Source organism: Solanum stenotomum, chromosome 9, assembly GCF_019186545.1.
Source record: "Solanum stenotomum isolate F172 chromosome 9, ASM1918654v1, whole genome shotgun sequence".
NCBI lineage: Eukaryota > Viridiplantae > Streptophyta > Magnoliopsida > Solanales > Solanaceae > Solanum > Solanum stenotomum.
Window position 1 is genome coordinate 25,153,962 of NC_064290.1, and position 72,089 is coordinate 25,226,050.

The following is a 72,089-nucleotide window of genomic DNA, read 5'->3' on the forward strand; positions in this document are numbered from 1 at the left end:
AAAGACCGCTAACGCCCCTTGTATTTCCTTCTTTGAGTTGGCCTATCAGAAAGAAAAAATGAGTGAATGCGCTAGATGTCTATCGTTTTTTCAAATTACTAGTACTGGCTTAGAGTGAGAACCCAGTCCATAGCTTTACTTACCAGTTATCTGTCGATTGCCTTCTCTCCCATTACCTTAAAGTTCAATCAGAAGCATAAAAGAAAGACTATACCTACCAATCCAATAAGCAGATAGAGTAGAAGAGAAGGCCCAAAACAAGGTTGAATGAGACTGCCAACTGCAAGAGAAGAGAGAAAGCAAGCCGAAAACTGGGAACTTTATTACCGGACAGAATGCCTTCCTCTGATTCCTGGAATGAGAGTGAGCTTGCTTCTTCAATGCCGTAGTCTTAGTCTAGGAATGCGCTAGTAAACTGTAGCGAAATCACTGGAAATGAGAGAGATGTGAGTGTCAATCATTTTGTCAGCATGCTCAAAGAGTGCTTTCCAAAAGATGGAGAAGGAGAGAATGCACTTACAGCCTCTCTCTCATATTCACCTGCCAGGCATGACATAGATAGTAGACAGTCAGCTCTCTTACATCCAGTTACTGCGATTGATTGGGGAGAGAGTGCTAGTCTAACTGTCGGTACGGGTATGCTAATAGATAGAGGATATTCCAGTCCTAGAATAAGAAAATAGCTTGTCTGCCGTACTGGCTGCTTCATTGAATGTGTCGATCTATATTCTATATAAGGAGTTGATTTACATCCTTGTCTGGAAGTTAGCTAAGCGAGAAGCTATGATCGAGGAAGCCACGCCCAGTAGTGCCTCTACTCTACTAGTCCTAGTACTAGATACTAGATAGACAGGCCGGTCACCGGTGGCATAAGATCCTTCTCTGCTTGTCTAACTCAAGCCAGAAAGCAGTAATCACTCGAAATAGTCATGGAACACATGCAAGTCCAGATTGAAAGATAAGGAAGGGAAGTCAAAGGAGAAAGAAAGCCTTAGCCAGAGCAGTAGCCAGAGAAGCAAGAGCAGCAAGGCTAAAAGTGGTTTCAGGCATTCCAACTGTATGAACTCCAATCTTATCTATGTCATAGGTTTGATGATCGCTAACGCAGACAAAACCATTCTCATAACTTTTTTTGCAAGCAGAAGGAAATAGAAAACGAGCAAAACGAAGTGGAACGAGGGGGAGGGAGGATCTACTTGGAATTGGCTGTCAGTGAATCCCAAGTATGACATAGATAGAGGAAAGAAAATCTCATACATGCCGAAGGTACATCTGAGACCTTCCTTCCAAGCAACTATGACATAGATAGATAGATGCGGGTGTACTTCAGGAAACTAGCAAGCCTTGCATTCGGATGAAAGGAATATCATCCTAATGAAAGCCTGATTCTTCCCTTATCAATGTTTGAGATGCCTGGTTATGCCAATTTCCCTAGTTGACAATATAACTTTTATGCCTGGCGGCAACTCGGATCTTATGTTCTTTAGATGCCCAGCTTATCCGCCAGTTGTCTAGCTGTAAAAGGAAAGGCTTAGTTCACAACTCTGAAAGCCGCCGAAGACGAAGCGAGGAAGTCCACTACAGAGTAGCATATAAATAAGAGATTTAGGCAACTTAATTGACCTACCAGACTCTAAAGAAAGGGTACCACTTATTTGGAAACCCAAAACTTGACGGTTTCCAAGCGAAACTCGATGCTACTTTAACACAAGGGCTGGTGTCCATCATTGAAAGTAGCATCTCTATTTGCGCACATTGGAGAAAGTGCTCTGCTAGTGAAATCGGTCTATTGACACCTATAATTGTTTCAAGCAAGGCCGAGCACTTTTCTCGAATTTTTGGATGCACTCTCACTTTAAGTAGCTGAAACCTCTATGTGGAAAAGTTTATTATTGCAAAATGAATGGCATTCTAGAAGCTCTCACTCAAACAAGGGCTTCATATACTGTACTAAGCAGAATCAATGGACATAGAGCATGTCCCCCTCCTGACGTTCCCCTAGTGGGGGAACTCTCAATAGCTATTGTTGCTCCTTATGCCTGGTTTCGCTCAACTATCCCTTCAGAGCTACCCTTGCCTGAAAGCAGAAGATGTAGCTTACTAACCTACTGGAGTAAGTAGTCTTGTCTGAAAGCCTCAGGCGAAAAGACAACTTTAAAGTAACAAGGTTCTGAAAGAAAGACAGGCCTTAAGGCAACTAAAGCTAGGAAGGTAGGTTAAAGTGACTAGTCTTTCTTATCCGAAAGCAAGCAAGACAACAAGGGAGGGTTTAGGCAAATCGCTGGTTTCCAGATGGGTTTCCTTGCGGGTGTGTCCACTTGTTTTCCTATTCAAGTTCTGGTTCCAATTTCAGAAAGTTCAGATTCTTATTGCCACTACTTAGCATACACTGGTTAAAGGGTTAAATGGTTCATTTTCTTAACTTCCGATGATTTAGGTTCTTTACGCAAAGAAGCCAGGCGAAAAGCGCACATGAAGATTCTAAATAATATGTGAAAATCGAATCATCAACAAGATGTTTATCAGAGAGATTTGATTATCGGATACAATCGAAGGGCTCATAAAATTCAAAACTTGAGAAGTAAGGGAATATAGATGGCCTTTGTTGAACAGAGAGCGAACGGACGACAAGTGACTTTGATCTCATGCTAGCCTTTACTTCGGCTACTAATAAGGGGGTTGGGGTTTGACAAAAAAAGACTGGGGCTTCGTTTAGCCGCCTATGTAGTAAGAAAAACTCTGAGTTTGACGTTGAATAGCCATAGTGAGTTCATCACCAGTGGCATAAGCAGAGGAGGCATATGGGGGAGAAAGGCAATTTACCTCACTTCTTACAATTCCAATTGAATCCGCAACAAAGCCAGCGTTTCTTTCGTGGGATCAATTGCTTGTTTTCGATATAGAACTGGATAATCAAAAACTGCATCTCTTTCTTTTTATTTTTTTAATCGAGCGAGATGATATGCTGAAATGGGTGCTAGCTTGAAAACCGCCGTAGAACGAAGCAAGGCTGTCGGTTGAGCCTCACCGAGCTTTCATAAATCAGTCTATCAACAATTAGTATTTCTTATGAATAGTAAGTCACTGATGGAGAACTTATCGATGACAAAAAAGATGAGGTTTCTGTTGGAGGGTCCCTGACGCCCCGAGTCAAATGGAATTGAAAAGACTAGTTATTTCAAGGTGGCATCTCGAAAGTGCCGCTAGTCGGTTTAATCATGGAACGTCCAAAAAGCCTGGTCAAATGTGAACATTATTATTAGAAAAATATGCCCTAGAACATGTTATTGAATTGAGTGAGAGGTCCCTTTCTTTCCTACTACTGAACCAAGAAATTGCGTAGATTGCTTTGCTTGGGATTCCTTAAGTAACCAAATTAATCCCTGTCATTTCACACGGAAAATGGTCTGTTTTGAGCGTTTGAAGTGGACGAACAATCAGCGTAAGTAATCGAGTTTCATGACATCATGTCTTTCTGCCCAGCAGCGCTCGAAACCGCTTTCATGAGTCTTGGTTGTTGGTGGAGAAGAAAATCCGCCTGAAAACAAAGATTCTATTTTCAAAGGTTTCAAAGGCTTGAAGGAGCGTAGCCTTATTCAAAAGGAATTGATAGGATTTTCTCTCTCCGATTATCTCCTACAATAAGATAAGAGGTAAGAAGCAAGGAAGACTGTTTATGAATAGCCCTTTTCAGTTCCAATGCGCGGAATAAAAAAAAGACTATCTTTCTTTCGGGGTCATAGATCAGAGAATTCCCTATTTCAAGCTTTCTTATAGGCAGAAGATTTAGCAATGGTACAGACAACCCGATCTAGCCAGTGAGCAAGCATGTCCGCTTTCGATTCAATATCTTTCTTAACACCCGGAAAATTATATGCCTCTATAGTTGCCTGCAACAGAATGCATCTATTTTTGACGGATAGCTATGTTAGCTAGGCCACTTGCCTGATCAGGGTTTCCAGCCGAATTAGTGCCTTAAGCAGGAAGGCAAATGCAATTTTGTGGTATGGTATCGTATATAAGAGAAAGCTTGCTTTTAGGAGTGATCTTTCGCCTTTATTGAGGAGATATAAAACAAGCTTACTTACTAATAAAGCGGCAAGAAGCACCTTCTTTTCTTTCTCATCTCAAAGTCAACTTTCTCCCCTTTTACTAATAGTTGAGTGCTCATTGTTGTTCGGATCTTGATCGGATCTGAGCTTCCCAAGCTCTATGCTCTTGGGGAACTTTGCAAGGGTCTTACCACCTTCTTTATTTACTATATTTGAGTCTTTGGAGTACTTTAGGATTATATTCCACGCCGAGGATTTGTGCTTGTGGGCCGGGGTGAACATTGCAGACTAGCGGATCTGGTGGTCGACAATCATTCGGACTTGGTAAAAGTTGTCGCAGCACCTGTAGTAAGACAGAGGACTTATCGCGATGCCTGCGGACCAATTTACGATGTCTCCGTCGCTGACGTTTGTCAAGCAGGCCACGTGGATTGGCCAGGGTCTTCTTCGGCTAATGAGACCTCAATCCCGAAGCCTTTGAAGTATCTTTTTGATAGGTGCCTCTATTTGTATGGGGAATTCACTGCTGATCGATCTCGCCCAATGTCCCCCTCCTTCCCGCGCCGCCTTCCGACCAACGGGAGTATACAATGACAATGTCAGGGCATGAGTGCCCGATTGTGAGACTAAATGTTGAACGTCCGATGGCACCTTGCTCCGACCTGAGCTATGCAACAACGAGATCTCTCTTGGTCCTTGCCGTATGTGCTTGACTGCCCCTCATAAGATGCTCACTTGGGGACTTCTTACCCCAGCTATTCCAAGAGTCTACGCTAGTTGAACTGTGTCCAGTAGACTCCCTCTTCCGCTCATCCCCTTCGTCAGTTTTTTGATCGGGATACTATTACCTAGGTTCCTAAACTTGGAATGGATGGCGGAGCGTAGGTGGCAAGCTATTATATGGATACAGTACTTTGCCCGTAAACGCTTCTCCAACTCTCGCAGGAATTGTATGGGAGTCTCCCTCGGAGGGACTTCCCTAATAACCGTACCGAGGAATTCTATCGCATTACGTGCAGCTATGGTTGTTGATCCTGCAAAGTCTACCCAAAGGTTCAAGCCAGATTGTAGGAAGTGGGCGATACGTTTTTTTATTTCTATGAGAAGCTCGACGGAACCCACGATTCCCAATAGTAATTTGTCGGCATATCGCACGTAAAAAATCCTTATTAAGTAATAGATTTTTAAGGAGGCCGGCTTACAGGCCAGACCTCTCTCTGACCTGATAACTAGTATTGCCTTCCCGCCCAGCTCTATCAGCGGGCCCTTCTTTTTGCAATACGTAAAAGAGTATCTCATGGCCCAATTATTATTACAGCGTTCTCTACCATAGAATTCGGACTTCTGGGTAAACCCAGCGGCTTCTATGAAGAACACGGCGCAAATGAGGCTCGAGGGCTTGTTAAGGAACGCGGCAAGGGCCGACGAAGGGTGGAAAATGAAACGCATTTTCTGGTCCCCCCTAGCCGGGGGTGCTTGTGGTGGGGGGGTGTGCCACAACGAAACAGGGGAATGAAAGGCCGCTTTGTGTTGGATGCTCTTTAACCTCGCCACAATGATGGCTCTGTTGTCTTGGGGAGCATTAAAGCTTGCTTATTCGGAAGACTTTTCTTGGTCATCAATACGACATGTTCTTAATAGAACCGATCTTATTCTCTGAACAATCGGAATTTCGTACTTCTGTCGGATCCTCCCTATCTCCTGATCGAGCTTGTGTAGGTAGATGTTGCCTAGTAGGGTCGATAGTAATACACTGTGTGGAACGGAGTAAGGGCCCTTCTCACCTCCTACGAGTCGTCCGGCGGAAAAGACTTTATGAATGGGGTAAAAGAACTTGTGATCATCGATCTCTTCCTTAAAGATTAGGATGAGTCGATGTCGGTCGATGGTGTGAAAACACTTCCTGATGTCGAATTCCAAAAACCTGCGAAAGGTTCCCCACTCTTCTTTGAACCGTCTTAGGACGGAGTGGAAGCCTCGACCAGGGCGGAAGTGCGATCTGTCTGGAAACTCGAGATCGTAAATGGATTCGAGTACCATTCTGATCGCCTCTTTCATGATCCTTTCTATAGGTAGAACTACTGTGAGCGGTCTAAACTTCGACCCTTATTTCTTTCTTCATATTGTAAAGGGGAGCAAAGCCCATTTTTTTCTCCCTCTATTGATAGAAAAAAGGCACTCCTGCCGTCATTTCAGTGACTCATAGGGCTTCCCTCAGCGCAGTCTTTTTCGTTCTTGAGAATGATCGCCACTTCTACTAGGACCGGAATGATTATCCCTGCCTGATGGGTCTACATCAATCCCTGAATGTCATCGGGTACTGTTAACTTCCCCGCCATTCTTGTAACTGTCAGCTGTAATCCGTGCAGGTGTGTCTGCACCCCCCTTAGTGGACGAGAAAGAAAGGATTTCTCGAAGCAACCCCCCAGGTTCCAAACCCAGGAGTCAACTTTCCCGTATGAGCATTCGGTACATGTATCAGTCCGTGGAAGAGTGAAATGGTCGCCACTACTGAGGATCCCCCCTAATCTTAGATAGGTCGTCTGAGGGTTCACTGCGGTTCATTGTTGTGCTTACACACAAGGCTACCCTTTTCCTAAAACTCCGCAGGACCACCTACCACTAGTCTTTGGCCGGAGGGGTTTATTGCAGAAAAAGGCCGGGGCGCAGGCTCCCAAAGAGAGAAGCCCAACGAATGTCAGATGCAAAGCCCCGCACCTCATTAAGATCATATTGGCATACTCTCCCAAAAAAGAAAGAGCAAACCCCATTGAAGACGAGAGTGAGGTATAACAAGGCCATTTCTGTCCACCGCCCTTTTCAAGGAGCCATACGTGGATGTTACCGCTCATACAGCTCCCAACCAGCAAGAAGTTAGGCTTCCTCTACAACGAATGGAAGTGTGGATGAATCGACATCAAATATAGGATTGTTGTTGTACATGATCTCCATTTTAGTAGTCCTAGCTATCCATTCTACTAGGTGGTAGAGTGTTCGTCCCAACCCCTTCGCAGGGGTACCTTCCCTTTTAATTGAAAGAAGGACTCGGAATTGACTCCCCTCGATTCGAGATCCGAAAGAAGGGTATGCAGTTTATCCAAGGAATTATCTCCCATGGCGGTACGCGGATTCTCATGTGCCCGAGCTCCCCGTCCCAGCCAATCCCCCATTCGATCAAGGGCCGCCATGATTCTTAGAATCTCGACCTTGACCTCGAATAGGTCTTTTGCCTCTATTTCGGCCTGGTACATGATCCCGATAGGGGGAATATAGGAGTATTTGGCTAGGAGCCTCTGCTGGATAGACTGAATGGAGTCCCCCCCCCCCTATCACTTCATCCAGTTGATACGGATAGGGGACCACTCATAGGGGCTGATTCGATGGACCAGCTTCGTTCCCCCGGGGAGCTACTTGAATAGCAGGCGGCACATATCCTGGTTCTGGTTCTGGCTGATCCACCGACGTGCCCGTTTCCATAGATTTTCCCCATGATTCCAAGAGGACATCAATCCCAAAATGATCCTCTTCAAACGCAGCCCCACTTGCTTCCCGGAAGAGGAAGTGATCCCCCGACACGAAAAATAAAAATCCCAGAGAGAAGCTGAGAACACAAAATCCCTAAATGGGATAGCAAATAGTTCCTTAGAAAAAATATAAATAAAGAGATACTAAATAAAATAAGAATAAAAATAAATAGATTAATAAACCGGTATTTTCTCTTTGAACGAAAACAAAAAAATCTCAAAATAAGGGTCAACCCATAATCACTAAAAGGAACAGCATGAGACGCTTACCAGTTATTCAAATTGGCATTACTCTAACAGCGAAATGCCCCAAAAAGGTTGCAATAAGAGAGAACGCCTCTAAAGAAAAAAAGTGACATAATAGGTAAGAATTTGTTCTCTCGCTCCTTGCTGGAGGAGCGGCATACCGGAAAAAAAAGCCCTTCCTCGAATTCTAACCGATGACTTTCTTAGCCTATTTCTAAAGGGCGAAGTGATCAACTTGCATGTGTTAAGTATACGACTAAAGTAGCATGATTAGACCTTCTTATCACTTTTTTGACTAGCTATAAACTTCAACCCCCTTCTCTTACTTAGATGGAGAAATAAGTAAGCAAGACTTTCTACCCTGCCTTTCTTTTCTTAAAAAATGGTGAATTACACCGAATTTTGCCTTCAACCAAGCCTTTCCATTACGAAATTGAGAAAGATCACTCTGAAAAGTAAGCCCTTTCTTATTATACGATATCTTCTCCATGGATGATAGAATTCCTCCTGGAAGCGAAGGCAGGAGCAAAGCGTATTGATTCACCAGTGCCCTAACCTACTTGTCGGCTAACCGCACTCTGTAACAAGAATAGGGCTCTTGACTTAAAACCACCCGCTTTTAGAAGTCTGGAAGGCGGCGCCTAAACTAGTCGGACTTGCTTGAATTGATAGGCTTACCGGGCTTCTCTGTCTAGTCAATTGATTTTGTTGCAGACTCTTCCCCACGCCTATTTATTCCCCCGGCCCTGTAGTGGAGCTTGCTCCCCGCCCTAGGCCTATTGAGATCTTTCCCTATGCGGGTAAATTTGGGCTCAAGAGGGGAATACCCGGTTCATCGGAACATCAACCAGAAGAGGTAGGCTCGGGTTCCTGGTATAGGTATAAGAAATCCAGTAGAGCTAAATAGAGGTAGAATGTACTTCTATGCGTACTGAGCTGAGGTCCTCCCCGAAGGGATAAACTATCTTTGCCATACTTCCTTGATAGGTGAGACTTCCACGAAACAAAGCACGGATAAGAATAATCTTAGTATGCAAGGACTGAGGAGCGGAAAGCCACTTGACGGTAAGGAAAGGGGTTTAGTGAGAAAATTAGCTCACACCTATCTTTGATGAAAGAAGCCGCAAGTTTAGGTAGAAAGAACTGCCAGTGTCAGAGATATGAATTTTGTTGAACTCTTCCTTTACATGAAGGGAATGAAAGTCTTAATGGAATGGAATTTGGGATCTAAGTAGATTAGGTTAAGGCAAGTATGAGTTCAACCCTTTTCTCATCAGGCCAGGATCGATAGCCGTTCGACCTGAGGAAAGTGCGGTCAGATTCAGAATCCCCAATGTCTTAGTCTTTACCTTCGCTTTGAGGGACAAGTATCGCATCTAGGTAAGCGGCATCTAATTAAATTGATTCACCGGATCTTCCATCTACGAAAATGGAAGAGATGTCTGTTAAGGTCGGCTTCATGAAAGTAAGAAAGGAAGCAAGTTTAACGAGCATAAAGATGGATTTTGCACAGCTGTTGTCAGATCAATTCCCATTCATTCTTGAATGGAATAGGGAACGGGCAGATCTGCGGCTATCAGGAATAGGCGATAGCCTATGACTAAAAGCACCGACTATCTATGAATGACCAGGATCGGAATGCCAATCAACTAGATGAGCCTACGAAAGATTTGAAGTTCAGACTATGATAATTGGCATCCTCACTTACGCAATGAAATTGAGTTGATGGAGTAGCTAGTGCCCTTGAGTTATTCTCTTCCGTATAACCTTCTCTCATCGTTAAAGGCACCGCAAGGCACTCGACTAAAAGAAGTGGATGTTAGGAACGCAAGGAAGACTCTGACTATGCGCTGGCACTAGCCCTAGGCATGGATTCTTTTTTGATTGAAGGAACGGGACAGAAGAGAACCAGAACCATATCCTTCACACATTCAGTCTGATCTTATCTGCGTTACTGCCCGATCATAGTTGTACTGTATTAGATTAGTTATTCGTCTCCCATGCCCTGGTAGAACAGTCTGGTCTGTAACAACGCAACCTGAAAGGAAGCCATTCCTAATAGGAAGTTTCCCTGGCTTGACATTCACTCGCTTATCCGGAATGAGCTACTGAGTTGGAGTACAGGAAAAAAGCACCACTTCTTTATTGTCTTGAAACTCCGCTCTGAACCCGAATCGTAGAACTCGGACATGATAGATTTCTCATCTCAGGTTAATCAATTCAATGATCGGCTTCTTTCTTTTTCTCAATATGATTCTTCAAAGATGCTAAAATTGACTATCTCATGGAAGGGAGTGGGATGTGAGAGAAAGTCTTACGATCCAACTATCTCTTGTACCCCCTAATTGGAGCTGAGGAGTCTTCATCTTGGCATCCATCGCCACTCCCCACGCTGGTAAGAAAAAGGTCAATCCGATGGCGTATCGATGTCTTGAGCGGGTGAGAGCCTTGATCTAAGGTCGGGTACTGTCGTAATCCACAGAAGTAGCTTCAATCGAAGAGTGCGCAACTGCCAATAAAGACATTGCTCTACGACTCCTTAGAGATTGGGGAGTGGAAGAAGATTCATCACCGGGCTGGACTTTAAGACCTTAGTTGAAATTACCTTTCCTCATTCATGGGGATCTAATACATCATGGTCTAGAGGCCTAAGAGAAGGAAGATAGATCACCAAAGCTTATTTTTAGCCACAACTTAAAGGAATGTGGCCTGATTGGAATCTTTTACACTTTCCTTATCTTTGTTTTATTGATCCAGCCTCTACCTCATAGAAAATCATGTTTAGGAAGCTAGCACCCGCTCTCGCCCCAATATACGTGTAGGGGGAAGCACCAATGAAAGTGAACCTTTATTGTTTCATTTCCTTTTCTCTTCGAACCGATTAGAAGGAAGGCAGTAGCTCCTCCTACATACGAGTAGGGAGATCCTGAACTAAGGTATGATTTGATGTTCCTTTGACGACAAAAAAAGTTATAGTAGCTTATTCCATTTGGAAGGTTTTTTGTTTAAGACAGCTTTCCGTGCCCTTACTTTTGAGTCTATCAGCTGCAACAAGGGTTGCGGGAACAAGTGTTGTGCTTGCCCCGACCGTACCACCATTCATTATCGTGAACCGGCCCTTCTTCAATATAGGCATGTCTTTCTTTAGAACAGAATCATTCCAGAACAGAAAACCAAATAGAGAATTAGAATCGCGCTTGGAGCCTATCGCTAGAACGAACAACACACCACCGACTAGACTTGCTACACTAGTAGGGCTTGTGGACAAAGCAAGAGATCTTATTTTATCATTAAGGATAGTGGGGGCCGAATCAACAGGGTCACCGGTAAAGAACCTCTACATAAGCAAAAATCATAAGAGAAGAAAAGTTCACAGAACATTGGGAAATAGTACGCCCGGTTCACCAGGTTCTACCACTGCAGGGCCCAATCATACTCAAAAGAAGAGTTTGATCCTGGCTCAGAAGGAACACTAGCTATATTTTTAACACATGCAAGTCGAACGTTGTTTTCGAGGAGCTGGGCAGAAGGGAAAGAGGCTCCTAGATAAAGGTATCTTGTCTCGCCCAGGAGGTGAGAACAATTGAGAACAAAGTGGCGAACGGGTGCGTAACGCGTGGGAATCTGCCGAACAGTTCGGGCCAAATCCTGAAGAAATCTAAAAAGCGATGTTTGATGAGCCTGTGTAGTATTAGGTAGTTGGTCAGGTGAAGGCTGACCAAGCCAATAATGCTTAGCTGGCCTTTTTTGGATGATCAGCCACACTGGAACTGAGACACAGCCTGGACTTCCACGAAGGGCAGCAGTGGGGAATCTTGGACAATGGGCGAAAGCCCGATCCAGCAATATCGCATGAGTGAAGAAGGGCAATGCCGCTTGTAAAGCTCTTTCGTCAAGTGCGCGATCATGGCAGGACTCGAGGAAGAAGCCCCGGCTAACTCCGTGCCAGCAACCGCGGTAAGACGGCGGGGCAAGTGTTCTTCGGAATGATTGGGCGTAAAAGGCACATTGGCGGTGAATCAGGTTGAAAGTGATAGCCGCCAAAAACTGGTGGAATGCTCTCGAAACTAATTCACTTGAGTGAGACAGAGGAGAGTGGAATTTCGTGTGTAGGGGTGAAATTCGAAGATCTACGAAGGAACGCCAAAAGCGAAGGCAGCTCTTTGGGTCCCTACCAATGTTGAGGTGCGAAAGCATAAGGAGCAAACAAGATTAGATACCCCGGTAGTCCATGGCGTAAACAATGAGTGTTCGCCCTTGGTCTACGCGGATCAGGGGCCCAGCTAACGCGTGAAACACTCCGCCTGGGAAGTACGGTCGCAAGACCAAAAATCAACGTAATTGACGGGGGCCTGCACAAGCAGTAGAGCATGTGGTTTAATTTGATAAAACGTGCAAAACCTTACCAGCCTTTGACATATGAACAAGAAAACTTGTCCTTAACGGGATGGTACTTACTTTCATACAGGTGCTGCATGGCTGTCATCAGCTCGTATCCTGAGATGTTTAGTCAAGTCCTATAACGAGAGAAAACCTCATTTTGTGTTGCTGAGACATGCACCTAAGGAGAAAGTCTTTGCAACCGAAGTGAGCCGAGCAGCAAAGTGACGTGCCAGCGCTACTAATTGAGTGCCAGCACCTTGCTGTGCTGTCAGTAAGAAGGTAGTCGGCGCCTTTCGAAGCATTTTCTATTTCTAGTTAGCGTTGTTTTTTTATTGCAGCTAGCGCGCTTGACTAATAAGATAGAAAGGGCCTTTCTCGCTTGTTTAGTAAAGTTAAGTTTTTGGCCTTATCTTACAGGCGACGACGACGTCGAGTTGACGGCAGAGAAAGACTTGGCATTCAGGCAAGCCACTCGGTGGTGTGGTACGTAGTGGGTTTAGTACGCCCCGCCCAAATAAATGACTCCGAAACAAATATAAAGGTGCGTGCCGCACTCATGAAGGACTGCCAGTGATATACTGGAGGAAGGTGGGGATGCCGTCAAGTCCGCATGGCCCATATGGGCTGGGCCACACACGTGCTACAATGGAAATTACAATGGGAAGCAAGGCTGTAAAGTGGAGCAAATCCGAAAAGATTACCTCAGTTTGGATTGTTCTCTACAACTCGGGAACATGAAGTTGGAATCGCTAGTAATTGTGGATCAGCATGCCGCGGTGAATATGTACCCGGGCCCTGTACACACCGCCTGTCACACCCTAGGAATTGGTTTCGCCAGAAGCATCAGACCAATGATCACCCATGACTTCTATGGCACACTAGTGCCACAAAAGCCTTTGGTGGTCTTATTGGCGCATACCACGGTGGAGTCTTTGACTGGGGTGAAGTCGTAACAAGGTAGCCGTAGGGGAACCCGTGGCTGGATTAAATCTTTCGCGATGGAAATGCACTTTTCCCCCAACTTTCCAACATAGGGGGCTAGCTTGCTTCCACTGGTGGCGGACGGGCGAAGGGTCCAAAGGACACGTAACCGGGGGAGAGTCCAAAATCCAATTGTTCCATTTTCCTTCTTCTTCATCAATTGGAAATCAAGACAAATCGGGCACTACGGTAAGACGTGAAAACACCTGATCCCATTCCGACCTCGATATGTGGAATCATCTTGCGCCATATGTACGAGATTGTTCGGGAGACATAGTCCAAGCCCGGTGAAAAAATGAAATAAAAAAAGATTATGATGTCAAAATCTTGCGCCCTTGTTTTTCCAATTTCCCAGCTACTGCGTGTTGATTATACTTATTTAAGTACGATGTATTTGTATATTCTATTTTTTTTCTTTTTTTATGGCATCATCCGGGTTTTCAAGGACCCGGTCAAGGAATTGGAAAATTCCTTCAATGGATTTCTCTGAGCACAAAATAAAGTGTTTAGTTGAATATTCGTTGGTGTCGAAATGGAGAACCAAGAGTGATTGGACATCTATGGTAATTAATGGTAACATTGATTATCATAGACGGTCGATATACTTTTGTAATCTCCGATCATCAACCAAATCCATACCATTATTGTAGAAAGACAATAATGGTTGTGGATTCAAGTTGATTGATTCCTAAGTTGGAACCTTAGGCGCCCCCNCCCCCCCCCCCCCCCGAATCCAATTTATTTGGATCACTAGGGAGAGTAGATTATGATGGTATTTTACGACGTTAGCATTAAAGAAAATTACAACACTATTATGAAAACAATAATGCATTCTTTTAGTGCTGTCGAAAGAACACAAAAATTCTCTTGGCGGGGTCTATTTGAACAGACCCGGCAACTAAAGGGACTTCTTTTTCGGGTTCCTTTAGTTGTCTCTATGTCCCTGCATAAGGAGGTCGCCCAAGCGGGCTGCGATTTCATAAAAACAGTTGTGAAACTGAAACGACATTCAGGTTTTCTGTATACTGCTTTGTATTTAAAATACTGTACAGATTCCCTTCAGCGTTATTACGCTGGGTGTTATTCTAAGAATGACACCATGTCTGTTCCAGTTTCATTGACCCGATGTGGAATTCCCAAGATCATACCTGCGGTATTAAGAAAACACGTAAGGGCAAAGCCTGATCATGGCGATTATTTGGTCAGGATATATCTATCTTGGTTTGGATTATCAAAATAGATTGTGGTGGCTCCTAAAGTGAAGAAAGCCACTTTCCAATCAATTACGACTCCTCACTCAGATATTGATAGTGTCCGTGAAGTTCTTGGAGAAATGAAAATTTCTTGAAAGAAGCTTCGACCAATGTATCTTCCACATCTCCAATCCATACCTCTTGAAAAGGGTATGAATTGGAAACCTACCTGGAAAAGTACTCCATTACACGAAAACTTTGTCCGCCGGTTTTAATATTTGGTGGATGATGTTGTAGACGGAGCAGCGGCTAAATATGTTAAAGAAGACAATATATTTGTGAACTTAAAGCATGAGATAGCAGCGTTCATCTTTAATGTGAATAAAATTCATTCCATTCAAGATAGGTTCTTTTCCCGTGGTATTCTTTAGTCTCAAAGGGTTTTATACCCATTTGATTCTAATAATACCAAGTTTGCTAATGAATCCCTTGATTTATTTGAACAACAAGTAGGACCCCCTTTCTCGAGCTTATTAGGGGCCTACCAAGGAGTTCCATTAGTGACTGGTAGATTGGCTCAGGCCATTGAAGGTGGTGGGAAGAGGAGGATCTTTGCTATATGTAATTATATAAAACAAAGACTTCTGCATCCCATCCATATTTTGGCTATGACTGTACTATCAAGTCTTAAGACTAATGGTAAATTCAACCAAGAACGTCTGTTGCAGTATCTAAGACTTAAAAGACCGAAGTCTTGTTACTCTTTTGATTTAAAATCAGCAACAGACCGTTGGCCATTGAGTGTTATATACACCTTAATCGAAATGATTTGGGGTATTACTTTAGCATCTTCAATAGTCAACAGTTCTTTGGGTCTTAACACTTTTTTCGTATCACCTCCTATGGTGAAGAAGATTAGTGAAGTAGCCTTTCTTACTGGACACATGGTCACTGTTCTCGCTGTCCCATCACTATATAGTGTGGTTGGCGACTTTGAATTCTTATCCGCTACGAGGCACCCCGTTTGTTGATCATGCCCTTCTTGGTGATGATATTCTAATCACCGACAAGAATGTGGCCAATCAGTACAGTAGGTTATTGGATAGACTCAGTGTTACCATTTCATTTGCTAAATCAATAGTATCTGAAAATGGAACAATTGAGTTTGCTAAGAGGTTTTGGATACGAGATATGCAAAAAGATATCTCTCCCATCTCTCTCAAAGCTTTATCCTTCTGTAGAACGACTGTAGGCCTGTGCCAATTGTCCTGTCGATACTCGATAGAAATATCGACTTTACAAAGGCCAGCGGGTGCAGGTTATAAGGTCCGTTCTCACCTAATGTCTACTCAGTCACCACGATGGGAAAGACTAAAGGCGGCTTCTTGTAAACCAAACAAGTTACATCTATTACCTCTTGAATTTTGGATTGGAAGGCCGCGCCCTCGCCCCTCAATCCTTATTTGAAGGCAAAAATAATAGATTATCTGCGTGAGGCTGTAAAGCCTAAGCAGATACAAATCATTCCAAAAGATTTGGTACTTGATGGAAAATGGGATATCCTTAACCGGGATGTTATCCTTAATTGGATGAAACAGTGGTTGACTTGGCTTTCTTGGTATCATATTGTAGCATTATCACCAGATGTTACCATTGATCAACTATTTGATGTTCTTATGTGTGCCACTTTATGGAAACCATCAAACGAAGATTATGAATTAATCAAGTTTGGGTACGTTTGGAAGTGTTACGATATGGGAGCGGGTTGGAACCTTTCAACTACACTTAGGTGGTTGTTTGGTCCTCCAACTCTCAGTTTTATATTGGTTGATCAATAGGTATTTGGTGGTCTTCACGGCAAGGATATCCTTTTCAGTCCTAAGGATTTACCATCCTTACGGAAAATAGATATAGATGATAAGAATTTACGTGCATCTGAGCACATAAACCCTTTTGGTAAAATTCCGCAAGGAAGGGTGAGCAAGAGGGCGATTGTGGTTGCAGTCTGGTTAACTGCTTCCACAAACACCCAACCTACTAATAGGTATTATGTAATAGAATAATCAGGATCTGCGAGATATGGATATGAAACTGGATATGCTCGAATCAGACTGCATTTCGATTTGCACATGGATAATCTGTTGTATTACCCTAAAGAGTCATACTCATATCCAGGGCATTTTGTCCTTGAAAGAGCGTCATCAGTCTAGCTCGTCATGACTTGATCATGGCCTTAGGCGGAATTGGTCTTGGCCGGAAGAACAAAAGATATCGGCAAACACAGAGCAGCCTTCAAAAGGGGTTCCGTAGAGTGGTCTAACCCCAGGGTAATCCTTGGAGCTTTCTCTATGCCCGACAAAGAGAACTTGGTGTGAATTTGGGTGGCTAGCTACCAGCACGTCTAACTAATGCACTGATGTAATTCCATACAAATATGGCAACCCGGCGAACATGAGGTCCCACTCACTATTCATGGCCAGACAAAAAGGGACCACTAGCCTAGAGAATCAATAGGGAATAGGCCCTGAGTTCACTCGCTTGCCCGAAGATGAAGGGGAAGAAAGGGATGCCAGGGACAGAGTAACCAGAGGGGGCATGAAATGAACCCAGAAGGGAAGCCACAGGAGCAGGAGTGGAGAGAAAGCGAAAGAGGAAAGGTGTTTTCCCATTCGATTTATCGATTGAGAGTCCCGAACTGAAGCCCAAGCCCATACTCTAACTAAGAAAAGTGGAAGTTCCTACCCTGGGAACATTGACATACGATCTTTCCAGATTAGGGAGCAAAGTATGAACCTGAAACCAATATGAAAGAAAGTCATCAAGCAAGATAGCAAGTGTCAAGTGTAGGTCTCCCATTCTATTACTGGGAGTTAGAACATGAAATAAAGAAGTAATAAAGAACGTTACCGCCCCAAATCTCATAGATTAGGTGTTCTGGATCACCTGATAATCGTCTAATCAAACAAATGTCATGACCTAATGGACTTTAGGACTAAAGCAGAGAAACAGATGTCCTTGTCAGAGGACCATGCCACTCGAACAAAGTGAGATTAGCGGAATGCAACTTCTTGACCGACGAGCTTCAATATGAGCTTCGAGAAAAGCATGCAAAGCACACTAACCTAACTCAATAAAGGCGACTGCCAGCACTGACTCAGACACACACGGGGCGGTTGAGTAGTAGGTTGATTTGATCAGAAAAGTAATATACCTCCGACTGAATCAATATCGCGTTCTCCTTTGCTGCTATGAAGGAAAGCGGTATGGATAGGAAAGCACAAGTTCCGAGTAAGCGGCTTATAAAGTCTTCCCTTGTACCTGGACCGTCGGCTTATATCTTCGGCTTAGTTGGAAAACCCTCCTATCGCTAAAAAGTGAGGTTTTCACCAACACTTGAGCTAGTAGCCACTTTCTTAGATAGGGCTTTCGGCTTGTTTGTGTAAGCGTCTTTGTAAGCAATACCCCATAAACTCCGACAAAAGAGATTGAATGCCAGGTTAGTTCACTTATTTCGGGCATCATCTTACGTCATTCGTTAAAGCACTTTCTATAAGCCTTTAATTTAAGGACGTTTTAAAGAAGAGAAAAAGTTCCACCTTGTCCTTAGATAGAAGAAGAAGAGGAGAAGCAAGAATGGCAATAACCTTCGCTATTTCCGCTTCGGAATTGCTACTAGAAAGGAAAATCTCTTTAGAGAAGGAAAGTCCTAATGAAAGCTGGAAGGTAAGTCAATTCTTTTAGGATAGATCGAAAGTTCCATCGATTTAGGTGTAGGAGGAGTAAGGGCTTTTAGCCTAGGAAGAGGACGGTGCTAGAGAATCAGTGATTGGGGGAATAATGATTGTTGAAGGGAGGTAGCGGTCTAAGCCTCTTAGGCTTGGCACAGGAACTCTTCTCTCACCTGCTGGAAGGAAGTGATGTGACCCTGGTAGGATGAATTGAATTAGCTAACGAATCTTCCATAATGCTTGCAAAGAAATAAGAAGAAAGGCTTCTGCCCCTTGGCGACTCGGAACGAATGGGAAGAAGTGAATCAGAAATGAACTTATATAAGAGTGCTTATTCCGCTTCCTTCTACTCTTGAAAGGTGACACTTTCACGACATTGGATAAATACCATTTGAAGTTAAGGAGCTAACCTCCAACCTCTTCTTTAAAGCTATCTAAGAGTGGTTGGGTATCTGCCTTAAGGCTTAGAAATCCTCGACCTTATGATACATTCGGTAAGAAGCTCCTCCCCAGCCACAACAACCCCCTGTTCACCAGCCTCCAATACAAGAGCATACTGGTGAACATATGTCTCTGGAAAATTGGGAACGACTTCTTCAAAATCACAACGAGGTTGCCGCGGTGATTCAAGAGATTCACTGGGAACTCCACACACGCATTCCGGGGGGTTTTCAAGCCGAGCGCCTCACAAAAATGCTGGAGGAGAGACACGGGGGGGAAAGAATGGGGGAAATCCTCCAAAGTCTCCAAACGGAGAGATGCCGTAGCCCCTACTTTTGGGAAGTCCAAACGGATTTCCGAAACTTACGAGGTTCTGGAGGTACGGAGATGTAATTGCGAAAGGAATGGTAGAGGCATGCATGACCCCTCCAGTCAAGAATTAGGACCTTACAATCACTAGCCAATATGCTTTTCTCTCATGCCTTTCTTCGTTTATAGTTCGATGATTCTTCTTCGCCTTGTTGTGTTGGCTTGTTCAATCAATCTCATAGGTCCCTATGGCTCGTCCTATAAGAAAGGAGATATACCATAACCATAAGGAAGTAAAGGTACGAAAAAGAAGCTTTCTCTGAGCGTATATAGTGGTATAGTCCTTAATGCGCAGGAGCAAGAAAAGGGATGCACCTTACTAAGCAAGAAAGGGGAAATTGAAGACTGAGAACATACGAGGTCGGCACTAAGAGACTGACTTAACAAATTACTTAACTCAAGTTCTTGTGCTATATATTGTTCGTGATCTTTCGACATTATTGAAGGGAGGGGGTTCGACCTGAATCCTTTAAATAGAGTGCCATCAGCCTCCCCAGTTCCACGCACCCTTACTAGTAAAGGCTCCCATTGGGAGAAGAAAAAATTGTTGAGTGAGCGATCCGGCCACTAGCCTTTCAATGATGAATTTGTCTTCAAAAAAACCCCGACCTCGATAGAAAACGAATGGCGGCGTGAAGTTGATGAGCAGGGAAGATGTCTTTCTTCTAGTTGGTTAAGAGGCCCCGTCTTCCATAGCCAGGGATTAGTCATTTAAGGATCAGTTGATGTGCTGGGATGAAAGAAAGTTCTTTGGTACTCTTCCGGGACGAACAGTAAAGGCACATGAAGGTATTGGCTCTTACTATTGATCGTATGGAGAGAACCGCGACGCTTTACCTTACGAATATCTAAAGGTGAAGATCTCTTTTCGACTAGCAAGTTTACGTACCTAGGTCCTAAGTTTCTCATTACTCGGTGAAGTCTGATTTGAGCCCTGGTCAAACTGATCTCTCCGACGGGCGGATGATGGTCTCATATTAGTAATGTTTTGATTACGCCTATCTGTCGTTGCCAATGAACCGATCACCAAGAGAAAGTATCTCTCTTAATCTTAAGGTGAAGTGCCTTTCAGCCAGCTGAAGGAAGGTCGCGTAGCGCCCCTGCAATCAGAAAGGCTTTTGATAACCTTACTACTAATAGAAAGGGGAAAGATGCGCTCAATCCCTTGCTTCTTGCTCCAACTTAGGAGTAGGGGATGACGAGCTTTTTCTGCAGGTTGCTATGCTAGTTGTAGCGCGGTAGTGCTTTACTAATATAATAGAAAGTCAAGTTAGTGTTATGGTGCAGCCGAAGGCCCCCTCTCCTTACAGTCAAGTGGCTGAACGCCCCTCGAATCTTCCTTGAGTTGACGTCACTGGGACATCTACCGCTTGGATCCTGCCTTGTTAGTCATCCGTAGAGCTAAAGGGAATTTTTGAAGCCATTCCCATTACCACACACCAATACCAACCAGGGTGGCTGTTCAGTAAGTCCTACCCTAAGAGAAAGGAGAAATTGCTTACGCGCTTCGTCAAGTAAGAGAGAGGATCTTAGGCCGAACAGATCACCGGCTTCGAAGGCCTGCAATCGTGACTTTAGTTTCGGTGGTTCGCTTTGCTGCCAAGGTGCAACATTTGTGAGACTTCGAATGGAGTGGTCTGTACGCCCCTCCCCCTCGCCAAGCCTGAAGAAAGGAGCAACTTAGATACCTCTTTGTTAACTATATTCCTGGTTTGCTAAAAGGGTCCTTGGGCCCAATCAATCTCTATACTCTTGATGCAATGGACTCCCCAAAGCCACTAAACCGCTCTCTTCCACCCGATTTGAACTGAACCTCGTTCTAGTGATATTTTCTCCCTTTTGAAACTGAAACTCAGTTGCCTATCTGATCCTTGGTCTAATTAGGCCTTTCTCTATAGCTCAAATCGCTAGCCCTTCCCCTGGCTTGGTTGGTTATATAAGAGAATCCCGGGAGAAAGCAAGTTAGACCTTACTTAGGGCGAAAGATTTCTTGGATGGTTCATTCCAGTCTGAAATCAGTCAGGTCATGGAATTGACAGAAGTTCCCCCTTAACCAACCCTAAGAGGTAATTCTTCTATTCATTAAGATGAAGCCATTCAGTCAGCTCTGAATCTGAACTCAATGATTGCAATTCAAGAAGCGCATGAAGCTTTGGCTCAGTACAGTAGCATTTGACTTTGGAAAAGAGAATCGATCGCTTACCTTGTTTGGCATGCCAGAAGCATTTTGATGTGGTTCTCATTGATTGAGTCGATCCAGAGACAAAGCAAATGGAGTTCCGTGGGTTCAGTTTGCTTAGAGGCAGAAGGCCTAGAAGTCATAAGGAATAGGCTTTTTGGTACTAGCTTGAGGAAGAGAGAATCCATAGGTCAAACTATTTGCAACAACTTCTTCTCTCGTCCTTCGTAAATGTTGCTCTTATACTTACTTAAGAACAAAAAGAATAGCTAGGTTTCCTTTTTCCTGAGGGGTACTGGCACTCTAATCTAAGACCTATAACTATCTTCGCTATCGCTCATAACTTCCGTCTTGTACGATATTGGTCATTGGAATCAAAGAAAAAGAACTTCAGAGTGGTCACTTCCCTCTTCTTATTACTTCAGACAATGCTTCCGGAGCTAGATGGAAACAACCTTCTACCTTCAAATCTTTTCAAAAGCATTCGCTACCAGTTATGGTATTTTTCCCATTCACATCATTCTAAAAAAACTTCTACCTCGAGCACACGCAATGGAGCCCTAGGTTACCGAAAGCGATCAATCTTTCTTCTGGTGGGAGGGAGTCTTGTTAAGGGGGAGCCACTTGACTGTAGCCGTAGCGAAAGTGAAATAAAAAAATAAGAACTTTCTTGACTGGTCATGTGCGTCACCTGGTCCAAGACAAGAATGTATATTCGTTTTTACCTTACGAACGAAGGTGACCATGGGGACCGGTTCCTTCTTTCTTTATGTTATGTCGGTTGCGGTGGAAAGCACTTAACCAGAGTTTTTGCGGGCAGGCTTCCTTCTAGGACAGGCTTTCTTACCAAAAAGATTTCCTTAGAATAAGGGATTTCCCCCATTACGGAAGGAAACACTCCATTGATTTCTCCGATGATCGTGACCTTCAAAACACGGTGCCGGTGGAACCTCCACGTTAACTTCCGTTGGAGAAGATTGCATTTTTGTTGGAACTCTCTCATTGTCGAAAACTATTTAAAATGCTTCTCAGCTATCACAAAGAGGGAAATGTTGATCAATCGATCTAGAAAGACAATCCTGGTGAGAGCTTTTCATCATACCCTGCCGGGCTTGATTTGCTTGGATGTTCTTGCCTTTGCCCCCCACGCCAGCTTGCTCTCTCATCCCTCCCAACCTTGCCTATACCTAGGATTCCCATTTGGTTCAGCTTTTCAGATCTACATGGGAATCTTCGTCAGATCTATCATGCAGTTAGGGCCAATCAAGCAGAGATCGATTGGCCTGCCAGAGAGCTGACATTAGAAGACTGAGACCCACAACACCAAGAAAGCTAGACGACATAGGATCAAAAGTTCAGGATGATGTGATCCAAGTCAATGACGAGGCAAAGTAGTTCCTTGACTTTGTCCATCGAGTTAGTAGAACGCTTGCAAAGGGTAGAAAGCGAACAGATGCCATCGAATCGGATGTCAACAAATTCCAGAATCCGCTCTTAGAGTTCGAGAATCCAAGGGTTGGCAAGTCAGCTAGCGAACCAAGGGGCAAAGAAAGGGGGCCCTTGGGCCACTTGACTCTAAGCAATGGCGAAAAGTTAGGTCCGTCTTCTACGATGTATGCTCTTTAACTGGTTCATACTAGAAGAATGGATGGTGTAGGAGTCTATCTTCTGAGACTTGGACTGATGAACTATGTAACCTATATTCTCCAACCTTCCTCGATACCCTAGAGGTCGACTCTTGCCACAAGGAATGTCATCGCCTTTCGGCTGTTCTACGACATTCCTGGAGGATGGAACCTTTCTGTTGACCTAACTTTCCAGTTAGCGGACCTACTCGAATGAAGGAAAAAGAAGGGGGTTGGGGGTGCTTCTATATAATATCTAATCTGAGTCTTACCCCTATATATGTGGAAATTCTGCTACAAATGGATTGGATGCATGGAACTCACCTAAAAACCCAAACATGCGTGCAGTCGAACTGCTTTATTCAACTTGGCAAAGACAAAGCATGACATCTGGAACCAAATCGTTCCTGTCTATGGATTTCCTCACAACTCGAAGCATGAGGCCTGGACCCATCGGTGGATAAGATCACATCTTCATGACAAAAGGTGTACACTTTCGGCCTAACTCAAGGTAATGGGCCAAACCTAATGAGTCCAAACAAATTGGATCTTATTGTATGACAAAACCACAGATTGGGCTTAATATTCAAGGCCCAGAAAAAATGGGTTGAATCCAGAAAGCCTTACCGCTCTTATTTCGCAGCCTTTAGCACATAGTTGTCGACGTAGAAGAGAGCAGCCCTACAAAATAGTCAAAATTCCTTCCTATGATGTTAGTATTCATATTACATATACTGATGTAAGTGGAATCAATCACCTAAATGACATGATTCAACTGCCAGTGAGATTAGGAGCTTCCTGAGAAGAGTAAGTTGAATCATGTAAATAGCATGATTCCTCAGCTGAAGCATTTTTTAAACACTGAAAGAGTGATATTAGAATATACCTGAGAAGGAAGAAAGTTGAATCATCAAAATGGCATGATTCAACAACTGATGAATTGTTTGTTGAATCATCCAATTCACGCTCGCTCTAAAAAATAGACTATCCATAAACGGCTAGCGAAGATATGGCAAACAAGTAAAGTAGTCCTATGTTCGGATCTGACAATACCATACCATAATCAAAAGGTACAACGGCCCGAGCGACTAGACTTAACATAAATGTAGCCACTGGAGCCATTCTAAAAGGGAGAAATTAGCACTACTTGGTGAAATAAGTTCTTTTAGAATCAATTTCAAACCATCTGCTAGAGGTTGTAACAATCCAAACGATCCCACTACATCAGGACCCTTTCGACGTTGCACAAAAGCCATTACTTTACGTTCAGCTAGCACTAAAAAGGTTACTCCTAGTAGAAGTGGTAGAATTATTCCAAGTATTTCAGTTGGAACAGCTATGTACATTTTTTTTCTATTCACTTATGATCTGGCCAGGTCGACCCAATCATGATATTGAAAGAGGGGACCTTTTCTCGAAAAATAATTCTTGCAACTACGAAAACCACAACACAAGCACTCCTTTTCCATTCATTCTATCTAAGAAAAAGAATTTAGCATAGACCACGACCCCCCCATCTTTTCATTTCTTTATCTATATGAAACCAAATGGGCGAGTCTTTATTATTGATTGGGGCCCTGAACTCAATGAGAGTGGGGATTCGCTCCTCTTCCGGCAACTCATCCACGTCTGCAAGATACCTAATGGCGTCTACGAATTTCTCGAGCGTGAGCTCGCCCTGTGCTCCTCCCTGACTGACAACAAGTTCTTTTGCCTGCCCACAAATTTCTTGCAAGAGCTTGCCACACTGGGTGGCTTTCTCTTCAGTCTCCTGATGCAATTGGGCTATTTTCGCAGGAGAAAGGCCTACTGGAATCTCGTTGAGGTCTGGAAGCGCAGGTGCAGGATCCACGCAAAAGGCTATTGAAGGAGCGGTGAATGCTGGAAAAGCTAAAGCAAACCAGAAAGGATTTTTATTAAAAATCGTACTTATGTTTTTAGAAAAAGAAAATCATAAGGAAACATTATGATTATGAAAAGAAAAATCTTACTAAAGAGAGAAGTCTATTAGACAATAAAGTACATATACTATGTACACTATATACAATATTCTTAGAAAAAACCTCAAGATTAAATAAAAGAAAGATATATACTAAAAACAAACTATAATGATATTCAACACTTTATGGGTGTTGACCCAAGTAGGCCTAGGCCAAGACAAGACACCTTCCCACCTTCCTTCACTCTGTAATAGCCCGACGACCCCTCTCTTCACAAGTAGGCTTAGCGCTTAGTCAATTTGAAAGGCTGGAAAGATGCAAGAAGACTGAGAAGGCGCTGGAGTGAATTGATTCCGGGGCTAGGATCATGAACGGGAATCTAAATATATAAGAAAGCTAAGGTCGAGATAGTCTTGGCTAAGCAATTCATCTACCTTCTTTGTGAGGTATTATTATTCTAATTCACATTATTCTTTTAGGTAATAATCGCCTTATTTCTGTCTTATTTCTTTCTTGTAGTACTGTCAGTCTAAGGAGAGGGATGGAAGTAGTCGTCTTGCTTCTTTTCTTTGGATCCGCTTATATCTCTACTTCGCTTGATTCTCATGCCAGTGGACTCCATGCTCTGTTTTTGGCCTTATTAGCTTGATTTCATAAGTGAGCATTTTAAATTGAATAGATAGTGAGAAAAGCGCCTTTCGTGATTCAAGTAGTAAGCTCGGATTCATGATTGAGAAAGCAATCTTCCAAGCGCGGCTTTAGCTGAATCTATTATAAGGTAGGCTCTTTGGATAGATTGCCTTAAGGCGATGAAGGCCCACATATTTTTAATCTCAGCTCCCCTCAAGGAAAAAATGGGATACTTAGCTGAAAGGATGAACAAGGTCGAGCTCCTTCAAAGGTTGCTCCAGTCGCCTGAAACCTTGTGGATTGATTGTGGGGGATTTAGGCGTGTCATGCCTACCATCTTCCAGTTCCTGGATAATCGTTCCTGGACAATGCTTGCCGCAGGGGCTAACCCTATCTTCGCGCATACTTTCTTGGTTGTCTGGGAGTTGAATTAGAAGCATCGAATGAAAGGTTCTTTCCAAGACCATGTGCTATTGAATCAACTGCTGTTGTCGGGCGAGATTCTATCTTTTCCTTGTAGTCCACGGGATTTTACTCTAGGGAGGCTCATTCCTTGGATGGCTCATAACTTATACAAAGAATAATCTCTGTAAGAAGGACCAAAGCGCACTGAAAGAACCTACCGATTCTGGCCAGTCATAACAACCAGAACGGGTTAGCCTTCGTTTGCCCCATTGGCGAAGTCATAAGTTGTGGTGAATCCGTGTCACAACTACAAAGTGTTTTCCATAGTTCAATAGAGAAAAGAGAGAAGAGCAGGCCGATTTCCTTTACTTTATTATTAAACTTAAATAAAGAATCATTTGACTTTTATTGCCGAAACCATGAAAGCAAGGAAGGGCCTCTTTCCATCCATAGAATCTCTTCCTTATACTAGCACTTTCAGCTATCTTTCTTAACCTGCTTCTATCAAAGCAGCTGGTAAACTCCGACCATCGTCTTAGTGAAGTAGCCCATAGGTATGGGATACGAACGATTAAGAGTTCTTGCTAAAAAAAAAGGTACGTACTAACTGAAAGTGGAATCTATCCTGACTTTCATGTAGCACTTGATTGAGGGATGAACCCCGAATCCGTACTTTCCGGTACTATGCCTACTCCCCTTTCCTCTTTCAAATGGGTTGAACTCTTTCTAAGGCAAAGGGCCAAGTGTGTGCCATGAGTTCTCTGTCTTCGAAAAGGCAGAATGTTGTTATAGAATCCGCTATTTTTGGAATAGAATAAGCTTTGTGTCCTAGCCAGATGTCGTGGGGCGATAAGGGGTGCTTTATCTAAACTAGGCAGGAGAACTTGGCTAACTTTCCTACTCTGATAGCATCTCTGAATGGCAGGTACCCACAACCGCCGTAACGAACAAATTAAGCATTTGAGGACATTAAATCTGTATAAACAAATCCCTAAATGAGTCCAAATCCAGGACACATCAACACCCCCAACTTAAACTTTTACTTGTTCTCAAGTAAAACTCAAGTTCAACATTTCAAAAAGGATGTCTCAAACAGTCCTACAAAAGATTCAATCATGAATGCACACAACAAGACTCAACTTACTCATGCAAGGATCAATTGTGCACTCAAAGATTCAAGCTATGACTTACCATTATCAAAGATGCTCAAGTTCACAATACTTGCTTCAAATGTAAGTTCACGCTCAACAAAGGTACTCAAATGCCCTCACAACAAAGATGATTCCATATTCACACACAATTCTTCAGCAATTTATAGTTTCGGAATCACATACAACTCTCACACTCACAAATATGAACACATGCATGACTTCACCCATACGTTTGCCCTTATTTTCCAATCAGCATACGTTTTAGCTCACTCAAGATCCAAAAAGTCTTTTCAAGGCTTGTAATAGGGCTGAGTATAGACGCATGGTCATTTAGGCTCAGTGGCTGCTACCATCATGAAATGTGGTCTGAACATCACTTTCTTCATTTTCTTCAACATTTGAATCATGCTCAAAATTCACCCCATTAGTCAACATCCAATGGAATACCGGACACCATATTTCTTTTGCAACATTCATAACTTTATTTCACAAATTTTTCATTCTTTTTCTTTTGCTTTCTTCTTTTCTTTCTCTTTTGTTTTATATGGAGGGGTTCCATCTTTTTCAAGAACATTGCTAGAAGGGGGAGTTTTTTTACACTTCTTGATTTACCTTCTCTTTTCACCACACCCCCAACTTAGGCTTTTGTCCTAAGTTGGCTATTCAAACAAACCACGCTTCATGAGGATTATGGGTGAATGGACAAAGAGAGGTCACAATTGCTCAAGTTTCTTCCAAAAAAATGATAAGGCTCAAATGGGGTTCAAGCAAGGTTCACACATCTCACAAGGTTGGCCACAAAAGAGGTATATTGTCAAATTGTTTCACCCCTCAAAATCGTTGCCTAAGATCATTTCAAGAGATTGCATCACTTAGTCAACCGGACCAATGGGGCAAATTCTAGGTGCCATCACACAACGTTCACAGTAAGCTCATCACACAAGACATTGACACCAATATAAAACGAGACTCATTTGAGCTAGTGTGCAATGTTCATCACAAGAGACTTCATTCGATAACCGACTAGTCACAACGAAATGGAAAAATTTCACATATTGTCTATGAAACTTCATTTGGCCTCATCATAGCCGCGCATTCATTTTTGTTCGATTAAGAGCACTATTCAAGTCATCGGTATTGATCATTACCAATACTTAAATTTGCATAAGAACAACCACAATAAAACACACAAGAGGTGGTAATATTTTTTAAAATTTGGTCAAAAACCATTTCCATTCAAAACAAGGAGCCACAAGTTCAATCATCCACAAGATAGAATCAATACACAATTTTAAACCAAAAAAACCTAAAATATACACAAAATATAGTCACAAGAGGTAGGTATGAAAATATCTCACCCCACGACAAACAAAATGCAATTGTCCTCAAATGCAACAAAAATAATCAAAAGTCAATAAAGACGAAAAAGACGGAGGTAAAGAAGAATCATGCCTACACAGTCGCTCCATCTATCGGGGCATCAGTGTCCGGTGCAACACTCTGATCTTGGGCATCAGTGTCCGAGGTAACGACCTTGGCCCCACTAGAGCCCGCCATGGACGTATCTGCCAATGAAATATGCACGACTAAATGCACCATAATGTCCTCAACCTTTGTAAGGCCTATATATGTGGTCTCCTCTTGGAGACCGAGCTGCTTCTCATTAGTCTCTTCCTCAGACTCAGCAACATCCACCTCATCAGCTCGAACAATATATCTGGTGGTAGCCGGAGGCACATCAGAATTAGCTGGCATATCAAGGATCTCCATAGTCCCAAAAATCGTAGACATATCTGTGGACTTCAACTGGTACACGTCCTTCCTCAACCTAGCAATAGCGGCCTTTAGGGCCGTTACCTCATCAGTGGCTCTTTGACCTCTCTCGCACACCTCTATCCTTGCCGTGAGGGCATCAATAGACTCTCTAAGAGGTGTCACAGCAGCGGCGACAACACTCTCAATCATCCCAAGGACTGCAGCCTTTAGCCTGGAGGCATGCCTATCACCATAATTGGCTAGATGTCCCATCCGTAGTATCGCAGCCTGGGTGAGTGGAGGTCGAGATACAACAATACTAGCAATAAACCTAGGAGCCAGAGGAGCGGTAGAATAACTCAGAGTTATGGAAAGGGTAGTACTCGGGATACCTAAAGTCCTAGGGGCCGGAGTAGGCAATACTACCTCTGTAGGTAGTGTCTCAGTGTCAACAACCGAGGAAGTATCCACCGGGACTGCCTTCTTCTTCTCAGCCTCATCCTTCAAGTACTCGGCCTTAATGCACTGGATGTCGGTAGAAGATGTGGGAATCACTTCCATGTCTTTCTTCTCATCAAAGGGCACTCGAGCTCACCAACACAACTTGGTGATCAATATCGGAAAAGGGAGAAACGTTTGATGCTGCCTAGCCCTCATGACCATCTCATCCCCAATGATTATACCCAAGTTGAGACTTGTCCCATCAATGATGAAACCAAGACAGGATGCCTTCGTGTGGCGGAGGATAGACTCATTATGGGACGGCATGAACATGCTGCTAATGAATCCAAACCAGTACCTTGTTGCCATATTTAGGTCTTTCTTCTCTATAGGGACTCCAGCCTCGATCCACCTTTGAGTACCGTCAGATAAAAGAGGGGCTAACCATTTTTTCATAGATTTCAAGGATTTTTTCTTGATCATGTATTGGTAGTCATCTGAAATGTTGTTGGTGCACTCCAAAACTGCATTAATCTCATCACTGTCACACTTCACTTTCTTTCCCTAGACAACCACAAAGTGTACTGGCTTAAATGTAGTGGCCTTTCTTTTTCCTTGTGGCACTAGAGTGACGTAGGCAGTGTAAAACTCCTGGATCCAATTAGGAATGTAAGGGCCATGGGGTTTAGTGAAAATTTAGAACTTGTGGGACCTTAAGGTGCGCCAGATCTCTGGATATCAGTCAATCACTCCATATGTAGATAACCTATTCTCCTCAATGATGGTCCTTAGTCCCTCAGCCTTTAGTCTATTCATAGACCGGGGAGGAGGACCATGTGCAGGTGGTGCTGGGACCACAGCCTGATCTGGGACAAGAGGAGGAGTAGGGGTCTCAGGCACCCTGATCCTAGACTGATCATGCATCCTCTTGGAACGCAGCTCAGGTCTTCGTGCCAATAACAACTGCGTATCCTCAGGCTCAGAGATGTCATCCTGAGGGTCCTGGTGCTCTCCCTCACTCTTAAAGGTAGTGAGGTGAGTGGCATACACTCCCTCACTATCGAAGCTGACCTCTGGTGACTCAGGAGCAGTCACATTTCCCTTTCCTTTACCCTTCCCACCTATGGTAGGAAGTTTTGTTGCCTTTACTTTGGATGCATTTGCATCCTCATTGATAGTGATTCTTTTTTCCCTCTTGCGGGGCGGCATGTCTCGTCCTACTACTTTTGGTCCAGCCATATCTGCAAAACACATTGGGAAAAGTTAGAAACAATTCAAGAAAATTGGTAGAGTTCAAGTTGCAGAAAGATTCATTGAACCGATCGTTGAGTCGCCGAGTCACTTAGGCGAGCTAGATCGGGCTCGCCGAAAGGACTCGCTTGAAAATATCCCAGAAAAAACACAGGTCGGTGATATACAGGGCCTTTTCGCAAATCATCGACACCACTCGGCGAGCTCAGACTAGCCTGCCGAAAGTTATAGTGTGTTTTAGGAGTTAGGAGCACAAAAAATATGATCAATGGAGACTTTCGGTTAGTCGCCGAGTGAACTCGGCGAGCTCAAGCTTCTCGCCGAAAGTCATAGACTCTATTCTAGCCAAAACACGAAATTAAGGGCGATCAAAGGAGACATTGGCGAACCGCCGAGTGGTTTGGCGAGCTCGACCCAGCTCACCGAATTGCCCAACATGCCAAATTTAAACCTCGTTTCCCAAGTTCAAGACCCCAGCCCTCAAAAACAAAATCAAATAACAAACTTATTCAATTAAGCTTAGATCCATTCGAACCATGCCACTGGGGTACTCAGACTTCCCCCGGTTTGGCCAAAATTGGCTATTTGACGACTTTTACCCTTAAGAATGATGTGAAACACTCCATCATTGGGCAAAGTACGTCATTCAACACAATTGGGGTTACTTAGACTTCACCCGACTAGACCCAACAACAAATTACCGTACCCAAAAACTTATGATCAATTTTAAAGAACAAAATTTGAGAAATCAATATATTAAGCAATTTAGGCATGATTTCGAAACTAAAATAGGCAAACTAGCACACAATAATGATTTCAACACAATTTATATAAATGTATTTGATTTCAACCGCAAATCAAGAGTTCAAGGTTCAAAAAACCCACCTACGGGGCGTGGGTCCATCTATTGGTCGTAGGTATCATTCGTAGGTGGCCCTCTTTTGGGCAGTTTTGGCAGGTTTGGGGGTCTTGGGGTTCGGCTTTAGGGTCCCCCTCAAAGACCCTTGGTTGGTCCTTAGGGGGTCGTACCTTGATGTTTAACCCCTAAACCTCTCAACCTAAGTTCGAGAAACCATTTTACTAAACCCCACATCAAACTCAAAATCTCTCACATAAGGCCCTAGTTTCCCCTACTAGTTTTCTGAGTCGTAACATTATCTCTCCCTTGGGAACATTCGTCCTCGAATGACATGTCTAAACACTTGTTGGAATTAAATACTCAAGACTAGTAGCCCTTCATGCATGAAACATTATAACAATGCACAAAATGAGTAGGAAACATCAACTCCATCTCAATATACTCAATGCAACACAAGGAAGTAGGAACTATATCAACAACACATTATGCATGAAAACTTCAACATTTCTCATATCATTGGAGGAATTACCTTCTCCAACTCAAAGCTTGCTCATCATAACATCATGAAGCAAATTATGCAATTACTCTCAAAAGCACATCTAAGCATGTGCAACAATTCATCTCATGAAGTATATAGGCAACTCATACTAAATGCACATCAACATGAGGAATGAAAATCATAACAACTCATTTTCTCATTATACAATAATTCATCAAGAACATGCATAACATAAGGAGACCATGGAAACACATAATTTACACATGACTCCAAAGCATGAAACAAGTCACAAGGTACTCTTTGTCTTAAGCTTGAATAGGAATAGAAGAAAGAGATAAGGATATCAGAACTCTCAACCATCTTACCTTCTAAGCATACCATCTCCCCCGTGGGAGTAAACCCATACTAAGGCTAACATGAAAATCTAGCAAATAGCATAGGGACCTTAATAAAACATTTACATCTATAAGGAATTATCAACATAACGGTGCCTTCATCCGAAAGGGCTCCTTTGTCCTCTCTAGACCGGAGTGCATAGAAGCGACCATAATTTGGTGGAATGGGAACTGTGCCATCAAGAGCTTTTACCATGAGTGTCGAGCAATCTCTCATCTTATGACCTTTCTTTCCACACCCAAAGCAACCATCCATGCCGGCTAGGCACTTACCCAAATGTTGCTTCCCACATTTGGCATATGTAGATCTTTCGAAAGAAAAACCGCCTCCATTTCCTCCTTGATATTTAGGGTTAGACACACTATCCTTGTTGACCATTGGGGAATCTTGGTTGGAGGATCTCTTTTTGAACCTTGGTTGACCTTGTTTTTCGGACCTAGCACTTGAGGAATTCCCATCACCGGTTCTAGCTCTTTTCACCTCCCTATTCATTCGCTTGAGCTTTTGCTCCTCAATTTTTTCGACATGGACCATAAGACTTGAAATACTCATACTTGGAATAAGAATTGCCGAATGACATTCATCAACTACTAAGTCAGACACTCCCATCACATACTTATTTATTCTAGCCCTCGAGTTTGCCACCACTGTTGGAGCATATTTGGATAGTTGGGTGAACTTAAGGGAATACTCTTTCACACTCATACCACCTTGTTGTAGGTTTATGAACTCTTGCAATTTTCATTCCCTCAACTCTAGAGGGAAGAACCTATCCAGGAATGCTTCTTTGAACACCTCTCAATTTATGGCACCCGTTCCTAATGGCATGTCACCCTTCCACTGTTCATACCAAATTTGAGATACATCATTTAGTTGGTAGGCGGCTAGCTCCGCCTTCTCCTCCGAAGACACCCCATAGCACAAAGTATCTTGCAGACCTTATCAATAAACCTTTGGGGATCCTCTTCCACCTTGGAACTAAGTAACTCAGGGGGGTTCATCCTAGGAAAATTCCTCCATCTCGAAGTCGTAATGCTCACATTAGGGTTCACATGAGTCCCACCATCCCTATTGGCTTGGGCCATCATAGTTTGGGCTTGAGTAGTCACGACTTGAGCCATCATTAGAAGAGTCGACCTAACTTCCTCATTCGACATGGCCTGAGGGTTAATTGGAGCTTGATTCCCTTAAGGATTTTGGTTCACTTGAGGAGCTTCATTCTCTTGAGGAGCTTCTTTATTGACATTGTTGCCCTCCATTCTCCTTGTGTTAGCCCTTCGTGTATTCATATCCTGAAGACACAAAAGACGGATTAAGAGATGGACTTGTAGAGTTAAACTCTATGGGATGACTTAAGAATAATGAAAAAAATGTAGTTTCCTAACATCTTATAGCCTCTCATTCATAAATGTGGCGCGCTTCACAATTTGAACAAGACTCTACTAGACGTGGCTTATGAGACATCATCCTAAAAACCATCCCAAAATCTTGTGCTCTAATACCATGTTTGTTACAACTCGAGCCTACACCCCGGACGTAACACGATGTACAAGACTTCGAAGAGCCTCATACAAGCCTCATAACATTCATAGAATAAGACATAAAAAAATGGTATGGAATTTAAAAACTTTTATCCATACAATCGAAGTCTTTATTTAAAATAGCGAAAGTCTAACTTTGTCTCACAAGGTCATCTAATACAACATTGAATCAATAATAGGATCACAACCCTTCAACATAGTCTAAAACATAAAATGACATGAAAGAAACTAGAAATGATCAACTCTCGTCCTCGAACCATGAGGACTCACCACTAGCTTTGGAGAATAGTCAATCCAAGCTTTGAACCATAAAAATCACCTGAAGATCCGGAACCTACACTTTGTAAAAATGTAGAGGAAATATGGGTTAGTACAAAAATGCACTTAGTATGATAGCCATGCAAAAATCATGTTAAAAAGGACATTTTTGGTTGAAAACCATGCCTTTAACAAGTTTGAGGATCATCATGCACTTTTGGTATAAAAACATAAGTCTCAAGCACAATCATCATATAAGTCATTATAACACATTAGAACCATATCTTAAGTAACCCTAAGTTATACTTGTGCAATGTATGGATGGCATCCCATAATACCACACATACTAAGTACTACTTTGAGGCCACCATAACATACTTACCATTCTTCATTCTCATCTTTAGTCAATACTCATTAGACAAGGAATATTCACATTTAATAAGTCATGGCAAGGAAAGTAACTCATATTAATAATCCAAATTAAGCATTCATTATTACATTTAGCCTTCATGTCAACATTCTCATTAGCATCATTATAAGCACATTCATTTCATTAGATATTATAACATTAAAGACATTACCATGACTACTCTCAAAGCCTACTTGTGCAATGCATAGATGAAGTCACATACCCCCACCCACACTAAGTAGTGTATTCTTGAGAAGCCATAGTTCATTATCATTCATTGTGGGGGTAAGCCATAACCGACATAGACCAAGTGAGAAAATCATAGAATCCCAATGTTACCCACACCGAATAAGGGATTCCTACTTGCCTAAGGTAGGACCATTAACATTTAGCTTAGGTGGATCCACTAGCTAATAACCTATGTGGGCACATAGTTTTAGGAGAAGGAGATTGCTACTAGATACCCCGCCTCAACTCACGTATGGTCATCCATCTCAAGAGATTGTTACTAGATATCCCACTTGAACTCACGTTGAGTATCCATCTAAATCAATATCCACTCGGTGCATAAGATTATTCCCCATGGAGTACTTGACATTCATTACCTTAGTTCATTATTATGGGAATAAGAGATAGTTACTAGATACCCCGCCTCAACTCACATATGAGTATCCATCTCAATCCCAACATTTATTCATTAGATAGCTCATAGATTCAAAGGTGAAAATAGTCTTTCAACTAAGAATCTCCATATTGTGAGAAAACCATTAACAACATGTCATTATCATTCATAAGTGTACAATTGAGAATAATTTTTCAACCAGCACATCATCATTAACATAACCATCGAAAACTTCATTCATACTTCATTCATTAATGTGTGTGCAGTGAATAACCTTTCAACACAAAACCATTATCATTACTTTATAGTCATGATCACAATACTTTCAATGTATTCACAAAACATGTACACAAACATCATGATTATACAACAATCCTCAATAATTTGCCCTCCAAGGATCATGAATCATAATTCACCAACACACCTAGAATTACAACAATTAGGCTTGTAAAATAATGTAATTCAAGTAATTAAACTACTAGACGAACAATTACATAGTATTCATATTACTACAATTCACTCACATCACATAATCATAAATTAGGGTTATGGGAATTCATGGATTCATGGGAGATTTTATCATAAAACCATAATAAAACATCAATTCAATCTTAATATATGATAATTAAACCATTGAAAATGTTTTGAGAAAAAAATCATGACTTGGAATGAAAACCCTAGGTTTTGGAGAATTTGCTTTTTTGAAATTGAAAGTTTGAGGGCTTCATGGATGAAAGCATTCCATGAATCAAGACTACCATACCTTAGATGAAGAAATACAATCAAAATCGTGAAATAAATCCCCCTTCTTCAAGCTCTAACTTGATCTTCTTCAATGGAGTTTTTGGGAGAAGACTTTGGGTAAAGTTAGTTATGGACTTGGGTAGTTGTGATTTATGAAGTAAATGGTTGGTTATTAGCTTAAAGGTACTTATTTAGGTTTAAATAATCAATATAAAAAAACCTCACTTCAAACTAACCTTAAAAGGAATTTCCTAAATTGCCCCTCCCTTGGCCAAGATTGGACAGCAACACGGCCCCCCACCTACGCCCATGACTTACAGACCGTAGGTGGGTCTACACACCATCTTGCAGGTAGGTAGGTGGGTGGACTTGAGCCTAATTTTGAGGTACTTACCCACGACCCCCACCTACAGGGCATGGGTCCACCTACTGGCTATAGGTGCCATCCATAGGTGGCCCTCTTTTTGGGAGTTTTGGCAGGTTTGGGGGTCTTGGGGGTTAGGCTTAGGGTCCCCCTCAAGGAACCTTGGTTGGTCCTTGGGGGGCCATACCTTGACATTTAACCCCTAAACCCCTCAACCTAAGTTTGGGAAACCAGTTTACACTTCTAAACCCCACATCAAACTCAAAAACTCTCATATAAGGATCTAGTTTCACCTACTAGTTTTCCGAGTCGTAACACAGACCCCTTGATTACTCAGACTTCATCAACATCCTATTCTTCTATAATCTCTTTGACTTCTTCCGATTTCCCCATGTAGATTTTGATCCTTTGACTATTCACCTTGAACCTTGTTCCTTTATTGTTCTCTGGTTCAATCGCTCCGTGAGAAAATAGTTGTACCACTTTGAATGGCCCAATTTATTTGGACTTGAGCTAGCCAGGAAACAAGAGCAGCCTTAAATTGAAAAATAGTACCAAATCTCAGGGAACAAACTCACACTTTTCAATCTTTTGATAATGCTACTTTTCCATCCTTTCCTTATACAAGGCTGAACTTTCATATGCTTTTAGGTGAAACTCATTGAGCTCATTAATCTCATTCAATCTTTTACTTGATGCGGCATCCCAATTCAAATTCAGCTTCATGAGTGCCAAAATCGCTTTGTGCTCTAACTCCACAAGAAAATGACAAGACTTCCCAAATAGAAGTTAGTTGGGGGACATACCTATGGGAGTCATGAATGTAGTGTGATGGGCTCATAGAGCATCGTCAAGCCTTCTTGACCAATCAGTTTTGGTCACAATCACAGTCTTTGCAAGGATCTGTTTAATCTCTCTATTTGATACTTCAACTTGCCCACAAGACTGCTAATGATAAGGGATTGCTATGTTGTGAGGAACGCCATACTTCTCAAGAAACGCCTTGAATAACTTATTACAGAAGTGAGAATCTCCATCTCTAATTATCACCCTTGGTGTACCAAATCTAAAGAAAATACTCCTTTTCAGAAACACGGTGACACTCTTCCCTTCATTATTTAAAAGTGCAATAGCTTTAACCCATTTAGACACATAGTCAACCGCTATGAGTATGTACTTCATTTATTCAAACTTATAAATAGACCTATGAAGTCAAGACCCCAAACATCAAACAACTCAATCACCAATATAGGATTCATTGGGAGTTCTTGCTTCCTTGAAATACCTCCTTCTCTTTGACAATGATTAAAAGACTTGGCAAAATCATGAGCTCCTTAGTGAATAGTAGGCATGTAATACCCACACTACAAGATTTTATGGGCGGTCCGGATACCACTATGATGTCCACCAACAAGAGAAGAATGACAAGCCTCTAATATACTCATCATCTCACCCTTGGGAACACAACGGAGAAAAATCCCATCAACACTTATAAGAAACAAGGCTCTTCCAAGGAAAAATTCTTCACATTTGACATGTATTTTCTCCTTTGGTGGAACAAAAGATCCGTAGTCACCAACTCACTTGCAAAATACTTGGCAAAATCTGCGAAACAAGGTATAAGATTAAAAGAAGCATCCAATACATGTTCATCGGGGAACACATTATTTATCTCAACTCCATCATCTAACTTCATCATTTCCTCTTCTTCTAATTTCTGTCCCGTTCCTATCTTTGACTTCAAAATCAAATTCCTGCAACAACAATACCCATCTAATTAGTCTTGGTTTTGTATCCTTCTTTGCCATAAGGTACCTCAATGACGAATAATCAGTATGCATAATGACTTTAGTGCCATGCAAGTAGGATCTAAAATTCTCAAATGTGAAGACTACAACAAGTAATTCTTGTTCAGTAACTGTATAGTTCTTTTGAGCAACATTCAAAGTTTGCTCTCATAGTATATAGGATGAATAATCTTCTCTCGCCTCTACCCAAATTCTACTCCAAGTGCCACCCCACTTTCATCACACACAACTTCAAACGGTTGTCCCTAATCTGCTGAAATAATGATTGGTGCGGAAGGCAACTTCTCTTTCACCCCTTCAAATTCTCTCAGACAAGCATCATCAAACTCAAACTTCGACTCCTTTTTGAGTAGTTTGCTCAATGGGTTTGGAATTTTTGAGAAATCCTTTATGAATATCCTATAAAAACCTACATGCCCTAGAAAACTTTTAACACCTTTTTACAGAGATGGATAGTTGTTGCTTTTTTATCACTTGAACTTTTGGTCTTTAAACTTTGATTCCTTGCTGCAAAATTCTATGGCCCAGAACTATACCCTCATTCACCATGAAGTTACACTTCTCCAAATTGTGCACAGTATTTCACTCTTCACACCGTTTCAGCACTTTACCTAAATGTACTAAGCAATCATCAACCGAGTCACCAACTACTGCGAAATCATCCATAAAAACCTCAATATCATCCACCATATCAGAAATATTGACATCATGCAACGCTGAAACGTTGTTGGCGCATTACACAACCTGAATGGAATTTGCTTTAAAGCAAAAGTCCCATAAGGACAAGTGAAAGTGGTTTTGTGTTGGTCTTCTAGAGATATGGAGATCTGATTGTAGCCCGAATAACCATCTAGAATATAGTACCAACCCTTTCCAGCAAGACGATCTAACATTCAATCTATGAACGACATTGGGAAGTGATCTTTCTAAGTCCACACATTGAACTAACGGTAGTCCATACAAACTTCTAACTAGTCACCAGCCTCATTGGAACAAGCTCATTCTTTGCATTGGGAACCATACTGATTCCTCTCTTATTTAACACATATTACACCCAACTACTATCAGCAATAGGATATACAACTCCAGCATCTAACAACTTAATGATATCCTTATTCATAACGTCTTGCATAGGTGGATTCAATCTTCGTTGGAATACCAATAATGGCAGCAATTGTCCATCATATATCCCTTTTGAATTGCTTCAATCCCGATATCAACACCTCTACTTTCTCTTCATTCAAGTCAGTAGGAATAATCTCTGGGGCGAAGGATAAGGTGAACCGGATTAATGATGAGAAACGGTCACATCAGTAGCAAAGTGTCACGACCCAAGCCTAGGGCCTAGAAGTGACCGGCGAATGGGGAACCCGAAGGAACCCAAAACAAGCCTCATAGCGTATCTTACACATCATTGGTCGCGGAAGCAATTAAAATGACCATAAGCGATAAGCATAATCAAGGGGGAAATCGTGACTAAGGGAGCAAGAAAAAGAAAAAAAAAAGAAATGATACATAAATACCATAGATGAATCAAGCTCAAACATAATACACAACTTGTCCAACACCACCTCTAAACATAGGTACTTTAGCGGGGGCCAAGACAAACAACTGGGCTCACCCTCATAGTCAAAACATAACTAAAAGGAAAAGTCTTATACATAGCAAAAGATCATAAGCAACGTCCCCGGAATGGAGGACTCACCAATAACCTTGATAGAAAATCGTATTAGCCACGCGGAGGACGAGGGTCAAGCGGTGCTCCGGTCCCTACATGGTGACATCATGTAGGCATAGAGTATGCGTTAGTACGTTTGAATGTACTAAGTATATGGGATGCAATGCAATGCAACAAGGGATGGACATCATAGGCAAAATGCATAATCGTACCCGATAGATAGCATATTAATGAGATGATATGTATAATGATGCTTATATAAAAATCATATTTAGTAGGGCATAGTATATGTGTAGTGAGTGACCATCAATATAGTATTTCCAAGGCCTACCACCCCCTTGGAGAGGCGAAAGAGGTACAAACCCCTCAATGTGGTTACCCGGGCCTACCACCCCCCGAGCTAGGGACCAAGGTACAAACCCCTCGATATGGTTATACGGGCCTACTACCCCCCGTACTAGGCAACCAAGGTACAAACCCCTCGATACGGTTATACGGGCCTACTACCCCCCGTACTAGGCAACCAAGGTACCAACCCCTTGATACGGTTACCCGGGCCTACAACCCCCCGAGCTAGGCTTGGTCGACTCACACACTATATAGAGAAAATCATATACATGTATCCATTTCATCATCATTTCAATACTTATATAATCATCCGACTCATAGGACGTACATTGGACCTTCCATTTCATAAGAATTCTATAAATGGCATTTTATCAAACATATGGTGGGCTACTTGTTCATGTAAATAAAATCATGTGTTTCAAGAGTACTAAGTCCAACCAATTTCAAAATCCATATAAAACAGCCCACCAACAACATACATATATATATACATATATAACAACCTTCATAATTTGATCATGGAGGCATGAAAACCATAAACATCATATAATCATTCCATTTCATGATAATATACAAAAATAGACCATAATAGGATGTGTAGTAATAATTCCATAATTCAAGAGTTCATAAATGATCATAAGGACCCATAAACTTGAAGTAAAATAGAGGATAAATGGTTGGACTTGTGGAAAGGAAGGTTTCCACAATCAACCCACATACCTCAACTTTGGAGAATTCTTGATGAAGATTGGAATGGAGAATTGCTTGAGATTGAATCTTGAATCCGGAATTAAAGCTTGGGATCCTTGAATTTGGTTGATGATCTTGGTGGAATTTTTGGAGAGGGTTTAGAGAGAGTTTTTGGATGTTTTGAAGTTAAATGACTAAGTATGGATATGTCCCCTTTTTATAAAAAAACGTCCCAACACTTAGAAAAAAAATTGAGGCGGGTGAACAGTGTTTTCGGCTACTGGAATTTGCATTTTCTGCCGGACAGGTTTTACGAAAATGGTCATAACTCCTTCATCCTAACTCGGAATGAGGTGAAACAAATTGCGTTGGAAAGCTAACTCACAGAGCTTTAATTTTGATAGTTTGAGCTCCTTCCAGTTCCTTGTGTGCTGAGAGATATGCCCCTTTAAAGTTGACCCTCAAAATCGCATTTTTTGCGATTTTCGAATTTTGATACTGTTGTTCTAAAATTCGGGTTAGACTCATTTCCCACTCAATTTGACCCCCTGAATAAGAATATGAAGTTGAATTTCCGAAATGATGCACGAATTTTGAGATATATGGAAATGACAATTTTAGGTGTTTTCGAAGCACATTTTCGGGCATTTTTGGGGTCGTTTCAATATCTCCCCCTTGGGAACATTCGTCCCCGAATGTCAAAGAAACGTACATGAGAAACACAAACATGGCAAATTCAGCCCACATAGGGATGCAACAATGCACTTACGCCTCATTTCAAAAACTTCAACATAGTTGTAAAACCATAATGAACTTGTTAACTTAAACATGAATGTATGCAATGACATGGTGGCTGAACTTAAGACCTGAGATTTTATAAAAGGTTTAGATCAATACCTTAAGCTTGAGTGAAGTGGAAAAGATAAGGATATCGCCTTTGCATGTCCGCTTCGGCCTCCCAAGTAGCACTTTCAACTTGTTGATTTCTCCAAAGGACCTTAACGGAAGCCACATCTTTGTTTCTCAACCTCTTCACTTGTCTATCTAAAATCTGGACCGGAACCTCTTCATAGGTCAAATTATCTTCAACAACACCCACAACATCACGAGGCACAATGGCATTCGGATCACCCACACACTTCCTCAACATAGACACATGAAATACCGGATGAACCAAATCCATTTCGCTAGGCAATTCCAACTCATAAGCTACCTTGCCAATTCTCCTCATCACCTTATCAGGACCCACGTATCTTGGGCTCAACTTGCCCTTCTTACCAAAACGAACCACACCCTTCATGGGTGACACCTTCAAATAGACCCAATCACCAACTTGGAATTCAAGAGCCCTTCTGCTCACATCGGCATAGGACTTTTGGCGACTTTGGGCCGTCTTCAACCTTTCTCTAATCATCCTAACCTTCTCAAGAGCCTCCATAACTAGATCTGGTCCTAACAAGGCCACCTCACCAACCTCAAACCACCCAACCGGTGATCTACAACGCCTCCCATAGAGAGCCTCAAAAGGAGCCATACCGATGCTAGAATGATAGCTATTGTTATAGGCAAACTCAATCAATGGAAGATGATCATCCCAACTACCCTTAAGCTCCAATACACAAGCCCTAAGCATATCCTCAAGTGTTTGGATAGTCCTTTCGGCTTGTCCATCCGTTTGCGGGTGAAAGGCCGTAGTAAGCTTAACTCTCGTACCTAGACCCCTTTGAAAGGACTTCCAAAAGTGTGAAGTAAATTGAGTACCACGGTCCGATATGATGGATAGAGGAATCCCATGCAACCTTACCAAGTCATGAATATATAACCTTGCATAATCTTCCGCCCCATATGTTGTCTTTACCGGTAGAAAATGAGCCGATTTTGTCATCCTATCAACCACCACCCAAATAGAATCAAAACCTTTTCTAGTCTTGGGTAAACCAACTACAAAATCCATATTAATTTCTTCCCACTTCCAAGTAGGAATCTCTATGTCTTGGGTTAGACCACCCGGCCTTTGATGTTCGGCCTTGACTTGTTGACAACTATGACAACCGGAGACGAATTTGGCAATGTCCTTCTTCATGCCTCCCCACCAATACACATCCCTCAAATCTCTATACATTTTGGTGGAACCGGGGTGAATGGAGTAGGAAGAATTATGAGCCTCCTCAAGAATTTTCTCCCTCAAACCATCAACACAAGGCACACACAACCTACCTTGGTACCTAAGGGCACCATCTCCCCCTTGGGAGAAAACTTCCACCTTACCCTCTTTCACCAAGGCCTTCAATTCTAACAAGGAAGAGTCAAGATCTTGTTTTGCTATCACCTCATCAACCAAGGAAGACCTAGCACCATCAACAACGACCACACCACCATTACTAATTTCTTCCAACCTAACCCCCAACCTAGCCAACCGATGCACCTCCCTAGCCATTTCCCTATCACCAATATCAACATGAGCTAGGCTACCCATAGACACCCTACTCAAAGCATCCGCCACCACATTAGCTTTACCGGGATGATGATGCACACTCATATCATAATCTTTAAGAAATTCTAGCCACCTTCTTTGTCTCAAGTTGAGGTCTTTTTGGGTGAAGACATATTGGAGGCTCTTATGATCGGTGAACACATCAACATGTACCCCATACAAGTAATGACGCCAAATCTTTAAAGCAAACACCACCGCGGCTAATTCAAGGTCATGCGTAGGATAGTTCTTTTCATGCACTTTAAGTTGTCTAGAAGCATAGGCTATCACCTTACCATTTTGCATTAGGACACAACCCAAGCCAACTCTGGAAGCATCACAATAAACGACGAATCCCTCAAGCCCATCCGGTAGTGACAATATAGGAGCGGACACAAGTTTATCTTTCAAGGTTTGAAAACTCCTTTCACACTCGTCGATCCACTCAAACTTAGCCTTCTTTTGTGTCAACTTAGTCATGGAAGAAGCAATAGAAGAAAACCCATTCACAAATCTCCGATAGTAACCCGCTAAGCCCAAGAAGCTCCTAATATCCGACGGGGTCAATGGCCTAGGCCAATTTCTAATCACATCGGTCTTCTTAGGATCTACCTTAATACCATACCCCGACACCACATGACCTAGGAAGGCAACCTCCCTCAACCAAAATTCACACTTTTCATACTTGGCATACAACTTCTCCTCTCTCAATCTTTGCAACACAACCCTCAAGTGACCCATATGTTCTTCCTCGCTATGCGAATAGATTAAAATATCACCAATGAAGACCACAACAAAGGAATCAAGGTGGGGTTTAAAGATCCTATTCATTAGGTCCATGAAGATAGCCGGTTCATTGGTCAACCCAAAGGACATGACCACAAATTCATAATGCCCATACCTAGTCCGGAAGGCTGTCTTGGGAATGTCACACTCCCTCACCTTCACTTGATGATACCCGGACCGAAGATCAATCTTAGAGAAGTCGCTAGCCCCTTGCAATTGGTCGAACAAGTCATCAATCCTAGGAAGAGGATATTTATTCTTGATGGTGACCCTATTGAGTTGCCGGTAATCAATACACATCCTAAGGGACCCATCTTTCTTCTTCACAAACAACACCGGTGCACCCCATGGTGATTGGCTAGGCCTAATAAAACCCTTCTCCAACAAGTCCCTCAATTGTTCCTTCAACTCCTTTAACTCCGCCGGGGCCATACGATAAGGGGGGATAGAAATGGGTTGAGTATCGGGGAGGAGGTCTATGCCAAAATCTATTTCCCTTTCGGGAGGAACACCGGGAAGGTCATTAGGAAAGACATCAAGGAATTCATTTACGATCGGAACCGACTCTATAGGAAGGGTTTTGGACTCCACATCCCTAACCCTCACAAGGTGATAGAGACACCCCTTAGAGATCAACTTACGGGCTTTAATGCAAGAGATGAACCTACCCTTGACTACCACATTTTGGCTCTCCCACTCAAGAATGGGTTCACTTGGGAATTGGAACTTGACCCTACGGGTTCTACAATCAATGGAAGCATAGTATGCATGCAACCAATCCATCCCAAGAACAACATCAAAATCGACCATGTTCAACTCAACAAGATCACAAGGCAATATTTTATGCAAGATGCAAATAGGACAATTTCTATAGACCTTCCTAGCAACCATATATGCACCAATAGGAGTAGACACCTTATATGACTCATGCAACAAGTCGGGCTCAACATGAAACTTTTTGGCAACAAAGGGGGTGACAAAAGAAAGAGAGGCACCCGGATCAATTAATGCATATACATCAAAGTCAAAGATTTTCAACATACCGGTAACGACGTCGGGGACTTCATCGACCCCTTGCCTCCCATGCAAAGCATAAAATCGATTGTGCCTTGGGGCACCATCTTGTCGGCCCCCTCTCCCCAAAGGAACCGCATTGGCACCTTGTGGACGGACCTCCTTACCCTTGTTGCGATTTCGAGGACAATCCATTGCCTTGTGCCCCATTTCCCCACAACTATAGCAAGCACCGGTATTTCTCAAGCACGGGCCACCATGGCCCTTACCACACTTCGGACATACATCAATAGGACCCATACCCCTAACACCTTGGGCCCTTGGAACATCATTGGCAAACCCCTTATGGAGCGCATGAGAAGACCCTTGACCTTGATGAAACCGGCCTCCCGTTCTACTTTGGAACTTGCCCTCAAAACGGGCCCTCTTGGCCTCATGACCCCTCCTCTTCCTCAACTTCTCCTCCTCCATTTGTTCGGCATAGACCATCAAGCGGGACAAGTCCATGTCACTAATCAACATTGCGGACCGGCATTCTTCACTCACTAGGTCGGACACACCCATCACGAATTTGTTCATTCTAGACCGTGAGTCGGCAACCAAGTGTGGAGCATACCTTGAAAGTTGGTTAAACTTGAGGGCATACTCCCTCACACTCATAGACCCTTGTTTTAAATTCATGAACTCCACCAATTTGGCTTCCCTAAGCTCAAGAGGAAAGAATCGATTAAGGAAAGCCGTTTTGAACTCTTCCCAATGCACCACATAGTTTACCCCCTTCTCTTCCTTCCATTGGTTGTACCATATTTGGGCCACCCCTTTTAGTTGGTAGGCCGCCAACTCCGCCTTATCTTCTGACTTCACGCCCATGATAGCTAATATCTTGAGGACTTCATCAATGAACTCTTGAGGGTCTTCATTTAACTTAGACCCATAGAATTCCGGGGGATTCATCCGCACGAAGTCTCTCACCCGAGATGCCGGGGTAGGAGCCTGAGGGGTTTGGGCCCCGTGGTTGGCTTGATTAGCCATAGCTTGTGCAAATAAAGTAAGGGCATCCCGAAGATCCCCATTGGTCGGTTGTTCCTCGGGTGCGCGGGCTCGTCTTCCTCTTGTATTAGGCATGATCTAGCATAGCAAAGAACAACCGTTAGGGAAAAAAGAACTTAATTCAACTCTACCGCACGACTTAGAACATGAAGAAGTGAAACATTTCCTAAAACGTCTCATAGCCTCCTACTCATAATTGTGGTGCACAACACAACCATGAATCGGACTCTAATCAACGCGGTGTGTTGGACTCCGAGGATCTATCAACCTAGTGCTCTGATACCAAGTTTGTCACGACCCAAGCCTAGGGCCTAGACGTGACCGGCGAATGGGGAACCCGAAGGAACCCCAAACAAGCCTCATAGCGTATCTTACACATCATTGGTCGCGGAAGCAATTAAAATGACCATAAGCGATAAGCATAATCAAGGGGGAAATCGGGACTAAGGGAGCAAAAAAAAAAAAAGAAGAAATGATACATAAATACCATAGATGAATCAAGCTCAAACATAATACACAACTTGTCCAACACCACCTCTAAACATAGGTACTTTAGCGGGGGCCAAGACAAACAACTGGGCTCACCCTCATAGTCAAAACATAACTAAAAGGAAAAGTCTTATACATAGCAAAAGATCATAAGCAACGTCCCCGGAATGGAGGACTCACCAATAACCTTGATAGAAAATCGTATTAGCCACGCGGAGGACGAGGGTCAAGCGGTGCTCCGGTCCCTACATGGTGACATCATGTAGGCATAGAGTATGCGTTAGTACGTTTGAATGTACTAAGTATATGGGATGCAATGCAATGCAACAAGGGATGGACATCATAGGCAAAATGCATAATCGTACCCGATAGATAGCATATTAATGAGATGATATGTATAATGATGCTTATATAAAAATCATATTTAGTAGGGCATAGTATATGTGTAGTGAGTGACCATCAATATAGTATTTCCAAGGCCTACCACCCCCTTGGAGAGGCGAAAGAGGTACAAACCCCTCAATGTGGTTACCCGGGCCTACCACCCCCCGAGCTAGGGACCAAGGTACAAACCCCTCGATATGGTTATACGGGCCTACTACCCCCCGTACTAGGCAACCAAGGTACAAACCCCTCGATACGGTTATACGGGCCTACTACCCCCCGTACTAGGCAACCAAGGTACCAACCCCTTGATACGGTTACCCGGGCCTACAACCCCCCGAGCTAGGCTTGGTCGACTCACACACTATATAGAGAAAATCATATACATGTATCCATTTCATCATCATTTCAATACTTATATAATCATCCGACTCATAGGACGTACATTGGACCTTCCATTTCATAAGAATTCTATAAATGGCATTTTATCAAACATATGGTGGGCTACTTGTTCATGTAAATAAAATCATGTGTTTCAAGAGTACTAAGTCCAACCAATTTCAAAATCCATATAAAACAGCCCACCAACAACATACATATATATATACATATATAACAACCTTCATAATTTGATCATGGAGGCATGAAAACCATAAACATCATATAATCATTCCATTTCATGATAATATACAAAAATAGACCATAATAGGATGTGTAGTAATAATTCCATAATTCAAGAGTTCATAAATGATCATAAGGACCCATAAACTTGAAGTAAAATAGAGGATAAATGGTTGGACTTGTGGAAAGGAAGGTTTCCACAATCAACCCACATACCTCAACTTTGGAGAATTCTTGATGAAGATTGGAATGGAGAATTGTTTGAGATTGAATCTTGAATCCGGAATTAAAGCTTGGGATCCTTGAATTTGGTTGATGATCTTGGTGGAATTTTTGGAGAGGGTTTAGAGAGAGTTTTTGGATGTTTTGAAGTTAAATGACTAAGTATGGATATGTCCCCTTTTTATAAAAAAAACGTCCCAACACTTAGAAAAAAAATTGAGGCGGGTGAACAGAGTTTTCGGCTACTGGAATTTGCATTTTCTGCCGGACAGGTTTTACGAAAATGGTCATAACTCCTTCATCCTAACTCGGAATGAGGTGAAACAAATTGCGTTGGAAAGCTAACTCACAGAGCTTTAATTTTGATAGTTTGAGCTCCTTCCAGTTCCTTGTGTGCGGAGAGATATGCCCCTTTAAATTTGACCCTCAAAATTGCATTTTTTGCGATTCTCGAATTTTGATACGGTTGTTCTAAAATTCGGGTTAGACTCATTTCCCACTCAATTTGACCCCTGAATAAGAATATGAAGTTGAATTTCCGAAATGATGCACGGATTTTGAGATATATGGAAATGACAATTTTAGGTGTTTTCGAAGCACATTTTCGGGCATTTTTGGGGTCGTTTCACAAAGGCACCAAGACGAACAGTTGGTTGAACCGGGCGCTTAACGTGCGTCATTTGACAACTCAGTGCATAGATGCCATGAGTCCATTGGCATAGGCTTAGGCCTATTTTGTAAGTGGGTCAGATTCTTAAACTTATTTATGAATTCCTCTTTAACATCACCTGGTAGAAATTATTCTTGAAAGTTCAGAAGTTCTTGTTCTTCGTACCGCATCACCGTGAGTCGTCAATGGGGGAGGAATCTCCTCCGGCCTTCGCATTTTCTTATCTTCTTCCTGCCCTAGGAGTAGCACAAAAAGATGGATTAGCATTATTGACCCAATGATAAAGCACTAACACATTCGTGCACTAGGAAAAGGCTGACGCGATGGGACCGAAGGGGCTACTACGCTCATTGCGCACTTACAACAAAAACGGTTTCATCTTCACACAAAGATCATCAAATTTTCAAAATGTAGGAATCACAAACAACTCTCACTCTCTCAAGGCTGGACACATGCAAGATTTTTCCCCATAGGCTTGCCTTTATTTCCAATCAGCACGATGTTAAACTCAATCAAGATCTCGAAGGTCTTTCAAGCTTTATATCGAGGCTGAGGGTTAGGGTATGGTCATTTAGGCTTAGTGACTAGTACCTTCATGGAGCATGGTGTGCATTTCATTCTTTCACCTTTTCTATCACACTTTTGATTCTCAAAATTCACACCCTTTTCTTTTAATCAAACCTCATTAGATACCCCATTATACTTGCTCATTGCACACACTTTATTTCAACCATTCTTTTCTTTTTTAATATTTTTCTTTCTTCATTTCTCTCTTCTTCATTTTTACATGGAGGGGTTCCATATTTTTCAATAGATCTTTCAAGGGTTAATTTCTCAAACTTCTTGATTTTCCTCCCTTTTTACCACACACCCAACTTAGGCTTTTGGCCTAAGTTGGCTATTCAAAATAACCAATGTTTCATGAAGATTTGAGGTGGGAAAGAAAGGGTTCGTTTTTGTTCAACGTTCATCCAAAGAAAAGGATAGGTCCAAATGGTGCCAAGCTAGGTTCAAACTATCACAAGGTGGTCACAAAGATGTATAATTGCAACAATGGCTCATTCTCTACAAATTGCCTAAGATCATCTCTATCATTCGCTCACACTAGTTAATTGGACCAACGGGGCAAGTTCTAGGTATTATCAAGCATGCATTTTAAGACAACATCACCACACACGACATTCAACACAATCATCAAATAAGACTTTACCATTTTCACGAGCGTGTAACTATCATCACAAGAGTTCCATTCAACAGCTAACACAGTCACAATGAGATGCTATAAGTTCACATATGATTTATGCAACTCAATTTGCCTCATCGGATTTGCACACACATGTTGTTCAAACAAGATCACTATTCAAGTCATCGGTATTAATCATAACCAACACTTGAAATTGCAACAGAATAGCCACATTCACACACATTACGATGTGGAAAATTTTAAAAATGGGTCAAAACCACATTCATATTAAAAAATGGACTAAAAATCAATATATATATCAACAGAAGATCCTGTCCAACATTCACAAAACAAATCAACAAATATCCACAAAATATCCCAAAAGAGGTAGGTATGGAAATACCTCACCCCACCAAACTAGTCTAGCATTTGTCCTCAAATGCACATAAATAGAGAAATAAACAAGATAAAACTAGAAAGGCAGTCAAAAATACTCCTTCCAGGCTAAGCCTAGGGTGAACTCTACATATCGGTGACTCCATGAGCTTGGGCATCAGTGCCCGGTGTAACATCATCCTTGGCTCCACCGGAGCCCACAATCGAAGTATGGGTTATTGGTTTAGCGGTTTTGATAACGGTTTGGTTTTTTTTTGTTAACGGATAATCAGTTCTTAATAGTTTTAGGTTTTTTCTTAATGGGTTAAACGATAACCCAATAATAAAATAAATTATTATATTTATACCATTTTGTATATAAAATCCTTGACTTAGAGTTCAGTTTCCTACTTTTATTTTTGGTTGTCCCAAACTCTTAGTTATTCTACAATGTAAAAGTGTTTGCTTTTGAGAAAGATGTAACTTGTGAACTCATGTGCATGGTTCATTTGGTTTGTCACCTTATTTTAAAGTGATTTTCAATGTTTTTTTTGTCAAATCTTCACGGTTCAACAGATAACGATCAATAACTCAAAAACTAATAACCAATAAGTCAATATCTTAATGGTTCTATAACGGTTTAGCATCTCTACAAACTGATAACCAATAAGTCAAACCGATCAACATTAAACCCGAACCCAACCGATCCATACGCAACCATAAACCTGGAGATCTCCACCGTAGCCAACTTCATAGATAGGTCCATGGATTTCAGCTCATCCACATCCTTTCTCAGCCCAAAAATATTAGTCTTCAAGGCCGTCACATCATCAGACACACCCCGTATCTGCTCACAAGCCTCAACCCTTATAGTAAGGGCATCCCATGCAAATCTGTGGGCATCTATCAGCTCTTTGTGCTCTCTCATCTACCCGGGAGGCATGTACATCCATAAACTTAGTAAAATGGCCCATCTTGTATAATATGGCCTGGGTAATAGGGGTCGAGAAACAAAAGCAACAACAGTAGTAGTAGGATGGGGAGTAGAAGTAGGTCCAGAAGGTACGTAAGTAGAGGTGCCAGGGGTACCTATAGGCTCAATGGCATGATGGGGAAGTATTGGCTCTGTCGGCAACATCTCATCATCGACTACAAGGGACGTATCCGGCGGTGCAACTCTCCTTTGATCAGCCTCATCCCTCATGTACTCGCCCTCTGTCGGCCGGATGTCAGTAAAGGAAGTAGGAGTCACTTCCACATCCGTATTTTCAATCAAAGGGACACAGGCCTGCCTGCACAGCTTAATAATAAAGATAGGGTATGAGAGAGAGGTCTGACTCTGTTTGGCCCTCATGGCCTTCTCCTGTTCGATGATCAAACCCAGATTAAGATCACTCCTATCAAAGATATATCCCACCAATGAAGCTTTTGGATGCCTGGGTATTGACTCATTCTGTGAGGGCATCAGAGTACTGCTGATGAATCTGAACCAATATCTTGCAGCCACATTCAAATCTTTCTTCTATATTGGAGTTTTTTCCTTAATCTACAGTGGTGTGATGTCGGAAATCAACGGTGCCCACCAAGCCTTCAAGTCATAAAGGGTCTTCTTCTTTATCCGATCAGTCATGTAGTGGTATATATTCTTCATACAGCCAAGCACCTCATTGATGTCGATGTTGCTACACTTCACCTTTCTCCCCCGCACTACCGCATAGTCCAGAAGTTTGAATGCACTGTCCTTTTTCTTTCCTATGGGAACCAGCTTCCCGTACTCAACATAGAACTCTCGGACCCAAGTTGGAATGTATGAGCCTCGCGGCTTCATTAATATCTCTAACTTGTGGAACTTTATGATGTTCCACACCTCTGGGTACCTGTCTACCACTCAATCAATAGATAAGTGCTTCTCTTCCAAAATCATCCGCATTCCCTTGGCCTTTAATCTATTAAGTAACTAGGGAGGAGGAACCTAGGCTGGTGGTACCTGCTCCACTATTTGTGCAGGAGGTGTAGGAGGTGTAGGCGGATCTGATATTTGAGCTAGATCATGAACAGCCTTGGAGCGTAGCTCCTCTCTCCTGGCCTAGAGAAATTGGTCGTTCTCCGGCTCAGATACGGAAGTTGGGGAATTGTCCCTTGAATGGCCCTCACTGTCGGAGAGGGTGAGGCATACATCATAAGTACCGTCACTATCAAAGCTCACCTCTGCATGTGTTGGTGCGACAAGCTTCTTTCCTTTGCCCTTTCCCCATTTAGGAGGAAGTTTTGATACAATAACAAGGGAGGTTACCGCCTCCTCATTAATGAGGATGCCTCTTGCCCTCTATCGGGGCGATTGGTTTCTTCCCGCTACCTTTGTCTAGCCATTCCTGCATGCACACCAAAACCACACACGTTAGATGCAATTCAAGAGAAAATTCAAAGTTAGAAATAGCATAGAAAGATTCACCGAACCATCTGCTGAGTCGCTGATCCCATTCGGCGAGCCAAGTTGGGCTCGCCAAAAGTTCTAGAATAAATTATTTAAAAAATAAGCAATAGTTGGCGATGTCCAGGGCCATTTGGCAGATTGTCGACACCATTCGACGAAATGCAAGTAGCTTGCCGAATATTATAGAACGATTTCAGAAATTTGGGGCATAGAAGGGAGATTAGAAGAGACTTTTGGTAAGATCAGGAGTATCAACAAAAGTTCCAGAACTTTGACCACAAAACTAGAGAATCAAAAAAGCGATCAAGGGGTCTTTAGGCGAACCTCCGAACCACTCAGCGAGCTCGACCTAGCTCATCGAATAGTCCAACCCGCCATATTTTCACCCAGAACTACAAAATCTAACCCATAGCCCACGAAAACAAAATTAAACCATCATTCCATTTAATTGATCCCAGACCGATACTACCCATGTCTTCAGGGTACTCTTACTTCCCCCAATTTGGCCAAAATTGGCCAATCTGTGTCTTTTTCCCTTAAGAATGACGTCACCCGCTATATCATTGGGCAAAATTAGTCAATCGGCACACACGGGGTTACTCATACTTCACCCTTTCTAGACCCAACAAATAAACCAACACAACCCACAAAATTGAACATCTTAAAACACGGGATTTCACAATTTAAGGCCAATTAACATCAATTTAAACAAACAACACGTAGACATTATCAACACACATTCAACATATCACAATTACGCATAGAGAACAACCACACAATGATTGTGCATTCAATTTCACTAAAATGTAAAGACGGGGTTTAAATAACAAACCTCAGACGCAGAAGATTTGTAATTCTAGGCAAGCAAAGAATACAAAAATCTTCCCCTGAGTTAACGATCCAACACAAAAAACAAGTGAAATACTATGAAAGAAAGAAAATGTACAGTTGTGAAAGTTTGGAAGCCGAAAAGTATGAAATGAGGGAGATCTTTGAATCTTAAAATGGTTTGGCCTTTTTGACCCTTAAGTTCGCGCGCCAGTCGGTTGCCATAACTTATGTCGCCGACCCACTCGGCGATACGCCGAGTGGCACTTTAGCCCACCGAGTTTTACAGAACCTCCAACAAGATACGTTGTTCAAATGGCGATCCAAGTCGGGCTCTCCGACCTGTTTGGTGAGTCGCCAACTAGATCTTTGGCTCGCCTAATTGCTCATTTCCCAAAACTTCAAATTTTCAACCTTCACATTGAACACCCATTATTCAAATACAATATTAAAAACATCAAAAACTTGGGTTTCCTCCTAAGAAATGCCTTATTTAACGTCGTGGCACGACAAAGATACCCATTCAAGGTTCATTTTTGAGATTGACCATGGTGTCACTTGGTAACCCTCTTTACGGCCTTTGATTCAACTGGGCCGAGATTTGACCCATTTGTGTCTCCAGATATTTAATGGACACTAACTGAGAAGTAATCGTCTGATTGAGAGTTGAGACATCATCTTTCATCTCTTTCAAAACTTTGTCCGACCCTTCTACTTTGGTGAGAATGTGTTAAAGTATATCTTCAGTATGGAAACTTTTCACGTCAATCCTTTGATCTTTTGGCTTTTGACGCTCATGATGAGGTATGTATATCTCATTGCCCCTATCTCTCTCCTGTCAGTTGTTTCCACGATTATGCCATTCCCTATCACAATCTCTCCAATTGTCATCACGCTCTCTATTCCAATCTTGATTCCCACCCGGCCATGGATAGCTCAGATTGAAATCTCCCCATTGATTTGCAAGGAAACTCACTTCCTCATTATATAAAGCCTCAAATTGTGCATCATCAGGGTTCACCCCACTAACACCAACAACATTCACACCCTTAGAACCACTACCATGCCATGTTTTGACAACAAATCCATTTAGGTCATCATCTTGGCCATGTTTTGATCTCGTTCTAGGTCCTTTTTCCATTTGTTCTTTTGTATTCCTAAAGTTCAAAGGAGACACTTGATCCTCTCTCGTGTACCAAGATCGATTGATTTTAGTCATGACATCAAGCAAAGTAGATGCAATTTCAAATGGTTGTTGCATGATACCTCCTCGGACAAGTTTGTCAGCCACACCTTTGTTAAAAGAATCTAGACTCCGATAGAGATGTTGTAGCAATACGTTGTTCGGGAGTCCCATGAGTTGGACATTAGAGCAGCAACTTCTGGAAACGTAGCCACATCTCATTAATTGGATGACCATCCAAGTGTTTAAAGCATTGGATATTGTCCCTTAATGACATCATCCTTTAAGGAGGAAAGAACCTTATGTAGAACACTTCATTAAGTTCATCCTAAGTGGTAATTGAGTCCCTAGGTAGGTCTGCTAACAACTTGGTAGCCTCTCCCATCAAAGAAAAAGGGAACAATCAGAGTCTAACGGACTCTTGGGATATGTTCTTGAAAGAGAAGGGACCAAAAATGTCCACAAAATTCTGAATATGGTCATGGGGATCCTCATGAGCCAAGCCTCCAAATAACCCTTTCATTTGCAAGAGTTGCAACATCGTGCTTGTCATGTGGAACACTATATCTCACACAACTGGAGGCAACCATATAAAACCTACACCACCCAAATGTATGTGATTCATATATACATCATTCACATCGTTCAAGTTATCGATGACGTTATTGTGACCCATTTGGCTGGCATTTCTCCTGGTGACACTCATTTCGCCACCTGCTCAAAGGCCACATACAACACACAAAAGGTAAATAGGTTCAACTACAATACAATAAGATCACAAACCAACTTCAACAACAGAATTCTATAACACCACTACCCGGCAGCAGTGCCATTTTTTTTATAACGCTTAACTACCCTCATTCAATTCTAGGTATAGGTGATCGTAATCTAGTATAAACCCAACAACGTGTTGGGGTCAAACCCACGGGGAGTGGTTCAGTGTGAAATTCAATTAAGAAGTAAATAGTGTGCTCTAATCATTTGTAGAAGTCAACATTATCGAATTAAAGCAACGCGGACAAAAAGTGTCAGATGGGAAATTAGGTTTTGTCAATTAACAACTACAACAACTATGAAAATAGAGGAGTAGATAAGTAGAGAAGGATTCTCGGGGATGTGATTGATAAAAGGCTAATTTTGCTATATGGGTAATTGTAATTCACTAACAATTGCTGAACCTCAGTGGGTAGGCTAGACTATAGATGCAATAGCTTTTTCTCGAACAACTATTACGATTGAAGAGAGTTCTCTCAAACCTCGACAAGCATAAAAATTCAAATATTCCAAAACCACAATTAATCTACTGTCTTGAGCTAGATTGGTATGGTTGAGTTTAGATTCACTCTCTCTATCTGAATCTACAATAACCCAACTGCTACAATCCTCAATTGATAACCCTTAAGGAGGAAAGAACCTTATGTATAACACTTCAGTAAGTTCATCCTAAGTGGTAATTGAGTCCCTACGAAGGTCTGCTAACCACTTGGTATCCTCTCCCATCAAAGAAAAAGGGAACAATCAGAGTCGAACAGACTCTTGGGATATGTTCTTGAAAGAGAAGGGACCAAAATTGTCCACAAAATTCTGAATATGGTCATGGGGATCCTTATGAGCCAAGCCTCCAAATAACCCTTTCATTTGCAAGAGTTGCAACATCGTGCTTGTCACGTGGAACAATATATTTCTCACAATCGGAGGCAACCATATAAAACCTACACCACCCAAATGTATGTTATTCATATGTACATCATTCAAGTTATCAATGTCGTTATTGTGACCCATTTGGCTTGCGTTGCTCCTGTAAACACTTATTTCGCCACATGCTCAAAGGCCACAATCAACACACAAAAGGTAAATAGGTTCAACTACCATACAATAAGATCACAAACCAACTTCAACAAGAGAATTCTATAACACCACTCCCCGGCAGCGGTGCCATTTTTTTTATAACGCTTAACTACCCTCATCCAATTCTAGGTGTAGATGATCGTAATCTAGTATAAACCCAACAAAGAGTTGGGGTCGAACCCACGAGGAGTGGTTCAATGTGAAATTCAATTAAGAAGTAAATATTGTGCTTTAATAATTTGTAGAAGTCAACATTATCAAATTAAAGCAACGCATACAAAAAGTGTCAGATGGGAAATTAGGTTTTGACAATTAACAACTACAACAACTACGAAAATAGGGGAGTAGATAAGTAGAGAAGGATTCTCGGAGATGTGATTGATAAAAGGCTAATTTTGCTATATGTATAATTGTAATTCACTAACAATTGTTGAAGCTCAGTGGGTAGGCTAGACTATAGATGCAATAGTTTTCTCTCGAACAACTATTACAATTCAAGCGAGTTCTCTCAAACCTCACAAAGCATAAAAATTCAAACAGTCCAAAACCTCAATTAATCTATTCTCTCAAGCTAGATTGGTATGGTCGAGTTTGGATTCACTCTCTCGAGTTGAATCTACAATAACCCAATTACTACAATCATCAATTGATAACATTAATTCCAGAACCTCTTTCTCAAGCAAGTCTAGAACACTAAGTTAAAAATGCATTTACAACTACAATTAATGGGTTAATACACATCTATCAAACCCACTTCAAAACAACATTTAAATCAGGAAACAACAATACCCACAAGCTAATTAGATCAAATAATCACATGATCACACCCGAAGAATGGGGTTTTAGGCACACATTATAAAAAGTGAGAAAAGATTACCAAGTATGTTATCCATGAACTGGGTAATGAATTCCAATTCTTTACAATGCTTCAAATCAACAGAAATTCTAAACCCACTTTAAAATTCAACTCAAAAACTCTAAAAAAAAGTAAGAACAATGTCTTTGTCTTTTTGGTTTGAAAGCCCCAGAGTTAGGATCTGTAGGAACTCCCATAAATCTCAGAACTCGCACAAAATTTCTGATCTCCTGAAACTCCTTTTCAAAATTCTATTTTTACGCGCCTAAATTTTCACCTTCAGGGTTAATCGGTGGAGTTATTTGAGTGTCGCCGACACGCCAAGTGTCACTCTCTATTGCCTTTTTGCCTTGTCTATTCAACCTTAGGCTTCTGTAATTTTAGGCTATCAGGAACTCAGTTGCTGATCCATTCGATGGTTCACCGACTATCTATTTCTACCACCAAGTTGGCTTGTTCCCCAGGGCTGGCATTCTGGAACTTTAGGTGAGCTGAAGAACCACTCAGCGGTTTGCCTAGTGGTCTTGATGATCACTAGGATTGTTTTTACTTCAACTTCTTCAACTTTTTCAGCCCATTTTTCTCGGTAATGTCCTTGCCTTGCTCATTTCCCTTCATTGTTGCAAATAAACATTTTAACATTAGTTTGGAGCATTAATTAGGCATTGAGGACAATAAAACTATGAAAACAAAGCCCTAAATGAGTCGAAATCTCACTCATCAGCGATTCCCCATGTCTTTAAAAGTTAAGCTATAATATGTTATTATGAATGATGAGTTTGGATTGTTGCTTGAGTTTTTATTCCATGATGAGTAAGACAATAGGCGGTTACCGAAGTCTTGACTAAGGGTGAATTGAGGTTACTTCAAGAAGTACTCCTTACATGTTGTGATGATCTATTATGTGCATTGATTATGCTTTATTACTTATGTTGTCTAACATTTATGTTATGTTTATGTAAGCTATCATATTTAGTACATTCTTGTACTAACACATACTCTTGCCTACGTTTCTTATCTAAATGTAGGGTCCGATGTTCCCGATTCTCATCCCCGTGGCTAGGATCTATATTAGAGGTAAAGTTAAAGATTGGTGAGTCCTCATAGCATCCGAGGATTTGACCATTACTTTTATTATATTCTTTTCATTTCTTATCCAAATGTAGGTTGTGTTCCGAGATGCTATTATATTAGATGGTTTTTGAGACAAGTATATTAGACTTCCACTTTGTAATTAAAGACTTTGATTGTGTTGAAAATGTTTGAAATCTCGCCAAATTCTATTATCTTGACTATGAAAGGTAAGTGGCTTGTATGAGTCCTCCCGGGGTCTTGTATGCCATGTTACATCTAGGGGTACCCCCTGGGTCCTGACAAACTGGTAATCAGAGCACAAGGTCTAGAATTGTTCTAGTATGTCTCAAAACCAAGTCAAGTAGAGTCATGTTCATAAGTGTAAAGCACGCCACATTTATAAATGAGAGGCTACAAGATGCTTAGGAAACTTCACTTATGTCTTCACTCTAAGTCATGCGATAGAGTTTGACTCTATAATATTTCTATCCTAATCCTTACCCGATGGTCTACATGATATGACTACTTGAAGATATTTTTCTAGAAGGAATGAGGGAGGTAATATGAGTCAATAAGCTCCTCCGCAAGCTCCTCAAGCTCTGGTCGACCCTATGGCCGAGAAAGTGACTAATGTGGAGTTTAGGACTACTTTTCAAGTGTTGGCTAAAGTTGTGATGACCCAAGCCAACAAGGAGGTTGTGGTCCCCATGAACCCAAATATGGGTATAACGGCATATAGAGTGAGGGACTTCACTAGGATAAATACTTTGGAATTTTATGGTTCCAAGGTTGAGGAAGATTCTCAAGAGTTCATTAATGAGGTTTACAAGGTGTTGGCTATTATGGGAGTGGGAGGAGGAATCGGCCACTTATCAACTTAAGAGTGTTGATCAAATATGGTTCAACCAATGGAATGAAGTAAGGATGGAAGATGCGGGTCCTCTAGGTTGGGAAAATTTCAAGTCCCCTTTCCTTGGTAGGTTCTTTCCTCTTGAGATGAGGGAGGCTAAGGTTCTTAAATTTATCAACCTCCGACAAGGGAACAAGAGTGGGAAATAATATTCTTTGATATTCACACAATTGTCGAGGTATGCTCCCTTTATAGTTGCAGACTCTAGGGCAAGAATGAGCAAGTTCATTTCGAGAGTATTCGAATTGATTGTGAAAGATTGTTGTACCGCTATGCTTGTCCATGACATGAACATTTCTCACCTCATGGTTCATGATCAATAAATTGAGGACGAAAAACTTAAGGAGAAGTCTAGGGAACTAAAAAGGGCAAGAATCAATGATGGTAACTCTTTATAATCTAGGTCCGATTGACGTGGTCATTCAAGGTTTCGACAAAGGTTTTCCAGGAAATGTTCTTCTAATGCTCCTCCAATATTCAACAATGAGAGGTGTCTAACCATAAGCCTCAAGGAAGAAATGGTAGTGGGTCTCTATTGCCTATTTGTGCTAAGTGTGGAAAAAAGCATTAGGGCAAATGTCTAGCTAGTTCCAATGCTTGTTTTTGTTATGGTAAGATGGACCATAGGATAAGAGATTGTCCTTCAGTTGCTAAGAATAAAATAGAAAATCTTTGTAGGGCTCAACCCTATCCTTCATCCGGTCCAAGTGATTTGGGTTCAAATGCTCCTAAGCAAATCAGATTTTATGCACTTCAGACTCATAGTGACCAAGAGGGTTCTCCCGATGTGGTTACCGGTATGTTGAAAGTCTTCCAACATGATGTTTATGCTCTACTTGATCCCGATGCTACCTTTTATTTTGTGACGCTATATGTGGCTATGACATTTGATGTTCTCCCATATGTGTTGTTAGATCCCTTTTCTGTCTCTACCTCTGTTGGTGATTCTACTATGGATAAGATGGTCTATAGCAGATGTCCCGTCTCCTTATCCCATAGAGTTACTCTTGTTGATTTTGTAGAGATTGATGTGCTAGATTTTGATGTTATCCTTGGTATTGGATTGGTTGTACTCATGTTATGCTTCTATTGATTGTAGAACCCGTATAGTCAAGTTTCAGTTTCCGAATAAGCCTATCCTAGAATGGGGGGGGGGGGGGGGNCTATGTCTAAGGATCAATTGTTTCTTTTCCTAAGGCCAAAAAGATGATTTCTAAGGGTTGGATGTACCATTTTGGTAGGGTTAGGGATGTAGATTACAAAATCCCTACTCTTGAGTCGGTCCTTATTGTGAATGAGTTTTCGGAAGTGTTTCCTGATGATCTACCCGGTATTTCTCCCGACAGAGAAATAGGCTTCGGTATTGACCTTCTCCCAGATACACAACCTATTTCTATTCCTCCTTATAGAATGGCTTTAGCAAAACTTAAGGAATTGAAATTCAATTGAAAGACTTATTGGATAAGGATTTCATCCAACCAAGTATATCCATATGGGGTGCTCCAGTTTTATTTGTTAAAAGGAAATATGGTTCTCTCGAAATGTGTATAGACTACCAGCAATTGAATAAGGTTACAGTTAAGAATAAGTATCATCTTCCAAGGATAGATGATTTGTTTGACCAACTCCTTCTGTTAGTGTAGTTCGATTTGAATGGTCATTTTTGGTGTAATAGGATGGTTGGTTAGGATTTTGAGGCTTTCATTTTCTGTTTGTCACGTTAGGCGTTTTAACTTTTAACTTTTTGCATAAATTTTTAATTTGGTTAATATTTTTGGTAAACATGCTCCGATTAGAATTTCATCAACACTTTTAGCTCCAAAAGGTCATATTTGGTCTATCAAGATGGTTTGTTCGGGTTTTGAGGCTTTCGTTTTCAATTTGTACCATTAGGCGTTATAACTATTAATTTTTGGCCAAAATTTAACTTTTGTCTATATATTTGGTAAACATGTTTGGATGAGAATTTCGTCAGCGCGACTCGCTCAGGAAAGTCATTTTTGGTCTAATAGGATGGTTGGTTCATGTTTTGAGGCTTTTATCTTTAGTTTGTGTTGTTAGGCGTTTTAACTTTTATGTTTTGGACAAAGTGTTAATTTGATCGATATTTTTGGTAAACAGGCTTAGATTAGAATTTTGTTAGCACGGTTAACCCCATAAGGTCATTTTTGATCATTTAGGATGGTTGGTTCGGGTGTTGAGGCTTTCACTTTCAGTTTGTGTTGTTAGGCGTTTTAACTCCTATGTTTTTGCAAAAGTTTGAATTTGGTCAATATTTTTGATATGCTAAGATGAGAATTTCGTCATTTTTGAGGCTTTCTTTTCAGTTTGTGCCGTTATACGTTTTAACTTTTAAGTTTTAGCCAAAATTTAACTTTGGTCAATATATTTAGTAAACGTGTTCGGATGATAATTTTATCAAGGTTGTTGGCTCTAGAAGGTCATTTTTTGTCTAATAGGATGGTTGGTTCGGACAGGCTTACATTTTCAGTTTGTACCATTAGGCATTTTAACTATTATGTTTGGCCAAAATTTTACTTTTGTCAATATATTTGGTAAACATGCTTGGATGAGAATTCTGTCAGCGCGATTAGCTCAGATGGTCAATTTTGGTCTAATAGGATGGTTGGTTCGGATTTTGTGGCTTTTATTTTTACTTTGTGTTGTTAGGCACTTTAACTTTATTTTTTTGCCAAAATTTGAATTTAATCAATATGTTTGGTAATGATTCTTAGATTTGAATTTCGTCAACACGGTTAACTCCATAAGGTCATTTTTGGTCTATTAGGATGGTTGGTTCGGGTTTTGATGCTTTCACTTTCAATTTGTGCTGTTAGGCGTTTTAACTTTCAATTTTGGCAAATATTTGAATTTGGTCAATATTTTTGGTAAGTGTGCTAAGATGAGAATTTTGTAAGCGCGGTTAGCTCTAGAAGATTATTTTTCATCTAATAGGATTGTTAGTTTGTATTTTGAGGCTTTCGTTTTTAGTTTGTGACGTTAGACATTTTAACTTTTATGTTTTGGCCAAAATTTAAGTTTGGTCAATATATTTAGTAAACGTGTTCGGATGATGATTCCGTCAGCGCGGTTGGCTCCGGAAGTGCATTTTTTTTAATAGGATGGTTGGTTTGGATTTTGAGGCTTTCGTTTCAGTTTGTATCACTACGCATTTTAATTATTAAGTTTTGGCTTTGTCAATATATTTGGTAAACATGCTTGGATAAGAATTCTGTCAGCGCGATTAGCTCATACGTTCATTTTTGGTCTAATAGGATCGTTGGTTCGGATTTTGAGGCTTTTATTTTTAGTTTTTATTGTTAGGCATTTTAACCTTTATGTTTTGGCCAAAAATTGAATTTAATCAATATTTTTTGTAGGCATGCTTATATTAGAATTACGTCAGTACGTTAGCTCCAGAAGGTCATTTTTGATATATTAAGATTGTTGATTCGGTTATTGAGGCTTTCGATATCTGCTTGTACCGTTAGGTGTTTTAACTATTAAGTTTTGGCAAAAATCTAACCTTTGTCAATATATTTTGTAAACATGCTTGGATGAGGATTTCGTCAGCGCGATTAGCTCGGATGGTCATTTTTGGTCTAATAGGATGGTTGGTTCAGGTTTTGAGGCTTTTATTTTTAGTTTGTGTTGTTAGGCATTTTAACTTTTATTCTTTGGCCAAAATTTGTATTTAATCAATAATTTTGGTAAACATGCTTAGATTAGAATTTCGTCAGCATGGTTAGCTCTAGAAGGTCATTCTTGGTCTAATACGATGGTTGGTTAGGGTTGAGGCTTTCGTTTTTAGTTTGTACTATTAGGTATTTTAACTATTATGTTTTGGCTAAAATTTAACTTTTGTTAATATATTTGGTAAACATGATTGGAAAAGAATTATGTAAGTGCGATTAGCTCATGAAGGTCAATTATGGTCTAATAGGATGGTTGGTTTCAGTTTTAAGGATTTGATTTTTAGTTTGTGTGGTTAGGCCTTTTAACTTTTATGTTGTGGCCAAAATATGAATTTAATCAATATTTTTGGTAAACATGCTTAGATTAGAATTTCGTGAGCACGGTTAGCTCCATAAGGTCATTTTAGGTCTAAAAGGATGGTTGGTTAGGGTTTTGAGGCTTTCACTATCAGTTTGTGTTGTGGGGTGTTTTAACTTTAACTTATGGCAAAAATTTGAATTTGGTCAATATTTTTGATAAATATGCTAAGATGAGAATTTCGTCAGCACGGTTAGCTCTAGAAGATCATTTTTCATCTAATAGGATAGTTGGTTCGGGTTTTGAGGCTTTCGTTATCAGTTTGTGCCGTTAGTTGTTTTAACTTTTAACTTTTGGCCTAAATTTAACTTTAGTCATTATATTTAGTAAACATCCGTCAGTGCGTTTGGCTCTGGAAGGTCATCTTTTGTCTAAAAGGATAGTTGGTTCAGATTTTGAGGCTTTTAATTTTAGTTTGTGACATTAGGCATTCTAACCTTTAAGTTTTGGTAAAAAAATAAATTTGATCAATATTTTGGTAAACGTGCTTAAATTAGAATTTCTTCAGCACAGTTAAATCTAAAAGGTCATCTTTGGTCTAGTAAGATGGTTGGTTCAGGTTTTGAGGCTTTCATTTACAGTTTGTGTCGTAAGGCGTTTAAACTTTTAAGTTTTGGGCATAATATGAATTTGGTCAATATTTTGGTAAACGTGGTCAGATTAGAAATTAGTTTGCACTGTTAGCTCAAGAAGATCATTTTTTCATTTAGTAGGATGGTATGTTAGGGTTTTGAGGCTTTCATTTTCTTTTTGTGTCGTTAGGCGTTTAAACTTTTAAGTTTTGATCAAAATTTGACTTTTGTCAATATTTTAAATAAATGTGCTCAGATTAGAATTTGTTCAATGCGGTCTGAAAGGTTATTTTTGGTCTAATAGGATGGTTTGTTAGGGTTTTGAGGCTTTCATTTTCTTTTTGTGTCGTTAGGTGTTCTAACTTTTAAGTTTTGATAAAAATTTGACTTTTGTCAATATTTTTAATAAATGTGCTCAGATTAGAATATAATTTTGTCAATGCGGTTAGCTCTGGAAGGTTGTTTTTGGTCTAATAGGATGGTTGTCTCGGGTTTTGAGGCTTTATTTTTAGTTTGTGCCGTTAGCCGTTTTAACTTTTATGTTTTGCCCAAAATTTGAATTTAATAAAAAAATTTGGTAAACATGCTTAGATTAGAATTTCGTCAGCACGCTTAGCTCCAGAAGGTCATTTTTGTTGTATTAGGATGGTTGGGTTGGGTTTTGAGGCTTTTGTTTTTAGTTTGTACCGTTAGGCGTTTTAACTATTAATTAAGTTTTGGCCAAAATTTTACTTTTGTCAACATATTTGGTAAACACGCTTGGATGAGAATTTCGTCAGCGCGATTACCTCAAGAAGGTCATTTTTGGTCTAATAGGATGGTTGTTCAGTTTTTGAGGCTTTTATTTTTAGTTTTTGTTGATAGGCGTTTTAACTTTTATTTTTTGGCAAATTTTTTAATTTAATCATATTTTTGTTAAATATGCTTAGATTAGAATTTTGTCAGCACGGTTAGCTCCAAAAGGTCATTTTTGGTCTATTAGGATGGTTTGTTCGGGTTTTGTGGCTTTCATTTTCAGTTTGTGCCGTTAAGCATTTTAACTTTCATGTTTTGGCCAAAAATTTGAATTCGTTCATTTTTTTTTTGTAAACATGCTTAAATTAGAATTTTGCCTGTTCGGTCAGCTCCAAAAGATCATTTTTCTTCTAATAGGATGGTGGGTTCGAATTTCATGACTTTCATTTTCAATTTGTGCCATTATGCATTTAAAATTTTAAGTTTTGACCAAAATTTGACTTCAATCAATTTATAATATTTATTATTTTTTAATTTAACAGGCCACCCAATTTTTTTTACCCTATATCACTCCTTATTAAATATCACTCCTAATTAAATATTAGTCTTTTCTACATATACAATCAGATCTATTATATGCCTTCTTGTAAAATAGTTCCTCTATATAATATAAAAATAAAATAAACAAGATAATGTTTTTACATTAAAGTATTTAATGCCTGCTTCCTAGACAAGGGTAATTCTGTAATTTATTGTATAATTTTGTCTTTTAATACGCTTTATTGTTTGTAAAATCTGCTTGAAAGTTGTGCACTTCATAATGTTTTTTTTAACCTACCATTGTCTCTTTGTATTGATAAATTGTACTACTTTTTTAAAGTCTAATTTGTCTCTTCTTTTGCATTTTCTTACAATACATTCACCAGTACATTTGAGTAAATATACTGATTATTGAGCCTTTTTTTAATGCCTAAAAAGGCATAAAAGTTGCGGATGTAAGAAATTAACCGGACGCACTCTATTGTTGCAAAAAAATGAAGTAATAGGTTATTTACGCTTTCTTCGGTTGTATTTGAACAAAAAAAATATTAATTCATGTAAAATAAAATAAAGTAATACTAAATTTAAGATATTTCACATTTCATTACCTTAGTTTGAAATTTTACAAAATAATACACTCTCAATATTGTTCATTAGTACTAAATATTTTGAAATAATATAAAAATTTATCCGACTCTCTAAATTCTATTAATGTTACATTAATTGGAACAAAAAGAATAACATATTTTATTTTGAAAATTACGTAAAAAGTACTATAAATCATAATAATTAACAATTTAAAATATTTAAATTTAAGTCATTTATGACCCCTTAAAGTTGTTCTCATAATTCACTTAGACACCTCAACTACGACTAGTATCTATTAGATACTTTAATACTAACAAATATGTGTCTATTGAACACAAAATGACAATGAGCATAAACAATATTGTGTGTGTAAGTCACACACGGTACTTTGATAAACTTATCAATAAAATTGTGACACGTGGCCGATAGCCCAATCTAACCATAAAAAATGAATTTTTAATTTTGAAAGATAAAAAATAATTTTTTAACCCTAATTACTCTAATCCCACCTACTGAAACCTTTGTCGTTCTTCTTCTCTAAGAACTTGCCATTCTCGACTCCTCCGGCGGACCACTTTTCTTTTTCTTCTTATTACCCATACAAATTATGGGGATTAAGTCTATTGGTGTAGAATGCTAAGCTTAGCAAAGTAATTTTTGACATGCTTCTGAAAAATAAATGGACGTGAATCATTTTGAAATCAACGGCGAATAAAAATTGAGAATACTCAAATTAATTCTATGAAATTTATGATATCATTTTTAATTATAAACTTAATTAGTTTACATTTTAATTTGAATGGTAATGTCTATTTAGAGTGGCCAAAAATAGAGATGGACGGAGACAACTAACTTTTTTAGCTTCAATACCTGAAAATCATCTTTCTTGCAAAATTAAATCAATTAGAGACCAAATTAGGGTTTAGAGTTTGGGCGAAGAAGACGATGGCTGGAATAAGGGTGGAGTTGATTTCTTTTCTTTATCAAAAAAACCAATTTTAAATAAAAAATTCTTTTAGTAATCTTAGTGCCAAGTGTCGATAACACAAAAAAAAGTACAAATTTTTAAAAAATGAATAAAACAAAAATACTATTTGAACCTATTCACGCGTCTAATAATAAGTCAGGTACACTTATATTGCCACATCAGCATTTTGTATTTATTAAGTACATGTTTTATACAATTTAGGTGTTCAATAGGTACAAGTCTTAGTTAAGGTGTTTAAGTGAATTATGCGGACAACTTTAAGAGACTGTAGATAACTTAAACCTAAATTTAATTGACTCTCCAAATTCTATTTATGCCACATAAATTGGGATACAGAAAGTAACATATATTATCTAAAAATGACGTAAAAAGTTTATAAGTCACAACAATTAATAACTTAATTTTTTAAAACATATATAACTACTAGTGTACTTATCCGTGCTTCACGCGGAATTGAATATATTTTTAAATAACTAATGTCCTTAATTGACTATTTTTCAATAAAACTATAGAAAAAACAATACAAATCAAGTCATGATCTTGATGTTGTCTATTCAGAAAATTGCTAGAAAGATATCTTCAAACTTTAATTTCTGCTTAACATTGCCGATAAAAAGAAGAAAATCATAAAAAGTATCTGAAGAAAAAAAAAAGTTGATTATATAACATTACATGGGAGATTATACTTTGCAATGGAAAATAAAAGAATTGAAAATAATAAAATATATATTTATAAGAAGTCATGATATCATTAGTAATTTGATGTGTACTTATCTACTCGATTATATAAAAATTATCATAGAGTGACAAAATATTAAAATTTTTAGAGTACATGAAGTGTCAAGTTGTAGAAAGGTATAACAAGAGTTGAATCAATGTTTGTCTCTAACATATGTAGAGGAGTGGAAGAGTTTTATAACATTAATCTTATTCTTATTATAGTCATCACTAAAAAAAATTAATATATGATAATAACTATTCAAAAAGCAACTCCTTTAATGTGAAAAATTAAGATAGATAATTTTTACTTTAAATAATTACAAGTTAAATACATATTAATCACAAATGCACATTTATATACCATTTTTCGGTGCGGAACTGGTAGTTGGGGGATTCATGAAAGCGGTAGTGTGGTAGGTGAGTATTTTATTTTAAAGATTTTATTGTAGTATTCTTTTGCTAAGTGTCTTAATCTTGATATCCCTTTAATGTTATTTTTGGTAGTGTGAAATTCATGGTAAAATGTAATAATATTTATTGTAATATTCTTCCGATTGTTGTTTTAATCTGAATATTTCTTTAATATTATTTATGATGTATTCTAGATATAACATATCTTCGGTTTTTTGGTACATATATAAATTTTCCTCCATTAATTGTTCTAAGAGTTTTATATCTTCCATAGATTTTATCCAATATTGTAAATATTTGTAGTTCATTTTAATATGAATTTATTTCTAAATCATACCATTTTATTCTTTCGAAGTCTAAATCATGTAGGTCTATTTCATACCATTCTTGATTTAATATATCTTCTGATTCGTAATCATTAAATATTTTTTCCCATATTATTCTTCTTAATTCGATTATCTCTATATTTTTAAGTACATATAAGATTAAAGTTTCGTAGTTTTTTATCGTTTCATCATGCATGTATGTAGTCATGTTCTTTATTATGCAGATTTTTTATTTCAAATTATTCCTTCCTATCATATTCATAATTGATTAAATTCATATTAGATTATTATGAACTAGATTATCATTATCATGTTTTCCTGTTACTACTAGCATCGTACTTTAGCGGATACTTTCTTCTTATCAGCGCCTCAACTTTGTTTACTCCCCTAAACGGCTTTCCTCGCCTACCGGTTTCAACATTAGGATGGCATAGTATAGAAGTTTTCTCCCTGTTTCCAGTGTGCTAATAAACTAGAAATCATGATTCAAATAATTCTAATACATAATAACTAACATAAATTTATTCAACCATATATATGATATTCAGGAGTATATGAAATTATTTCCGCATATTTTTTGAACAATATACCTTTGCCTCTTGCTTAGCCATGCTATCTGAAATATCTGACTGGATTTCAGATTTCTCCATAGTAACTTTTAAGTATTTTTATAACTTAGGGGAGAGAGTGTTTTCAAGAAAGTCTTTATTAAGTTAGGCATTGCCTACCTTTTTATTTACATATGCCTTTCTTTATATAGAAAGGAATTTACATACGTACTACATTACTTACCATAATGCATTACTACACTTGTCACCTAATAATACTACTACATTACTTACTCCTATGACTTTTTTACACTACTTGATGGCTTTCTTACAATCTCATACCTACTACTTACACTTGTCTTACAATCCCATACCTACTACTTATGACACGCTATTAACATTATGACACACTACTATTCACACCATACTTTATTGACTTTTTTACAAGACAAATAAGTTTCCCTTATCTCTTTTGTCCGTATCTCATCTTCATTATCTTCTTTTCCTTCATCTTTATCTTCATCATCTTATCTTTTTATTATCTGCTTCCGTCTTTATCTCTTTATTCCAGCTGGACGTCTGGGATTATATTATCTTCTCCGTTACATTTTGAACATGTGGTCAGGGTATCTGTGACCAATTAGCTTACAATATTTGGTTAATAATTCTGCCGAAATAAATCCTACTTTTAATGCTCGTGTCGTAGGTCGTTCTTCTGGCTTAAGTAATGATAAAATCCATCTTTGGACTTCATCCATATCTGCTTTCCTTAGCTCCCTTGAATTGGAATAAATCATTAACTGATCTCTTGCATAGTAGCTCCATATAGCGCTTCCGTTTAAGTAATTATTTGCTAGCTCTTGTATAATGGTTGATATACCAATTATTCTCTTATTGGCATAAAAACTGGGTATCTCGATTTTTTGTATCTCTGGTTGCTGTCCAATATCTTCCGGTATTATCATATCTTTTGTTAGTCCTATCTTTACCACTTGTATCGGAGGTTTTAGTTCCTCGTATAATATCTCTGTTGTTGCCGCATAAAATTTTACATAGAATAAATTTCCCTTAGTAAATCTCATATATGTAATAAATGCTTTATGTAGTTCCGATATTCCACTTAGTTCCTCTCCGTCATATGTATATATTGTATTTAATAGTCCATAGTTGTAACATGTCCTCACCAAGTTGGCGTTAGTTTTTGATTGTGCAATCAATTTATTATAACCTTGTAATTTTTGGGTTAAATAATCTTGGTTGGGTTCTTGGGTTGTAGTAGATCTGGGTTAAGGTTTAAAAATGTTTGGATTTTGTATATATTTTCTATATAGGTTCGCGTAATATGGTTGTATGTTCTTTTGTCATGGTGTAGGCTATCCGCATATGTAGAAGTTTGTGGTTCTATAGTTAATATGTTTTTTGGTGTTAGCCTTGATGTAAATGGTTTTTCGAATAGCTGGTTTAAGTTTGAATTCTTTTGTTTTCACTAACTCGTTTGCTTGTACCTGCAACTATATTTAAACAAATGTTATGGGTTTTAAGGAGTTTCCCATCGTCTCCTTTTAGCTCTGGGTTTTTTCCGTCTTCCGATCACGTAGCTTCGCATTTTTATAGTCATGTTGCTGACTAGCTTTAGACTTCAGATTATCTTCATTAGTCTTTAGCTTTTGTATCTCGTTGTCCATACTATCTACTTTTATACAAAGTGTAGTTATGGCTTTGAGTATCTCTTCCACTGTATTTTCGTTCTCAGTCTGAGTAGCTTTGTCTTGATAAGTAATCTGCAATAACATTCTTATCAGTTTTTATTACTTCAATTGTAAATGTGAAATTTAATATATTTAATACCAATCTCCTTATTTCTTTTGTTGTTACCGAATCTTGTATTTTTCTTGTTAGCCACCATTTTACTTGTGTATTATCTGTTCTTATAATAAATTTGTTATATACAATATATGGTTCAAATGATAATAAACACTTATATACTGAATATAATTCTTTTCTATTTATTTCCCATTTTATTTCTGTATTATTAAACGTTCCTGAATAATACCTGCAATGATGTTCTATCGTAGTGTCATCATACCTGTATTTTAATATTCCTCCATAACTTTTTTCACTTGCATCTGATTCTATTATATAAGTAAATTTTTTATTTTCATCTGGAAAGTATAGTTTAGGTAAGTTTTTACATAATAATTTTACCTTTTGTATTTGTATTTGGTCTTTTTTATCAAACTGATATTCTATATCTTTCTTTAATTTTTGTTGTAATGGTTTTAAATTCTCTGCTAATTTTGGTATGTATTCTCTTACTTGATTTACTAGTCCTAAGAATGATTGTAATTTCTTTTTTGTGTCTAGTTGTTCATTTGAGTTAATTATTTTTTGTACTATATGTGTTTGCATTTTTATTCCGTTTTTATCAATTTGTATTCCTAAGAATTCTATTTGATTTTTCATTATATCAGCTTTCTTTTTACTTAGACTTATACCTGAATATTCTATGATGTGTATAAATTTTTCTAATAATCTTATATGTTCATCTTGTGTCTTAGAATATAATAATATATCATCGATGTACACTACACAATTTTCTATTTGTTTAAAGTAATTGTCCATAAAGTGTTGATATCTACCTGGTGCGTTTTTATATCCAAATGGTAATACATTCCATTCATAAAATCCTTGTGGTACAGTGAATGCTGTTAGTTTTTTAGATTCTTCTTCTAGTTTTAAGTGGTAAAATCCTGATTTACAATCAAATTTGCTAAAATAATTATATCCTTGTATTTGTCTTATCTTTAGTATTTTATTTGGTATCGGATAATTATATGTTTTAGTTTTTGCATTTAAATTTCTATAATCAATAACCATTCTACTTTTTCCTCTTTTTTGTTCACTATGTTTATTTACGATAAATGCCGGGCTTGTATGCTTACTATTGCTTTCTTGTATATATCCTTTTTCTAGTAATTCATCTATATGTATCTTAAATTCGGTTAAATCATTAAAATTATACTTTAATGGTTTTTGGGTTATTATACTGTTATTATCAATTAGCTCAATTTTTACTTTTGTTTTATGTTTTTCCCATCCTTGTAAAGGATCCTCACTATATAATAATTCTAACTTATCTTGAATTATTTTTACTTTATCTATAGAGAATATAATTAATTCTATTTTAGGGTCTTCTTCTTTTATATTTTCTAATTTTTGTGTAATTTTTTCACTTCCTTTTATCCATTCTGTTGTTTTTCGTTTTTTATTATTTACTCTTTTTGCTCCTATTTTTTGTTTACACGGTGTCGTGAACCACCAGTGTGTTTTTGTTATTATATGTGGGTATAATTTTTCTAAAAATGGCATTCCTAATAGCATATCTTTTGTAGTTAATTCAAAGTTATATATTTCTTCTATAGTTAATATCTTATCCCATATTTGTACTTTTATATTTTTTGCCTTATATGTGATCATGCTTCCTTCATTATTAAATCCTGTTACTACTATAGGTGTTTTTAATTTTTCCCACTTATCTTCTGGTAAACAATTATATTTACATATATTAGCTTCTGCTCCCGTATCTATCATTGGTGTATAATATCGGTTGTAATATCCTTCTATTATTATCTTCGCAAGTATATATATTTTCATATTTTTATCATACTAAAGTCCTTTTTATTATTACCCTTTTATTT

The 72,089-nt window shown here is 39.9% G+C and overlaps 2 protein-coding genes and 3 pseudogenes across 3 annotated transcripts; 1 reads left to right on the forward strand and 4 right to left on the reverse strand.

Annotated features, from left to right (window-relative positions):
- Positions 1-3,113: 3,113 nt before the first annotated feature.
- LOC125877830 (uncharacterized) lies at positions 3,114-6,943 on the reverse strand (annotated as a pseudogene).
- LOC125877393 (uncharacterized) lies at positions 6,360-6,979 on the forward strand (annotated as a pseudogene).
- A 4,228-nt stretch (positions 6,980-11,207) lies between these two features.
- On the reverse strand, positions 11,208-13,667 carry LOC125875808 (uncharacterized). Its single transcript, XM_049556846.1, has one exon. It carries the CDS (start codon positions 12,017-12,019, stop codon positions 11,234-11,236), a length of 786 nt encoding a protein of 261 aa, XP_049412803.1. The 5' UTR covers positions 12,020-13,667; the 3' UTR covers positions 11,208-11,233.
- A 10,038-nt stretch (positions 13,668-23,705) lies between these two features.
- Positions 23,706-25,509, reverse strand: LOC125877966 (NADH-ubiquinone oxidoreductase chain 1-like; annotated as a pseudogene). Its single transcript, XR_007447661.1, has one exon. The product of XR_007447661.1 is annotated as an NADH-ubiquinone oxidoreductase chain 1-like (transcript).
- Positions 25,510-39,370: 13,861 nt separating this feature from the next.
- Positions 39,371-47,663, reverse strand: LOC125876617 (uncharacterized). The gene is made up of 4 exons (XM_049557837.1): positions 47,544-47,663; positions 46,503-46,567; positions 44,813-45,911; positions 39,371-39,564 (listed from the first exon to the last, which is right to left on the reverse strand). The coding sequence occupies exons 3-4, from the start codon at positions 45,906-45,908 to the stop codon at positions 39,524-39,526; spliced, it is 1,137 nt and encodes a 378-aa protein (XP_049413794.1). The 5' UTR covers positions 45,909-45,911; positions 46,503-46,567; positions 47,544-47,663; the 3' UTR covers positions 39,371-39,523.
- Positions 47,664-72,089: the final 24,426 nt, after the last annotated feature.

Bases quoted from the DNA above. Each gene is read 5' to 3' on its own strand.
- LOC125876617 (XM_049557837.1), bottom strand. From the start codon at position 45,908: ATGCCTAATACAAGAGGAAGACGAGCCCGCGCACCCGAGGAACAACCG. The intron at 39,565-44,812 runs GTATGTTGAAAA...GTCACCATGTAG, and splicing joins AGTCCCCGACGTCGTTACCG to GGACCGGAGCACCGCTTGAC.
- LOC125875808 (XM_049556846.1), bottom strand. From the start codon at position 12,019: ATGCTTTCGCACCTCAACATTGGTAGGGACCCAAAGAGCTGCCTTCGC.